Genomic DNA, 72,089 nt, shown 5'->3' with positions numbered 1-72,089 from the left:
AGAGCTACCATGATAAAAGAAGGAAAGACCTTGAGTTTAAAGAAGGAGATCATGTATTCCTTAAAGTAACTCCTTGGACTGGAATTGGTAGAGCACTTAAATCTCGCAAGCTTACTCTACGATTCATTGGTCCCTACCAGATCCTTAAGAGAATTGGTGATGTAGCTTTCCAAATTGCGTTACCTCCATCCCTATCAAATCTTCATGATGTCTTTCATGTTTCTCAACCTAGAAAATACATTCATCTCATATTGTGGAATCCGACAACATTCAGTTAAAGGATAACCTCACCTATGAGACTATACCTTTGAGGATTGAGGATAAGAGGGTAAAGAAACTAAGAGGTAAGGAAATTCTTTTAGTCAAGGCTATTTGGGGAGGAAACTTTGAAGAAGGCGCTATATGGAAACTAGAAAGCAAGGGGAGAGAAGATTATCCATTCCTGTTTTCAGGTAAATTTCGAGGACGAAATTTCTTAAAGGAGGGGAGAATTGTAACACCCTAGTTTTCAAAATGGTTATTATTACTATTATTATTATTATTATTATGTGGTATTTGGTCATAAATTGGTGGTTATATTTTACTTCAATTGTAGATAATTTACACTCCATTTATGCTTAGAAAGATATGTGTGTTGTTGGGCTTAATTAGATAGTTGTAAACTTTCTTTTCAATAAAACCGTTTTTCGCTGGGCTGATTGGCAAGCCTCGGTGTTTAGGGCATAACTTGGGCTGTGATGGTCCAAATGATGCAAAATTGGTGTCAATGGAAATCTAAGAGAAAAACGCACAACTTTTACAGAAATAGCCATTTGCAAAATCGGTCGTTTAGGAGGTCAAAATTGGAATTTGATTGATACAATTGTTTCTCGCTGGACTGATTGGCAAGCCTCGGTTTGTGGGGTATAACTTGGTCGGTGGTTGTTCAAATGATACAAACTTGGTGGCTATGGAAAGATAAGAGAAAATCCTACAACTTTCATGAAGGAAATATTTTCAGATTCGGCTGTCTATAAGGTCCAAATCAGTAGCTAAAGTCGGTGAGGAAAAGAACATGGCACCCTCCATTAATTCACACCAACTCCATTAATTCATCCCACCAACTTTAATAATTCATCTCACTAATTCATTCCACTTAGTTTTGTCTAAGATTTTTTCATTATTTTCCATTTTTTTAATGTGTCTTGAAGGCTATAAATAGCCCTTCACTTCTCCATTGCAAACCATCCCTCAATTCTCATTCTCTCTTCTCTTATACTCTCTTCTTCTCCTCTTCTTCTCTTTGAAGACCTAGAGGAATCCATAGGAGGTGGTTCTATCCTAGTAGAAGGAGTCTAGAGGAGGAAGCTCTTCTTTAGTTTCAGCGCTTGTCATCCAGGTAAGGGGGGAGTGAGAAATCTCGCTCTGGGTGTGGGATTGTATGCTGGGTAGTGGGATTGGCCCACAATCCTGTGTTTGTTGTATGTTATATTGTTTGTATGTTCTAATTGCTTGGTTAATATGTGTGTATGAATAGAAATTCTGTTGAGATTATGATTGTGAAAGTTATGAATATGATATGATAATGTGAATGTGATGTTTCTAATGATATGATGTGATGATGAAATATGATGTGAAATGACCATGAGATATGATTGACCATGAGATAGATAATGTGATAATGTGACAATGAGATATGAAATGTGATAAAGAGAAATGACCATGGAAAGTGATAAAGTGATATGAGAATGCATAGAGTCTTGTTTGACATGCATCATTTGCATAAAGTGATAAGGGTACGATATGGAATACGCCGCCAGAGAAGGCCCCCTAGTGTAAAAGCTGTGGGGATCAGTCCTTGGGGATGGCTCGGTTTGGAAGTCCCAGTCTCGCCCATTGTGTGCATGGGATGTATCTTGCGCGGCTTAGCTATCCCGACGAGACTCTGGTAGTATGTCCTTCTAGTGAGAGTGCGCAGAGGTTGTGTCCCGGCATGTACTCCTAGACTACTCTTTGTGTATTGCTAGCGGCAATATACTACGTGATAAGTGACTGGCGCCACATGCATGATAAAATGTAGTCCGTGTCCATACATGTGTCTTTTGATATTATATGACAAATGGATATGCCTTGAATGAGTAAGATGTGATATTGTTAATCTATGTTATATATGTTTTGTTTGTGTTTGGCTATCTAGTATATATATTCCTACACTGTGAGCCGAGTGAGATGTTTTCTCACTCCCTTTTTCTTTGTGTTGTTTTTCTTTAACCGTTATACAGGTGATTATCAGCATGAGGCTGAGGATGTTGGTGGTGAAGCTTAGGCTTCTTTATGGGCTATGCTCTGATAGGACATGTGACATCGGGGTATAGATAAGATTAGATTAGGTTGTTAATGTTATTTTAAATTACTTTGAAAACTTTGAGATTTATTTCTTTGTAATTTCCGCTGATTATGTTTGTTAAAAATGTGATACTCTTTAAACATGTTTGATTATTAAAGTTATATTATTTAAATTTATTGATTTATGATATGCGGGGTAGAGGGTGTCACAAAATACATATCATTTATAATGATTAAAGACTACATGTTGTATGTCTAATTGATTCCTTAATAGATTGAACAAAGAAAGCTCTTTGGAACCCGTAAATTTGTTAAAGTGAATGAAGTCATGCTTTGCACAAGAACTAAGGACAAACAAATCCATATTATCATGGAGAAAAGTCAGCAAAAGTCAATGCAAAACCTACTCCTCGGTGACTCACGTTAAAAATAGTTTGTTTGATATCCTAAAATTGATAAGTAGCCTCCTTGATTAGATAAGAAATGACAAGTTGGTAAAACACATTTAATGCGTCAAGGGACACTTCTCACCTCAAGGAACCTATAACGAAGAGAGAGAAAACAAGGTTGTGAGGAAGTCTTAAGGTTTTGCAATGGTCATCTTGATCTAGGCTACTATATAAAAAGCCTTATGAATAGAAAGAAAAAACTCTCTCGAAGAAACATATTTAGAACAACTTTTGTACAAATTATTATTCATTCTTTATGTAAAGACTTTTATTCTTAATTGGTTGTATCACATCTTGTTTGTAAGATAAAACAACATTTGTAAAACTTTACCCAAATATAATTATTGTTATCGGATTGAGCCTAGAGAGGCTTGTCTATAAAAGAATACTTGTTTGAGTTTGGAGACGCTTGTTTGCAAAAGAATACTTATTTGAGCTTGGTGAGGCTTGACTAGAAAAGACTACTTATTTGAGCCTAGAGAGGCTTGACTAGAAAAGAATACTTGTTTGAGCCTAGAAAGGCTTGACTAAAAAAGAATACTTGTTTGAGCCTAGAGAGGTTTGACTAGAAAATAATGCTTGTTTCAGCATGGAGAGGCTTGGTTGTAAAAGAATACTTGGTGTTGAAGCCTGGAAAGGCATTGTGTGAAAATAATACTTTGGTAGATTGCTTAAAGAGGCAATTCAAAGAACACTTAGGTTTGAGCCAAAAGTGACTTGTTGAAAGAATACTTGTATCTTGTTTAAGAGAGTGGAACTTAATCTGCTTAGACTGAGAATTGGATGTAGTCTTAGTGGTTGAGATGAACAAATATAAAAATACTATATGTTTTGTCTGTCTCTTTTTCAACACTTTTTACTATTACCATTACTACTTCATAACTTAAAAAGTGCGAGTTTTTTATTGACACTATTCAACTCCTCCTTCTAAAGTGTATATTTTTTCCATAACTTGGTATCAGAGCTCAACCTTTGACGGGGTTGAGCATCTAACTATGCTAAAGGAAAAAGATTCATTATGGGAAGTAGTGAAAGTCAATACCTACTAGAAAGAGCTTCTTTTACAAGGCCACCAACCTTTAATGGAGAAGACTACCTGTATTGAAAGGATAGAATGGAGATGTTCATTAAATCCACCCAATACCACCTCAAGGAAAATCATAACACAAGGAGATGTAGTTGTTACCAAGCCTGAGAGCCAATACATTCAAGACAACTACAACATTTTGTAGTTCAATACGCAAGTCAGATAAATTTTGGTGTGCTCCTTATCTAAAACTGAATACAATAAGTTATATAACTACTCAATAACCAAAGAAATGTGGGAAGTCATTAGGGTAACTCATGAAAGTATTAAGGATGTTAGACTCAAATGAGCTATCACTCTTTAGAGACACTATGAGTTGTTTTCCATAAAGGAGAATGAGACTGTTGGCAAAATGTTTGGGAGACTGTAAACAATTCTAAATGGGTTAAAATACTTAGGAATCGAGTTTTCAAAAACTTAGAACTATCTCAAGATCTTAGATAGTCTTCCAAAGGTTTGGGAGCCTAAAGCCACAATTTTAGAAGTGCGTGACCTAAAGGCTCTTACTCTTTACGAACCTCTTGGAGCTCTACGAGTTCATGAAGTTCACCTAAACAACAAAGACCATCTTAAAGCTAATGAATTCATTGCTTTAAGAAGTGGTAAAACCAATAAGAGAAGAGATAAAGAAAAGGCTCTAAAGGTTGAGTTCGAGCTCTTTCGAAACCCGAAAGATTTTGATCTTGCCCACAAATGGTTTGGACTTTCGTTTAAAAATTTCATCGGTTATGGAATGCTCGGAGATTAGACTAATCCTTAACCAATGGCTTTTGAATAGATTCAAAGGAGTTGCCACCGACATTTTACTCAAAACGTCGAAAAAAGAAGAGTTTTCAAAATTCAAGAATGGCCTTCATAGTCAGAATTGGGTTTGGGGGTCGGTTACGTGTAGGAAAGGTATTAGGCACCCTACAACGCCCTAATTTGGTACCATGCGACGAATTTAGCATAATGATAAACAATAATTTAAATATTTGCTCCATTTATTAATTATTTACAAGATGGAGATACCTATTATCTACATGATTATTCACTTATTGCATATAATAATCATAAATAAAATAAATAAAATAAATAAAATAATAAAATAATGAAATAAATAAAATAATAAGTAAAAAATAAATGAAATAATAAATAAAACAATAAACAAAATAATAAATAAAATAAATAAAAACAATAAAATAAAGGAGAAAAATTTAGAATCTCCGGAGCAAGCCTTTTATAAAGGAATTTTCGCAAATGTGTGCAAGACGCGTTTTAGCAGCCATTATGCATTTTTAGTTTTGGTTGTTGGCTTCTTGTCTCTCTTGGTGTTGTACACTCTTGTGGTGTAGGTACACTTCAAAAACTAACCACTTGAAAAGATTATATAATTTGAGACATAATGGATCAACTTCAAGTGGGCAACAACTTGGAGGGATTGTGGTACGTATAAACTTGAGAGAAACACCTTTAATGTAACTACACTACTTTATACAGGTAGTGATTGAACATAATCCTCAATAGGACCTAATTGATATCCTATTCACTCAGAACTATACATCTCAAAGTATGAATCATGATAATGTTGTTGTGGAGGATCATAATACTGTTGTAAAGGTTCATGAATGAAAATCCTAGGGTAGATGAAGTGTTACATGACGCATATTATGAGTAATGCCTATAAAGCAGTCTCTCAAGACATTAGAGTTGAGACCATCCAAAAGTTCCAGACACCAATAAAAGTCAATTGTCCTTATGATGTTTTGGTTTTATGTTTCATCAACCCCTATAAGGTCAATATAGATGTAGAGATGATGGACTTCACCACAATGTATGCTTAATATGAAAATGTGTTAGATGGAGAAAAAAGGTGAAGTCCACCATAATGTATGCTTTATAGGATAAAGTGTTGACTTATTTTTTCCTTGATTCATTGTAAACTAATAAAATACTTTATTAGAAGGTTTTGTTTCAATTATATTTTTAAATTATTCTAGGTTAGAAATTATGCAGCTAAATGTTTTTTAAAAATAAAATTATTTAATTATATAATTTTTATAAATATTTTGTTACAAAGTAAATGTGATTTAGCATCTCATAAAAATTCAACTATTGGAGAACATATGTTACGGTTTGAACAACATAAAGAAATAAATCTTATGGCTTTCTAGAATATTGATACCATAAAACAAAAATAGTAACAAAAAAAGTATTTGTTTTAAATTTAGGTTGCCATGGTAGATATGTATTAGTGTTACATTTAACATAGCGATGGATGTGGTAGTTCAACATTTATATACCGAAACAACCATTAGTTTTGTGGTTTTCCAAAATACATGTTAGTTTAGTAGTTGCCTTTAGCTCGTGGAATTCAGAAACCTATTAAACAACTTTTTTAGTTGGTTTTCCTTCTAGTAACTTGCTTTTAATTTAATATTATAACCATTGATGTCATATTGAACAAAAAAAATTCCTTAAATGAGATAAGGGAAAGAAAAATTAAAAAAAAAATGTATATTTTGTCAATAGCCAATTACTTTACAAGCTAATTAAGTTTTCAGGGAAAGATACATGAATATATTCACATTTAATCTTTAATATCTTTGTTTGGAAGCTGTTCTGCTAAGTAAATGTAGAAATGTCCCATAGCTCCAGTACGAAATTGGTTTTCATATCTGGATTCTAGAGTTAAAATTTCCCCATCTTCAATCTTGATAGAGCCTGGTTTAGGATAACAAACAGACATTCCAACCAAGTAACCTTTTTCATTTCCGGCTTCCTTTCCCAATCCATATTTTGGTGTTGAAGTACATAAAACTCTTCCATCCTGAGTTAATGGAAAACATAAAACTAGAGAAGATTCATTAAAATATTTTAATTGTTTGAAAAACATCATGAAGAAAAACTATTACTCAAGAATATCTTAAGCACCTAAAGTTTGATAAATGTTTCTATACAAAAAAATCATAAAGATTATATAGGAATAACAACTTATATCGAATACCACCTGTCCATATAGAGTTGCGTTGACAACACCAGTATGCATATGAGTAGTGGCATAGATAAGATAGCCACCATTTTCCATTGGAATGCTTGCTTTTTGGACATTTGGGGAGTCACTATCATGTATTCTTGGAATAGTATATTCCACCTATAACAAATTAAGAAATATATGTTACTCACTTCATCACAACAATGTAATAGGCTACTATTAAGGTTTGAAATTTAATTAAGATAGAAAAGTCTACTTATCATCTATAAAATGTTGTATATTTAATAAGTTATCTACCTTGCAATCATGAATTGTGGTAGAACCATTTGATTTCACTCGATCAGTTGCATCAAGTATATAAAACTTAAGTGGCACTTGGTGTTCATCCCAGTCGACCCACCTTATTTTGTATCTTAAGGAGAGCTTTCTCCTTGGGCCATCAAAACCCTTTCTTAATTTGCATTGTAAGTTATCTTGACAACAAAGTAGTCCCCCTTTATAATTTAGGGATAATGGCTTCCCATCAATGCCATTTGTGACATTATAAAAGTTATTTGGTAAATTAAAAAGATTACATCTGCATTCTGAGCAACCTTTTCTATCATATGCACCACGTGTATCAATAGCCATGATGTTGAACAACCATTTTTCTTTAAATCCATTTGGAATTTTTGTAGGGTTACCTAATTCTACTGCAAAAGGATCAGGAAGATTTGAGGATGTTCCACGTGATTCACCTCCTAAACCCCAATAATGTGGAAGCATGTATCCTTGGCATGCACCACTATTTCTCTGGAAAACGATTCCATTGCGAAGATCGTGATATTGTTCAATGTTGCGTGACAAGGTAATATTTTCAAAGTATTTTATAGCAAACCAATGATGAAAGTAAGTTTCATACAAAGGTACAGAATTTCCATCTTCATCAATAAGTTCAACGTCAAAACTCTTTACCCCAACATGACCTTTTGGAAACTCAATATCCCAAAAATTTTTAACCGCAATTTGTCCTGGTCCTACTTCAAAATTTTCAGACACAAAAGTAGCTGACTTGATATGACTTTCAGGCTTTAGATAAATTGAGTGTGTTGTGCTAGATAACAACACTATTATTGATAATGAAAGTACCACTACTCTAGAGATATTCCTCATTTTAACCTGTACATAGATATTTAGTATTAAATAATTATACATTAAAAATATTGGAAAGGTTATTCATCTTGGTAATCCTATAGATAATTCAAACAAATGCTTGAAAATAGGCAAACCAAGTAAGATTAAAAATAAAAAATGAAAACTATTAGTGCTTCAATGAAAAAATTGCATACCATATAAGAAAAGTTTAAGGCAATGGTTGTGGAGAAGATTTGGTTTTCTCTAAAAGTGCACAATTGTTTAAGTTTTAAAGGGAAAAATTTATATGTATGTTAAAGTCCTTGGTTTAAATATAGTAGACAACTCAATAATGGTTTTGGCAAAACAAAATGCCAAATCAATACATCTATTGATTGACTCTTTTTAATCTATGTTTAAGGAGTTTTGAATTTACAGATCAATTACTTAAACAAAATTCGATAAGCATTGACCATGTTATGTAATTATCAAACTATTACCTAACTCTACCACTATTAATAAACGTGATAACAACTAAAAATAACAATGTTTTCAAGCAAACTCTCATACATAACAACCTATTTAAAAGTCTAATTTTCTTTATTTTTGTTTTTTTTTATAGTTTATTTAGTCTTTTTATTAACTACAAAAATATGATGCATATTAAGGATATATATATTTCTTTAAAAAGTTCATGTTAAATTTCAAGTTTATTGTAAAGTAATATTTTAAAATTATAAAATAGATAACAAAAAAATACTTTATATAAATAAGTAGTTTAATTTTTGTTATAAAAAGGTAAATATAAAAAAAATGTAAAACAAATAATTCCATAGCAAAAATGAATATTTCAATCCAATAGATAGTTATAATATTGAGTTAATCACCTATACACTGTCAGTGTAAAGTTTTTTTACACTGGCAACCAATTATATCTTTTAATTGTGTCATGTCACAGTTAAAAGTAAATGTATTTACAGTGGCATGACACAATTAAAAGATATAATTGGTTGCTAGTGTAAAAAAACCTTATACTGGCAATGTATAAGTGATTAACTCTATAATATTAAAAGAAAGTTTTAAACATAATAAATATAAGGATGGTGAAATTTGATAAAAAAACTTATTATCACATATATAAAAGAAAAGTAAATTTTGGTCTCTGTATTAAAATTTTTATTACAGTTTGTTCTCTTACGTTTAAAAATTATGGAGTCATAGGAGTTTTTGAATCATGCATCATTCATGGGAACTTATGCATGACCATAAGAATCTTTTTGCATTTTTGTATGAACATTTTCTATATGTAACGAAAAGATGAGGGCAATTGTACAAAATCCTTGTGAAAGTTATGAATTAATCAATTCATGACATAACTCATTTCTTCCTTATTATATTTACATGTTCAAGCGGAGATACATGAGGATGGCACAAATACTCGTGTTGATTCCATTAGGGATAAGACGTTCTAATTTGGTAGGGTCAAACTATTAAAAAGGATGGCTTATCCAAGAGGGATTGAATTGGATATTAAAAAAAACTTTCTAAATATTGTTAGTTTCAAAAAAACATTTTAAGACTTTCCAATGAATTATATTGATATATAGTTGTTTATAGGATACGGTGTTGAGATTATCTTATACATGCAACATCAGATTCAATTAATCCTATATGTAATGTTCATGTTTCATGTCTTACAAATTTAAGCATATAATCAAATTTGCACCAATGTAAAGACAATTGTAGGTAATTTAGAACAATGCACAACAATTTTCTACTAGTTAAGCCACAACCACTTGTGACCTGCATCCGGTCCTCAATAAACTTGATTGAAATTTTCTAATAATCTTCAATGTAAGAATTTTTACAATCACAATATCACATGCAATACACTTTTGTGCAATTAAAGAAACCATTTCTTACATCACAAGAAGCACTATCTTGTAGCACTCCCTTCCAAGACTTTTTTCCTAAGAAACCTACTTGAGAAAACTAGTTATAGAGATTAAAGAACAAATTCACTTGATGTTCAAAACATTTTAGAGTAGATGAATCAAACCAGTGTAGCTTAGCATATATCTCCACGAAGATGATGATCAATTTAATCCTTGAATCCTTTCTTGATGTTCCTACAAAAGGTATCAAACTTCTTCTTGTAAAAAAAAAAAACATTTTTTTAGAGAATATTTTCTAAAGTAACATCATAAATATTCTTGTTCTCTAAGTTCTGAACATGAAAATGATATATAGAGTTTTCTTACAGAAATAATCGATGATTTCCATGGATAATCAATTATTTTGTTCTTCATTGATCTAGAAATCAACCAAAAATAATTTAATCGATTATTTTGAAATATAATTGATTATTACATAAAGCTAATTTTAAATAATCAATTATCTTTCTGAATAATCGATTATTACTTAAGATAATCAATTATTTTAAGTGAAAACTTCATATCTCAATTTTTCATAGCAATCTTCTTTTCATCATCAAACATCATCTAGATAGAGATTTAAAGCTAAGTTACTTACAAAGCACAAAGCTTACAAGCAACAAACCTAAACACATAAAAAGATATAATTTGCACTCATATAACTCAAGAGGTTTATATTTGTAAACATCAAAACTAAATACTCAATGTCATCATCTTGAGCTTGATCAACTTAAGCCAGTTAGACTGGGCACTAACTAATCATGCAAAAAAGACTATTTCTTACGTCGTACGAGATCTCCTGAGGGGATGTTGTTATGTTTTTGGATAACTGTTATTGTGGATTATCCCTAAGATCTTACACACATACGTAATTACTATCATATATCTAAGTTTTTTTATGAATGAAAATCCTAGGGAAGATAAAGTTTTTTTTTATGCATGTTGTGAGTAATGCCTATCTAGTGGTCTCTTAAGACATTAACATTGAGACCATCCTAAAGATTAGGACACCAATGGAAGCCAATTGTCCTTATGATGTTTTGGTTTTATAGTTCAGCAACCCCTATAATGTCAATGTGGATGGAAAAATGGTGAACTTCAGCACAATGTATGCTTAGTATAAAAATGTGTTGGATGGAGAGAAGGTGGACTCCACCATAGTGTATGCTTTATATGATAAAGTGTTGACTTATCTTTTCCTTGATTCATTGTAAACTAATAAAATACATAATTAGAAAGTTTTGTTTCGTTTATATTTTTAAATTACTCCAGGTTAGAAATTATGCAGCTATACAAATTTTTAAACAAAATTATTTAATAAAACATAATCTTTACAAATATTTGGTTACAATATTGATACAATAAAACATAACAGAAAAGTATTTGTTTTGAATTTAGGTTGTCATGTTAGATATGTATTAGTGTTACATTTAACATAGCGATGGATGTGGTAGTTCAACATTTATATACCGAAACAACCATTAGTTTTGTAGTTTTCCGAAATACATGTTAGTTTAGTAGTTGTCTTTAGCTCATGGAATAAGGAAATCTATTGAACAACCTTTGTAGTTGGTTTTCCTTCTAGTAACTTACTTTTAATTTAATATTATAACAACAGATGTCATATTGAGCAAAAGAACTTTCCTTTTAATGAGATAAGGGTAAGAAGAGTTGAAAAAAATTATTTTGTCAATAGCCAATTACTTTACAAGCTAATTATGTTGTCAGGGAAAAATGTATGAATATATTCACATTTAATCTTTAATATCTTTGTTCAGAAGTTATTCTACTAGGTAAATGTAGAAATGTCCCATAGCTCCAATACAAAATTGGTTTTCATATCTAGACTCTAGAGTTAGAATTTCCCCATCTTCAATCTTGATAGAGCCTGGTTTCAAATACTAAATAGATATTCTAACTAGGTAACTTTTTTCATTTCCAGCTTCCTTACCCATTCCATATTTGGGTGTTGAAGTACATAAAACTCTTCCATCCTGAGTTAATGGATAACATAAAACTAGAGAAGATTCATTGAAATATTTTATTTCTTAGAAAAATAATGAATTCATGAAGAAACACTGTTACTTAAGAATATCTTTTTTTGAAAAAGTGGATGTGTAATAGCATCACTATGTGAAGGGAGATCCTAACTAGGTTAGCACCCCACTTCACATCCATCATATGCTCCACATCGAGAAAGCAAAAATTAAAAGTAATAGTAAATGTATAAAGTGGGGGGACCAAACCAAAACCCACCAAACACAAAACAAAGAAGAAAGATACAATGTAGAACCCACCCAATGTAATATAGAACACACAAAAATTGCATTCCCTACAGCCACTTATCTAAAGGCACCAAACACAAAAAAATTGCATTCCCTACAGCCACTTATCTAGAGGCACTTAACCAAAAAAAAGCCAACAATTAGATTGTAAGATGAAGGGTACCCAATGAAGAACTACCTGGAGAAGGTTGGATGGTCCAATTTTGCGGGCTGAGGTGCGACTGGTATCATGCACCTTATGCCTACTTCTAGGCATCGGCAATGGTGGATGTTATTTCCATTATTGAAATGGTGGACTAGATGGAGATTAGGTGACCTACTCTGATGATTAAGAAGGCATCATCACTAATGTCATCACCAAGGAGATTGTGGACTCCATGATCTACCACTCAAAGAGCCCTACAAAGAAGACAAAGTTGAAGAAGTTTCTCCATGTGACTAACATAAAGCCACTTTGCAGGTTGTTGTTGTTGGTCCTGGGTAGAACACGAATCTAGAAAGGGGTTGAATAGATTCTTCGCTTAGATGGCTTCTATTGGTCTTTCTTGCTCTCTTGATAATTTTTTTCTTTCTTATACAACTTTTTACTAATCACATTCAGCTTATAAACCAAACAAGATACAAAGTATATCATATTTATTACACAATGAAATAAAAGCTAGAATCTAAATTGACTTTAGCAATTACCTTCCTTCACTTTATTACCAGATTGCATATATCATATAATGATTTTACAAATCAGCAATCTATAATATTCAAGAAAACATTTCTTTTACTATCTTGAAATTCTTTTTATCAATTCAATATGAATTATAACAAGATATGAAGGTAAAGAGAGAAATTGCAAAGTGATCTATACTGGTTCAACCATACAAAGGCCTACATCTAGTTTCAGACTTAGCTCCCTGCTAAATCCAGTCTTTCTACTATAATATTCTTTAGGCTTTACAAACACCATGTACTAGCAATATTTTAATCAAGAAACACAATCACCTAATCTTTATCCCAGAAGATTATACAATCACTAGAATTCTTACACCTCAAGAATCCACTTGAGAAAACCTATCTCAAGATTTCTCTTTCACTTTTTCTTGAGATGCCCTTATCTCAAAGAGTCACATACCATAGTACTTAGCTATACAAAATAAAAGGGTAAAGATCAGAATTAATACACTTGATGTGTATATTGATCTTCCATAAAGAATTGTTCAGCAATCTTGAATTTCTTGAACTTTTTTCAACATAACATCTTTCTTGAATTTGCTTTACTCTTTGATTTTTCTGAAAAATATTTGATCTTTACTAAAAAAAATGATTTTCAGATTCTTGAAAATGTTTTTCTTTTTCACTCTATGATCTTTCTAATCAAATATGTCATCTTTCTTTTAAGTTTTTTAAAAAAGTTATTTTTATAAAGCAAATAAGATTTCATCATTAAAATCTCATAATAGCAGTAATCTATTACCAATATCAAGTAATTTATTACCAATTTTTAATGAAACTAAAATCTATTGAAACAAGAACAGAGGTAATTGATTACTGATCCTAGTAATCGATTATCTCATGTCCGAGGAACCATAGAACTCATTTTTTAAAAGAGGTAATCGATTATTGAAGTTGGTAATCGATTATCTTGATGTTTTTTCAACTTGTTTCACTTATTTTCACTCAAAAGTCACCATGGTAATCAACTACATCAATAGGTAATCGATTATCACAGAGAGGATTTTGAATTCCACTTCAAATTTAAGTTTCAGTAATCTATTACCTCAAATGGTAATTTTAACTTGACTTAATCATGAATTCTTTTGAAAGAACCAAGTTCCATTTTATGTCAAAACACATTATAATCTCTTACATTATGTTTTCACATGAAATGAAAATATTAAGTAGAAATATAAGTTTTATGCTTTCTAAAACAAGATATAATTTTGAAATTAATTCATCATAATAAGCAAACACATCCAAGCCTAAGTCTAATATCAAGCAATCCAATATCCTTTTCAACATAGGCCATGAAATACAAAAATGAATGAAGCAAACTAAATAAATCTATACGAATCTAATGCTAACATCATCAAAACTAAAACTTCTTCAGTATTCATGAAGATCTTCATGAGAGGTTCCAGTAATTGACTCAGTAATTAACTCAACAATTACCATAAATTCAACAATCTCAACAATAAACTCAGTAGTTGAACAATCTGCTCTTCAACAAGTTCATCCTTTAATATGGCTTCAAGGATAATGTCTCAAATGTAAATTGCTTCTATTTGTACAACCTTGCTTAAGAGTATTGATTAATATATCATGTATGATCATAAGTCACTAGAAGTCCTATCTTAGCAAGAAAAACCATGAATGAAGGAAGAGGGCACCTATTCCATACAGGATGGTCTTCACAAATTTTGTTCAAGAGATTGAGATCAGCATCATCAATTACGAGAAGAAAAAAGGGAAAGGGGTGGGAGAAATCAACTCCACCAACAAGAGGAAGCCAAGTCAAGTGAAAATGGAACCTTAAGAGAAAAAAACCTTTCAAGAAGCCCCTAACCAACCAATGAAGCCTTTACAACCACCTTCAAGTCCAACCACAACGTCAAACATAAGCCCAAACACAACTACCTCCACCACCACCTAAAACAAAAGCCACCAAAACATTCAAAATAGCCATCCATGAATCTTCATTTGGCTCAAATGAAAAACCCTTAACCTTCTATCTTTTTCACCCATAACCTTTTTTTGCACCATCATCTAACCCACCTTTCACTCAACCCAAGTCTCCTCCATCTTAATAGCCCAAGAAGAGACACCTTATGCATGGGCTCCTAAAGCCTAAGAAGAAGAAGGAAGAATAGACGTTCATCAAGCATGCTAAGCTTCTGTCTCAACTAGAGGCAAAATAACAAAAGAATAAAAATGAAGACTTGGCCACTAGAGAAGCTAAAATGTAGGAAGCAACACTTTGACAATATCTTTAACACTGTCATGGACATAAAGGGAAAGACGAAAGACAATGCAAATGCAAGAGCTGATTTGAAAGATATTTGTAAACGCCCAAGTTTAGAGTTGATATTTGAGAATGAAATGTATAAAAAGCCAAAGGCAACATATATCTTGAATGATAATCAAAGAAAGAAAGTGTGTGAGTGGATAAAACAATTAAAATTTCTAGATGGATATACATCTAACATATCACGTTGCATTAATATAGATGAAGGAAAGATATATGGAATGAAAAGTCATGACTGTCATGTTTTTATGCAAAGACTAATTCCTTTGGCATTTCGTGATATGTTGCCAAAGCCAATATGGGGAGTATTAACAGAACTCAACTTGTTTTTCAAAGAAATTTCTGCACGAGATACGTACTTCTGTCATGGACAATGTTAAGGTTTCTATTATTGAAACAATTTGCAAGCTTGAAAAGATTTTCCCGCCAGCATTCTTTGATTCCATGGAACATTTAATTGTGCATCTCCCTTATGAAGCCAAGTTTGGAGGACCAGTGCAGTACAGATGGATGTATCCATTTGAGAGGTGCATGTTGTACTTGAAAAAGAAGGTTCGAAATAAAGCAAGGGTTGAAGGATCCATTTGTGAAGCTTATATTGTGGAAGAAATTTCTAATTTTGCTTCTATGTACTTTGATCCAACTATACAAACAAGACACACTCAAGTTCCTCGAAATGATGATGGTGGTGAAGATGCCAATGGTGATGATAAGTTGTCTATTTTTAAATACCCATGTCGTCCTATTGACAAGGGTCAAAAAATAATATTAACAGATAAAGAGCTTGAAATTGCTGAGACATATGTTCTTGTAAATTGCAAAGAAGTGGAACCTTATCTCCAGTAAGTTTGCTCCCTAATTTCTCAATTTTGGTAGTTTATAGTGAAATTAGTTTTCTTATTAATTTTATTATATGTATTAGACAATTTGACTATTCGCTAAAGGAAACAAATCCCAATATTGATGAGGATGAAATAGTGGAAACTCGCGATAAAAACTTCAGTAAATGGTTGAAACATCAAATGAGTCAACTTACTCATAAATGTATATATTGTTCCTTTTAACGTTCATAATATATACTAAGTGATGCAACCATTTTTTGTCTTTGAAATCATTTACAGGTAAGTTCAAATAAAGTTGATGATCAAATGATTAAAGAGATAAGTTATGGTCCATCAAAATTTGCAACTTCTTTTAATGGCTTAATAGTTAATGGATATAGATTTCATACTAAGGACTATGGACATAATAAAGCCACCATGAATAGTGGGGTATGCGTTCGGGGAAATATATATGGTGAGAATGATTTAGACTATTATGGAATTGTTGAGGATATATTAGAATTATCATATCTTGGACATCAAAGAGTAATTATCCTACGCTGCCACTGGTTTGACCCAAATGGTGTCATTATTGATGAAAGATATGGGTTGGTTGATATCAAACATAAATCAAAGCTTCAATCATATGAGCCATTTGTTTTAACTGAACAAACACAACAAGTTTACTAGACAAGATACCCACAAAGTGGGGGTAGATCTAGTGATGAATGGTGGGCAGCTTGCAAAGTTAGACCGAAACTTTTTATGGCTGAGACATTAAATGATGAATTTGGTATATCAAATGAGCTAACTTATACTGATTATTACCAAGATGATGGATCCATAAGAGCACACCAAAGTGTTATACACGATGAGACGATACCATTGTTTGATGGAATTGCTCCAATGGAAGAAGTAGGCAACAATGATATACATCATCCAATGGACAACTTGCATCATGATCACTTCATTGATGATATTGAAGATGATGAGATTGAAGATATTAACGAGTTCATAGATGATGAGGAATTATATGATTCAGAATCCAGTTATGATTAACAACTTGATTTTGAAAGGTGATGAATATATTCTAAAAGGTTTTAGTTTCAACACATTACACATAATTACTCATTTTTTAGTGTTAAAATAAGAAATAGATAAAAGGGTTTCTAATTGGTACTAGTATTGCCTTATTCGATTACTTGTGGTTCTTTATGACTTTAATTTCCCATATAAATGATCACTTTTTGTTGTTTTAATTTTATGTAGGTAATCATTATGCCAACTACTCGAGGAAGAAGGCGTCGGGTTAATCAAGCCAATAATCCTCATCAGTTCACTCAAATTTCTTCGAATCCTCCACCACATGTTTCTCATCACACACCTCGTACACTTTTAGAATAACATTTTAATTATTAACTTTATATTTATTTAAATGCAATGGATAAAAACTAACTTTTCTTTACTATGTTTGTCTAGGTGATGGATCTACTAGTTCATTAGCTAATGGTGGTGCTACATCAGCTAGTGGTGGACAATCATCTGATACCACTCCCTTGATTAATGGTGGTGAATAAAATACTATCCCAACATCTGATAATCAACAACCTACTATGGTGCCTTCAAGTGAAGATTCTAATGTAAAAGTTGATAGGAGGCAAATAATATCTGTGGAGGCAGTTTCTAAACTGTAAGTAAAATTGAATTTATGAATATGATTGATACTTTAAATTCATGTTATTGAACTATTTGTGGTTTGAATTGAATTATAGGAAGAGGTTTGCTCAACAATTTGTGACTCGTTATATCATTTCTGAGGTAATGTCAAGGATGCCTTATACTGCAGATTGTTGGAAAAGTTATTGCCCTGAAATGAAAGAAATGTTATTTAATGATTTTAAGGTAAGTAATTAATCTAATAGTATTATATATTATATCATTATATCAACAACTTTTTTTTTTTACTTCAGTTGTATTATTACGGGAAAAATATCGTTTTGCATCAGAATATGATCGTGTGATGGCGAGGGAAGTTTGGGAAAAAACATGCATGGATAGGTATTCTGATCAATTGTGTAAAGACAGGGATAAAGTAATAAAAGTAACAAACTCAAGAAATTATGAGGATTTAAGGGCTCACAAGCCTAGAGGGATGAAAGCTGAAATATGGAATGGGTTGATCGACATTTGGAAGACACCAGAATGGCAAAAGAAATCTATTGCTGGAAGACAAAACAGGGTTGCCCAGCCTGAAACAATGGTGCACATAGGAGGGTCAAGAAGCTTCAGGCAACACAAAAAAACTATGGTAATCAAATCATATTGAATTTTGTCAATAATTAATGAGTGATGTTTGCTTTATTCCTATTCTAATATAATTATTTTACTTAGATAATCCATCGTAAAAGTTACTTATTTTTTAGATTTATTAATTTAGCTAATATTTGGAATTTCTTACAATTAAAATTGTGTTATTAATGATGTCTTAAAAAAATTTCTTTACCCATGGATTTTTTTAAGTGCATTTTTTTTAATTCTTTAACAAGTTGTGAAAGTTGAAGGTTTTGAAAATTAATGAGTTTCTTTAGTAAATTTCATTACTTACAATTTGTACTGTAATCTTTTATAAGAGGCACAACAGAATCGTCATGTTTCTTATCGTGAAGTGTATAACAAAGTTCACAAAAAAAATGATGGTGAATTTGTCTCAACTAGGGCAAACAAATTTATTGTATGTTATTTTATATTTTAAGATTGATTATGTACTTTTTTAACCTCTTGCTATTTCACTTATTTTTTTTGTTTATTATTTGTAGGAACATATGAAGAATCAATGACACAAAAATATGGAGAAGACACTTCATCTCATCTTGTAATTGATTCTGATCTTTGGTTAAAAGCTGCAGGTGAAAACAATAAGAAAAGAGTGTATGACATGGGACATAGCTTGGATCTTGGAACTAGTAGCTCTACCCAAGCTTCATCTCCAGAGGTTGCAGGTTCCTCTACAAATCTTAGGCCTATGACAGAAGAACGAGTCACTATAGTTATAAATAATGCATTGGCCTCTTTTTTGCAAACACAATTAACAGAGATGATGAGGCAAATAATTCAGGCAGTTCAAGCATCAACAACACCATCAACCAACCAACATAGGGAGGATCAAGGACGAGATGATGATTTCACTAGCTTAGGTTGATTACTATTTAGGATGACTCGTTATTTGGCTTTTCTTTTTGTAAGACATTAATTAGTTTGGGTTTCTTTAAGATAGTATGCACAAGTTGGATTTTGTAAGACATTTAACAATTTGGTTTTGTAAGAGATATTGTTACATGCAACTTTTATTTTAAATCATGTCGAATTGAAAAAAATTATGTAGATGATTTAGATTTATTTAAAATATCAAATTAAGTGGCATATCTATAGGGATTCATGAGAGAATAATGTATATATATAGATAAATTAGGAAGGTTTCGCGAGATATTAGCGAGGGATTTGCGAGGAAACTCAAAAGATATGTTGTGAAGGTTTCGCGAGGGATTAGCGTGGTATTCGCGAGGGAACTCAATCCATATGCTTTGATGGATTTACGTGGGATTAGCAAGGGATTTGCGAAGGACATATTTGCGAGGGTTTAGTGAGGGATTTGCGAAGGACATATTTGCGAGGGCTTAGCGAGGGATTTGCGAAGGACATATTTGCGAGGGGTTAGCGAGGGATTTGCGAGGGGTTAGCTAGGGATTTATGAAGGAGCTCAATTGATATATTGCAGCAGAGTTGCGAGGAATTAGCTACAATATCGCAAGGGATAATTGCGACGGAGTGGCGAAAGATTAGCGAGGAAATAATTAAACAATATTTTGCGATAGAGTAGCGACAAAGTAGCTAAGGATATCTTGCGAATGTTTTGTGACGTTTTAGCGAGTAAATATTAAATGCAATTAGCGAGGAAATTTAGGTTCTACATTTGCGAGGCGATAGCGACGAATTAGCGGCACAAATTTGCGACGGACTAGCGAAGATGGTTGCGAGGGAAAAGCGAAGGAATGTAGCGAGGGAATTGCGGGGGATATGCATCCATCGGTAATTAGCGACTTGAATTTAGCGAGGGAATAGTCCTTCGCAAATCCCTCGCTAATCCCTCGCCATTTTGTTTAGCGAGGGATTTGTGAGGGATTTGCGAAGGATCTTTCCCTCTCTAATTCGCAATTTTCTTGTAGTGAACATGTCTGTTTGGGTTGATTAAGACTCTCATCAACAGCTCAAATAGGAGCATTTAACATAAAAGAAAGTTTTTGCCCAACTCAAACAATAATGTCTAAGGTTAAAATAATGTCTAAGGTTAAAACTCTAGTTGTAGAAGAACCTACTAAAGCCATCCCTATAGCCCAACACACCTCATTAGTAGCACTTGTTACAAAAGTTGAGACTATTGAACTAGCTGATGATAATGGAAAACTATCACTTGAAATGTTTGCATTAAAAGACATACCTTTGAGCTTGGGCACCTCCTAGTTCTACTTGACCCTCCACTACTAGAAGGATTGTATTCTAAGTCGGTTATTTTGCCATATCTACATTGGTTTTAAAACTGACTTAGATAAGGCCGTCGTAGATGAATGAACATATCTACGTCGGTTTTTAAAACTGACTTAGATGCATTTATACATTTAAGTCAGTTTTTACAAAACTGTCTTAGATGTGCACATACATCTAAGTCGGTTTTTATCAAAACTGACTTAGATGTATATATACACATCTAAGACGGTTTTTATTCAAAACCGACTTAGATGTATATATGCACATTTAAGACGGTTTTTATTCAAAACCGACTTAGATGTGCATATATACGGTTTTTGCTTAGAACCGCTATAGATTGTAGTTTTTTTTAACCAGGTTAATTTTTAAAATAAAATTGATTCAATTATAAATAACCTGCAAAAACTGATTCAATTATCCAATGTAAGAGAAACCAACAGAGACCAATTTGGGATCGTTATCATTATAGAAATGGCTCAATTACATCATTATATAATAAATATAATACTAAAGAAACAATATACTTGGAAACCAAGAGAGGCTAATCTAGTATCCATAAAGAAGAGTTTTTCTCTTACAAGGAGAAGAAAAGATCAAAAAAATTAGGTCACACTACATTAGACATGCACTGGGAAGCCTAATACTGAAAGCACATTCACCTATTTCTAAATTTTACATGTAATACTAGACCTTTTAACATGATCTATTTCTAAATTTTTCTAAAAACAAATTTCCCCAATGAATCCGAATGTCTTCCAATTTGGTTTCCCCCAATGGTGTAGCATCTTCAAAAAGCTGCAACATATATACATCATATATTAGTTACATCATAAAAAGAATTAAAAGAAATTAGTATTTTTAAATGTACCTCACTCCAACCATTTGTTACTCCCCCTACATCCAATTCATGACATAGTATCCACATTCATAATGTCCTTATTGTTTATAACTCTAAAACGAACACCAAATAAAGTAGTAATAATAGTTTTGTTTAATTAAGGTAATAAAAGAATTTCTTAGGCACATTGACTTTAATTACGAACCACTTACTTGTCATGGGGTAAATCCATTCTAAGTTCTTTGATAGTGCAGTAGATATACCACTCATGACATTATACACAGCCATAACACTAAAGAAAATAAAATGAACGTAAGTTACATAATTAAAATTTTATAATAAAGAGCATAAAAGTAAAACACGTATTACAAATTAAAATTTACCTTTTAACTAAATGTTTGACATGTATAGGACTCTGGATGAAGTAAAAGAGGAGCATGTTCAGACATACCAGGAAGATGAAAGGCAACGCATGCATAGGACTCTGGATGAAGTAATGGAGGGAAATTACTATTAAAAAATCACATGTTAAAAAAGAATATATAGTAAACAAATGAAACACTCACAAATAACTGAGTATACAAATTAACTGATACAATGTTATTGCAGTTTAATTAATATTTTTGAATTTAAGTTCTGTACATCATAATTATTAAAATATTTGGAAGAAAAGTTCTGTCCATAACAATTTTAAATAAGATTGTTTCTGCTAAATGATACTTGTGTTCTTTATAGAAAAAAAATTACATATTTTAAATATGCTAGATTGAATTTATTTCACTACAAAAAAAAGTAAATAATGTTTCTTATTAGAAATAATAGTGGTTAAAATCATCATTATTTACATAAATAATGATTTCTTACATCGCCATAATTCTTTTAACTACGTTAATAATGACTTTTTAGATTTAGAATGTGGCAGTTCAAACTATCAAAATTGTATGAAAATAATGAAATAAACAAAGCAAAAAATAATGATAAAATAATATTTTGGTTGTAGGATCCATTGTTGGGGTTGACTATAGGGAGACAAAATCACTTAAAAAGGGAAACTGTTACATAGTTAGCACAAGCCCTCCAAATGTATACAAAGCTTACCTTAATCAGTTTCAAAAAGACTTTAAATTGTTTCTGAAATCACGTTCGGAGGAACTTGTGTATGGAGGAGCAATGGTCTTGGTGTTTTCTGGCAACACTGGAACTCCTAGAAGAACTTGTTGGGAAATAATTAGTCTAATACTCAATGACATGTTCTTGGAGGTAAATAACAAATTTTCTTTTATTGATTAATGTCTCTTGAAATTAATCATGTCTTTATATTTAAGAATATATTCATGCCGCAGGGTTTGATTGAAGAAGAAAAATTGGATTCCTTTAACATACCAGTGTTTGAACCTACGATTGAGGAAGTAAGGCATGTAATTAAGGAAGAAGGATCATTCTTTGTTCAAAGATTAGAGATTTGTAACGTGCCTTGGGATGAGTGCATAAATGATGATGGTGGTGATTTTTTTCTTGATGGAAATATAAGAGCCAAAGTCATCACCAAGCACGCAAGAGCAGTAATGGAGCCTCTCTTGTCCGTAAGTTTTGGTGCACAAGTTATAAATGAAGTATTCATCAGGTTTCAAAAGAAAATTGTGCAACTTATGGAGGTGGAGAAATTGGAGAGTGGTGCATTTGTGATGTCCGTTACAAAAATTGCTTGAAGAGGTTTTTCTCGATGGAAGATCTTAAAAATTCTTTTGTGGATTTGTTTTGATTTGGTGAACTGAAGAAGCTACTCTAGTTCAAGCTTAAAATCTATATATCAGTGTGTCACAAATATTAAAAATAATGACTTAAGAGTGTGAGTTAGTACTTAGTAGACAAGTATATATAACTTAGCCTCAATTTGGCTTGATACAGGTTCTGACACAATAACATATAAAAATACTGAAGCTGACTTATATACAATGTAACTCTCAGACTGTTATGGTAGTCATTACTCATTAGATCTCATTAACCAAAGTACACATGTGATACCCAACAACAGATGCTGCATAATTTAATGTAAGTGGGAAATGAATTCAATCATATGAAGAGCAAATCAAATTCACAAGACACTTACGTGTTCTTGAATGGAGTTAAACCAAAGCTAGGGAAGTTGTCAAATTCGCATGAATTCCCAATACCACTGAAGAACCACTTAAAGCAACTCCAAAAGAAACTTATGCTTAGATATTTCCAAGCTGCCGAACTTGATTTCTGTAAGATTCTCATAGACAATAGATTAATATATATTAAAAGGAAGAAGATGGAAACAAAATAATCAATGCATAAAAAATTTAAAGGGGCTAAAAGGTTAAAGGTGTTGAAGCAGGGGAGAGTTATGACAAAATTGGGCTTAAATTTATTAAAGCTGCTATATATCTAAATGTGAAAAACAGAAAGTGACAAGTGTAATTACCGTGTAGTTGGATTTGTACCAATCTCCAATGAGAACAGTGTAATCTCCAGAGGGATCAGGGAAGGGTACTGGAATTCTTGGTCTGCTGAGAATCCTGATGCCTCCGAAACCACCTGCGGCTTTGTGGAATGCAAGAGATGGGAAGTAGTAAAAGCTCCCAATTTGATCCTTCACTTGAAGTATGTATGTGAAGCTCCTAATTAACATTAAATACAAATTTAACATTATTTATAATTATTTTAATTTTTAAAAAACTCATAAATATCTATGAATAATTGTAAGTATTTACAAAATGGATCCCATCCCTGTTCCTAATTACAAGTCTATAAACCATGTTAAACTAGTTTGAACATCGTAAGCAAATAGTATATCACAAAAATATAACAATTTTAATGAAAATGAGAAGTTAATTGTATTTTCCACTCTTATGCCATAACCTTAAGAAACTTAAAAAGGAACTAAAATAGTATATGTATATATGAAGTCATAAAACTGCATCAATAACAACATATAACTTGCCTGATAGTTGCACAATATTTCAATAGAAGGTTTTTTCTACAACTGAATGCAACCAAGCTGTTATCACTCTGTCATAATAGGTTTGTTCTCACTGGCTTTGGGTTTCTGCTCTTTAGGCTTCTGCTCATCAGTTTTCCTGACACAGTTCAATTTGATTAACATTAACAACATAGAATCAGAAACAAGACCAAGATTATATACTACGAAAAATAACAATCTATCGCATCACAAAAGAGAAATGAAGTTCAGGCATCATTAATGCACATCTATACAGGAGCATCTTTAACAACTCTACCTGTTATCCACACAGAAAAATGAGATTTAATAAAAATGGGAAGCATATAGCTTCAGAGTTGAAGTTTGTAATAGAAAAGTGTTTTGATGATATAATTTTCTTTAAAAGTTTCTTTAACTCAGAAGTACATTTGTGTTTAGAATTGAAGAATGCATACTTCAATTTTCATCCCCCCGGAATCATCAAATACTCCCTAGAATTGAATAGCTCTCCTAAAAAATAGTGCACGCATGAAGTACAGCAAAATCAACCATAGAGTTAAATATAAGATGTCTACGTCATTTTGTAACAAAAATTGTTTAAATAAAGATAAAGCTCTCAACAACCATTTGGCTAATTTATAAGTTGCCCCTATACAAAACTAAAAAAACTACTGACATAAAAATTAAAAGGCAGACTTATCATGAGGTCAGAACCATAGAAACAAGAGTAAATGAAGTCAAATTTAACAACAATATCTGATCAAGCAGTTTACCATGATTATAAGTATCCAATCAAACAAACAACACAAGTTATTTAACAAATCAAGATGAATGTGTGCTGGTTGACATTAACGTACTTAAACCCACCAAATTATTATGGAAACTGCACAACAGAATACCCTGTGATCAACTGAAAAATATAAACTCACTGCAGAAAATCTACATACAATCTTACAGTCATCATAGTGTGCCACCAATAGCACAATAGGATTTCACTAATTTCCATGATTACAAAACTATAACTCCTTCCATGGCAATGAAACCCAAAGTTAGCAACCACATAATAAACTAAATTAGTTACAGCAAAAAAAAAGTACCACTAATCTTCGTTAGCAAGTGTACTGGTCAGAAACAGACATTGAAGAGTATGTTCAACAAGTCTATTTACCTAATGTATAATTCTATATTAACCTTTTCATAATCTTGTTCATTAATTTGGAATACTTCAAGCAGTCCAACAAAAAAGTCCTCAGTGGATCCCAGACTCCGCATTCAATCATGTTACCTAAAACCTACCCCACCTTAGCAGGATAAGGCTTTCATCATTGCTACTTGCTACATACACCATAAATAAACTTACTAATAATTGTCATTCTGATAGCATTCATCGGTAACAGCTCCTTCACTTATCACATCCATCACAGGTAGCATACAACCACAATGAATGCATTTCAAGCATAGTATTTTAATCAGGATACAAATTGTGTATCAGATAGCTTATTTTCCAAATCAAGAATCAAATCGTGAATCGTAATATCCATGATCAATAATAAAACATAGCATATACATATAAAAGACACACAAAAGCACTCTAGCAGCATTTTATCATAAATAAACATATGAAAAATGACCACACTTATATGTAGAACCAGAAGATTACCACTTAAACAGTTATGCAAAGCCACTTGTTGAGGATTCAAATTTATTTTTTAAAAAAAAAAATTTCGTAGCGCAAGTCAATCCAACACAAAACATTGTCCCACGAAGCATGTCTAAGTCTAAGTGTGTCTGTGTTCCTTCATTTCTTATCTTAAAGGATTAAGTAAGGAGAAGCATACGCCATAATGAGAAACTAAAAAACAATATAAAAAAAATAACAATCATGCTAACTTCCTAATTCAACAAATTCACACAGAGTAACGAAGAACAAAACAAAATAACAACGCCATTCTCCCTATTCTCTCTAGCAACTCAAAAACCTAGAGTCATTGACCCAGATAAAAAACAAAAACAAAAACAAAAACCCTTCAATGAATTACAGAAAAAAAAATCACAAGCAGATAAGAAAAGATAAAAACTTGAAAATAATCGCATTGGAATAATAGCCCACGATTGAGATTGAGATTGAGAGAGAGAAAATGAGAGAGAGAAAAAACCTCTTATCATAGGAGCTTCCCTTTTGGTTGAGGAAGGATCGGAAAAGAGGAAGGGGGAAATACTTCGTTTCTGAAATAATGTTAGGGCAAATGCTTTTTGGCTTTGTTATTTGTTTCGTTGCGAGACTGAACGGAACGCATGAATGGAGGGGGAAGGCACAAATTTTGGGCCTCCATCTAAGTCGATTTTACACAAAAACCGTTGTAGATCACTTCACATCTAAGTCAATTTTACCAAAAACCGTCGTAGATAGTATTGACCTCTTTTATTTACAAAAAGGCCACTGCATCTTATTCTACATCGTTTTTCAGTAAACCGACTTAGATTGAGCGACTTAGATTATTCTTTTTGTAGTAGTGCTCGCAACCAAGAAGTTTTCATCTCTAAGGTGCCACTAAAAGAGGATGTTGATATATTGAGTGTTGACTCAAAAGAGGAAGTTAAGCTTGAACGTCTGATGGAATAAGCCATCATAGGCGAAGAGTATGTAGCACCCTTATCTATGACTCCACAAAGAGGTCCCCATACTTCAACATGAAGAAGCACCTCTAGATGTGTTACTGCGAGAAGTAACTCATCACCATCCATCCTAGAACATGCACCATCACTCATGTTTGGCCCATTGATCTATATGGTTAGCAATTTGTCCCATTGATCTGTATAGTTAGCATTGTTTGGATGATTAAACCTTGTGAATCATCAATCAGCAGCACCACAAACTTGAAGATGAATGTCATTTCAAGACTACTTTGGAGTTAAGTTATAAGGGAACCCCTCATAATCTTCCTCTAATGATTGGTGGGCCAAGAAGACCATGCATGATCCAACCTTGGACCAAATTCTTCCTAACTGAATACAAGACCAAGGTTGTGCAACACTTTGTCTGCAAAAGGGAGGAGAAGAAGGTTAACTACCTTAAGGATGTAAGGTATATGAGATCTGCTCAATGCCATCAGTCTTGGGTCTCCAGTGTTGATAAGGATTACCCCTTGTATGCAATGCGAACCTCCGCTCGATAGACTCCACCATCTATAGCCGCTCTATACTCTGACAACAACGCTCTCTACCAACCATGTCACAAATTTCATTATGACATTCCCTATAATTTTCAATTTTTTAGGCATTTACCTATAGATATTGTTTTCTTTTATGTTTTTTCTGAAAGTTCTCCCCATCCCAATCCACCTGAACCTGAACCAGTTCAATCTACTCATGAAGACACTTTGACCCTACTGGTCCACTTTCTCATTCAAGCCCTCCTTGTCTCCATTCAAAGGCAACGTTGGTCTGAGTGTAAATTCTAGAAGCTAAATGTAGAGATTAGCTCAATGAGGACTCTGGTTAATTTGGACTAGCTTTTGCTAGTTCCAAAAGGAGTAGTATTTCTTTATTTTTAGCGCTTTCTTTTTGCTTTTGCTTACATACTCTTTTTACTTCATATTTTTCTCATCCTTATTCACATTGTGCATTCTTACTCATTTCTCAGTCCCTTTTTTGTTTGAGGGCTTGATCCTTATATAATAGCTTCAGAGAAAATGACCATTGTAGCAACGTTCAAAATTTAAACATTCAAATTTCCCTGAATTACTTTGTTTGTCTTCCCAATTGTTCTTTAGAGGGCACTGTAGATGCATTTAATGTGAGCATTAAATTCTAATCAGAGATGCGTGTATCCCCTGTCTATTCTAGGCAGCTACTTATCATCTCTTTCTTTTATTTTGAGTATGACAGAGTGGTGTCAGAGCAGAGTCATTCTTTTCAATGTCTTGTCCGAGATATCAGAGAAAATGATCATTGTAGCAACATTCAAAATTTAAACATTCAAATTTCCCTGAATTGCTTTGTTTGTCTTCCTAACTATTCTTTAGAGGATACTATAGATGCATTTAATGCGAGCATTAAATGCTAATCAAAGATGCGTGTATCCTCTATCTGATCTAGGCAACTAGTTATCATATTTTTCTTCTGTTTTGAGTGTGATAGAGTGGTGTCATAGTAGAGTCGTTATTTTCAATGTTTTGTTCAAGATATCTTGGATTTTCTTTTTCTATCCTGACACAATGATTTGACGTTCCCTTTTTGAAAGCTTTCATTTTCTTCAAGAAACCTTCCTTATTCGATTTGTTAAGGAATAAAGTATTAATGCTTCATCAAGGAATAGTCTAACAATATAACGAGAAATAAATATGACATTTATTTCATATCATATGTTTCATCTGGTGTGTTTCGTCTTACAAACAAAATATGTCAGTACTTCATTTGAAATGCTTTCTTTTGAAAAAAATTTAGCTTCTTGTTTGTTGTTTTAGAGAAAGTCATTTTATGAAACTTTAAGCATATCATCTAATCGTCTTACTCAATAAAACCTTTGATATGATACAAAAGGTGTTTTACTCTATAATTGTTATATGACACGAATGATCCTCATTATGGATCGGTGGTTTAGAAGTGTTTTAAGTTGCTATGTTTGCTTTCTATTAATCCTTGATACAAAGTCGAAAGTATTTTAGAAACTATATGGACATCATATAGAGTATGTATGAGTGAATGTTCTTTGTACTCTTCTAAGAAGAAATAAAGTCATTCTTACTTACCTTTCGTGTGTTAAGTACAAGATTGATTATCAAAAGACAAAGGTCTCATCATTTTTGTATAATTACATTGTGATAGATTAATTAACATGTTTAATGAAAGTACAATTTATGCATCTCCTCCACCATTCACACCACTAATTTTATCCACATCATTCATGCTAGGGTTGATGTGGGTTCCGTTTGTCGAAGATTGACTACTGTCACCTACCCTCACCTTAGTTGCCTTCTAGTTGACTTATCTATTTTAACGTCTGGGTAGCAACATGCTATGTGACCATATTTGTCACATCGTTTGTAGATCAAACATAAACATTCGTACTCCACATGGAACCAGTGCTTACTCAACCAAAATTTCCCCATAACTAGTTGATTGAGATCTATTTCAATACAGACCCTCGCGAACTTTCCACATGATGCATTGATTGTTCTCATATCAACTTTAATTGGCTTTCCCACCATTGTAGTAAAGGCCAATAGGATGCTTTCGTCATAGTATTCTAATCCAAGAGATGAAAAATAGATTCATACCATAATATTGTTTATTTTCACCTCTGAGGCTACAAAATCAAGCAATCATGACCTTACAACCAAATAATGATCAAACATCATCCACGAGCAACCACTGAAACTCTGTCCCGATCTTGAGACATATCAAATTTTACAATGTAAAAGCCAAACCCCACATCCACCATCTCAAAGTCCCCAAGAGGTTTCCATATAGCAATATATCCCTTATGACAAAGAAGCTCAAATACTTTCTTAACAACTTGATAATAATTGTGTCCTTCCAAGCTTCCAAATATCTTGAAGAAGAGACTCATCAATGTAACACTTTGGTCGGGGGTGATTCTCATCTTCAAATTCAATGTTGAACTTGTCAGTCAGTGTTAGATCAATTGATTCTCTCCTAGCAGGAATTTTTTAATCGCCCATCGTTAGGTCACAAAAGATTTCCTTCCCTTATTGCTTTCAACCCTGTGGTTTTAATTGAGGTTGTTACTTTCAACCCTATTTAATAGTTTTGATTGGAATTGTTACTTTCAACCCGGTTGATGGTTTTGATTGGGGTGGAACATCCTATTTTCTATCCACTTCATTCCCGTTTGCCATTTCTAATATATGTAGTTTTTCTCTTTCACTTTACTTTTCATTCTCTTAATTTTCTATCTCCCCTGCATCTAAAATCCTATAATTTGATTTTAAATTTGTACATTTAAAAAAAGATATTCTATTTAGAAAAAATAGTCTTATAAGCCTTCTCATTGTTATTAATATTTTAAAATGCTCATAATAAATAAATAATATATACTAAAATTATTTTTTATATGTATTCAAATTTGTATTAAAGAAAGAATTTATATGTTCAAAATATATTTATCGTAGAATGTTATTATAACTATATAAATCATGAATTCAAAATTATTTATTTTTCATAAATTTTAATTATATAAAATAAACATTTATTCGATATATTTCGCAAATTTAAGATAGTAACAAAGTATTCATCATTAACAATTTTTTACTATTTTAAACTTTTGAAAATTATAATTTTTTATATTTGAAAATTAACTTTCAACACAAATTATTAGTCTAATCGTGTTATTACTGCTAATAGTGTAAAGTTAAAGAAGACAAAATAAATTCAAAAAAAAAAAAAAAAGACCAAATATTTAAATTTTCCTTCTAATAAGTCAGGCCACGTTTTTTTAATAGAATTATTTTGGTAACCTTTTTACCAATTATTATCTTTAAAATAATACAGATACTTTAAAACTTCAGCACAACAAAAAGAAAAATACACTCAATATTTGAAGTATTAAGATTATAAATAAAATAAACATAATTAATTCAAATAAACTTTAAAATATAAATTAAAAGAGCATCATTTAAAAAAAAAAAAAAAAAACAACATACATAATGAATTTAAAAGTTAATATTAGGAGAAAAAAAATTAACAAAGGCGAGTATTCATAAATTATCAATGACAAGTATTCTTAACCTAGATATATCTTCCAAATAAGATGCCCTAGTCGTTATTCAGTCATTCATTAGCATTTAGCAGTACCAGGGAATCGCATTTTCAACGCTTCAGCTTCATTCACATACACACACAGCACCAAAGAGCATCAACAAACTGAAAAGATAGTATTTTAGGATTTGGTTATTTATAAAGTTAACAGCAGGAAATACTAGCATATTAAAAGGCTGGCAAATGGCAATAGTAAAAGTAATATACCCACACACAATTTCATACCAAATAGAGCACGGCATTTACAAAGCCAACCAACCACACACACAACATTACTTTCCTAAGCTATTAGGAATGGCAGGACTGTCAGCATAAACGATTCATAGGAAAAGGTTGCAGAGCCAGAGTATGCAGTATCCTTCTCCTTGAATTTGTCAGTTAGACCCTGCAATACACAATTAAACAGTGAGATATTTCCATGGGAAAAAAAATACAAATGCATCAAGCTTCATTTAAACATAAACCTTTCACTAGAGCAGGACTTACGATTCATACTAAGGAATAGGACCAACTTGAATATGTTTAATGAATCACCTTAATTAACACTAAATTTCATGAAAAGGATCGTGTGCTTTTACTAATCTTACAAAGTCAACTATCTAGAAACAACGTGAAGCAGAACATGAAAACATAGGAACTTGTAATTTTTAAGTTCAACTCACTTCTCATTTAGCTACGGATGATAATATTTAGGAATCATTCAATCGATCAATCCTCATAGGTGATACTTATTTAGGAATCATTCAATCGATCAATCCTCATAGGTGATACTTATTTAGGAATTAATCCTTGTATAGTATAAAAAAAAACTAGTTTTAATTCCTATGCTACTTGAGCTTTTATTTCCTATAAAAGTTATACCCTGTAAATGCTCTCGGAGGGATCAAAGATTTAATTGAATTTCTTTTTTTCTCATTCCTAAATGAATGTTACGTAAACAGATGAAATGATTAATAATACCTTAAAAAACCTTATCCATGACATACCAAGCATTATCAGTGCTCGTGACAATAATGTTTAGCTTTGGAAACATGTAAGTTTTCTCAATAAACTAGCAAGATTTTAAAAGGTTCTAATGTTCTATATGGCTATGTAAAATATGCATGCCGTTCCATAAGCAGTATCTGATGCAATGCTGCTTAAGCCTGCTATCACTAGTTCATTACCATTGTCATTTTGTTTCTGTTCTTTTGACACTCGATAATAAATGAGAATATATAAATGAGAATATTAAGACGTAATCTTAATTGCAGAAACGGATAAATTAATAAATCACAATGATTTGATAGCTCACCTTAACAGTAAGAGAACACCTGCATTAGCAAACATGGAAATAGATCAATTTATAAACATTTAACACCAAAAATGAAAAGGTAAACATACTGCTGTTGTAAAGAGAATTTTTCAATTTTATTGAAAGTTTCTCCCATTTTAAATCTGAAAACTATGCTGCCTTCATTCTAAAACCTATAAAAAAAATATATGTATATTTTTAACAAAACCACTAAAAATACAAGTGTCTGAGCCTATGTGATTATTATGCAAGGACAATTTTCTTCTCTCTTGTTAGCTATAGTAAAACAAAACATTGGAATTTAAAAGAAAAGAAATAGAATAGACACCAAGTGGAGAATCCTTTTTCAAAGTATGAATATATTTGTGTCCAATAAAAGGATAAAGAATTGTAGAAAACCCATACTCGATGAAATTGTCATATTCTATAGCCTTGCTTTTTCCACCAGTTTTGTCAAACTTGGAGACGAGCAAATCCAATACCACAGGAGAAACAGCATAACCCATATTCAGCAGAGCATCTCGCAACTCAGTAGAATCAATTTTGCCACTTCTGTCCTTATCAAATCTCTCAAAAATGGACTGCAACAATAATCACTAAGTTAGAAGAATATGTTCCAATAAAAGAAGATAGCATGTCAGCCTGAAAATCAAGATCAACAAGGAATAAAAATAAAAAGGTCATACCCTCCAGTTCTGAAGACTGTAAAATAGAGATGTGAACTCCTTGGGTCCTGCAATGCATCAGGAAAAATTCTAACTGTAAATAGTCCTTTTTAGTTTGAAATCTTCATTACGTATACAAACTCTTCCAATTTTCAAATTATAACCTCAATATTTTACTAAATATCTAATTATTTATAGCAGGAGTTACATCAACAATCAGTTTCTGGGTCAACGCTTCACCTGCTACAATCCCAAATAATTGATTATGAACAGTAAAAAGTAAATTCAATTAGACAACATAGTGTTTTAAAATAAAATTCCACAGGCTTCTGTTTAACATATTTATTCAAGAAGCAGGGCAAATAATTTTCCAAATCTAATCCTAATAATCACCATTCAACACAACAAAATAAATTCTTATTAATTGAAAAGCAGTAATATTTCAGAAATATTTCTTAAATCAAACACAAAAAAGACTAAAATATAACCATTCATTAGTACAGTAGTTCAACTTAAAAAACAGTCATGGCATAGGCCGTCCTACTTTTATCCAACGCGCCACACCTAATCTAATAACACATTATGGCCAATTTTTTAACATTAATTTTTTTACACTTTTCCTAACATCTGAATTAACAAATTAAAAATAGCTATTACTCCATTCCTTGTAAGTGTCCCATTTTTAGAAAATTGTTTTTCTCATTTATTTGACATTTTTAAAATTCAAGATAACATTAATGATTATCCTGAATAAAATAACATGATTTTTTCAATTATACCCTTATTTTTACTTACTTTTTCATTTAATTTAGAAAATTATCATGAAAATTAAGACCAACTAATATACATTATTTGTAAAATATAAATTGCTTGAACCAGGCCTTGCACACAAATAAAAAATTGTAGAGTAGAAATGAAAAAAAAGGTACTACATAAAACTATTTTCACCGTCTTTTTATAATAATTGTCGTCGTAAGAAAAACAAATAAATACTAATAAACAGATGAAAAAAATATATAAATTTTATAAAATTAACTTTAAAAATAATCTTCTTTATTACAAAGAATACAGCAGTAAAATCACTTTCTATATAGAATTAATAAAAGAATAAAAAGAAAAGATAATTAATAACTCATTGAAAAGCCTTAATACTTCATTAAAAAGCCAATTATATTTGTGTGACAGGAGTATTCTATGAGAAATAGTAGAAAATTGATTGCATTTTTTATTTCTTACTACAAAACTTTAAAAAAGTAAAGGCTACAGTGTATAAAAAAAGTAACGGGGTTTGTAATCACTAATTACTAAGTATTTATATATTAAAAAAGAAGGAGTCAACGATTCTCAATGGTACAACAATCCATAAAAAAATGTACTGTAACAGCGTCACTCCATTCCGATTAAGTAATTACTTAAATTAAATTAAATTCATTTAAAATTAAATGAATTTAACCCTGTATTACCAAAAACAAAAAAAAAAAGAATTTAACCCAAGAGAACATGCCACGTGGAAGAAACGAAACCAGCACACAGAGTGAATCCTTGGTGCTACAAAACAGGCGCCCACAGCGTCCCCACAAAAGTCAGATCCGAAATTAAACTCGCAACGAAACGACACCGCACGCTCCCCGCGACACTCGAAGAAACAAAAGGCAACACGCAAAAACAGTACCGCGTTACGCCATTTCCATTACGACACGCGTTTCTCATGCAGCAGGTAAACCAAAACCAAAACAAAAAATAAAATAAAATAAAATAAGAAACGCGTCATTTCGAAACCCTGCGCAGCTTAGCCCCGTGCGCCGGAAACCCCGACCCGCGGCGCAATTTAGCGGAAATTCTAGGTTTCGTTGATTTGGCGAAAGAGAGAGAGAGAGAGAGAGAGAGAGCGTACCTATCTTCTTGACGTTGGTGTTGGTGAAGTGATACATGAGAAGATGAACGGTTCTGAGGCTGAAGCTTTGGTTATACGAAGATAACGCTCTCTGCATTTCCTTGTCGTCGATGAAGCCGCTTCCGTCTTGATCCGCCAGCTGGAAGCACGCCACCACGTTCGGGTCCGTGCCGGGCGGGAACGCCGACGGCACCAGCGACGCGAAGGGGCTCGCGTACGGCGCCGGTGACGGGTAACCGCCGCCGCTTCCGCCACCGTGGGAGTGGGAGTCTTCCTTGGGGGGTTTGCTGTAGGGGGCGGCGTAGGGGCCGGAGGGCTGGGCGTAGGGGGCGGACGGCTGGGAGTAGGGGGCGGCGGAGTAGGACTGGCCGGGCGGCGGGGCGCCGTAGGATTGGGGCGGCGGATGAGCGCCGTAGGGTTGCGAGGGCGGCGGAGCGCCGTAGCCGTAGCCGTAGTTGGGAGGCTGGTTGGGGTAGCCAGACATTTCGAAAAGGAATTTTTGAGTTCAGAAAAGGAAAAGGATGATTATTAATCGGGGATGACTATATTTTTATACTCAGAGAAAAAGAGAAAGACAAGTGCTTGCTTTATATATGCACACGGGGTGTTGGCTTCGCGTGTACCACTTCCAGCCAATTTTCAGTACTTAATATAGAAATTATTAGTTCTTTCAATTTATCTTTTTTTTTTTTTAAGTCTAAATTATGTTTTTAATTCTTAAAACATCATTATTTCTTTTATCTCATAATAAATGTTTTATACCATAATAAATATTATTTTTAAAAATGATAATTTTAAAACAAGTGTGATGTTGACTTTTGAATTAATTGTTTATTTTTTATTTATCCTCGTCATAATTTTTTAAAAAAATTATTGTTTTAAGCGTTTATGGTAAAAAAATAATAATCATATGATTAAAATTATTTATTTATTTATTAACTTCTTAATTTATGGAAAACAACCTAGGATATTTATCATGAGATAAAAGGAGTATTATTTTGCGCTTTATTTAATAGTTTTTATATATAAATGAAATTTTTTTTAATTATGTTATTAGTAAAATATATTTATTATGATTAATTTTTGTTAGAAAAATTGACTAGTTACCTTAGTAGGGTCTTTTTTCTTAATTGTATTTTTTTTATACATAAAACTCGAAGATAAAATATTATTTAAGGAGATTAATTACAATACTACTTTAACTAATGACTTGTTGAAATACATAAACTAAGATATACGATAATTTATTTTATAAAATGGTTTTAAGATTTTGTTATATTATTTTTAATTCATAAAATAAATATTACTCTTTTTTATTTGATAAGAAATTGTTACTCTTTTTCACTAGGTCAACTCCAATAGAGATAAAGTAGTACCTCCAATCGTAATTCAATGTTCAAAGCAGGGATAGAACTTCAATCCTTGGTTAAGGAATACAAGTATCAAACTATTTAGAGGAATGTATTGGATTAGGATTTCAATGAATTTTAAAAGATTTTTATTATAAATAAAGTTTTGTAATATTCGATAAAGACTAGTTTTTAATATAATAAGTCATGTGATATTCAATAAGGACAATCAGGATTTTTTTAAAAGTCCATCAAAATATAGTGATATTTAATTAAAACAATAAAAAAAATTAGGAGTCAATCAAAATCTAATGGTATTCAACTAAGATTTTTTTACTTAAAAAAAGTCCATTGGTATTAAAAAATATAAAGATTTCAATTGATCATTTTGAATGTTAGATTTTGTGAGACTTTTTTAATATAATTTATATGAAATTCCCTCATCAAAGAATCTCACTAAAATCTTTGAGATTGCGCGTGATTTTTTCTCTCTCTTAAATATTTTTCCTCTCCTTTCTTACTTCTCTCTCATATTCTTTTTCTTTCTCTCATCATTCTTGCTTCTATCTCATTTTCTCTTTTTTTATTCATTTATCTCTTCTTCTTCTTCTTCTTCTTCTTTTTTCTCCTTCTCTCTCACCTCTCTTGCTTCTCTTTCTCTTTATTCTCTATCTCTTTTATCTTTCTCTTTTTATTCACTTCTCTCATTTATTACTTTTTCTTTTTCTCATATCTTTTGTTTATCTATCAATTGATGTATAATTTATCAATATTTATTTTTTTAAATTATTTAATATTTAAAATGGTTTTTATATTATTAAATATTATTTATTGTCAAAATTTTTAAATTATGAAAATTTAACTATTTATTTTAATAAAATTCACATCATGCATGTTGCAACCCGAAAATTTCCGATCTCGCGACCTATGGTTTAGACATCCTTTTAAAAGTCTCATTAATTAAGGAATGTCCGGACACCAGACTAATTCTTAATTAATGGTTTTGAAAATAGGTTCATGGAGTCGCTACCAATATTTTACTCAAAACATTGGAAAAAGAAAAGGTTTTTAAAGATCCAACAATGGCCTTGATAACCAGAATTGGGTTCGAGCGTCGGTTACGTATAGGGAAGGTATTAAGCACCCCTACAGCGCCCTCAATCGGTACCTTATGATGAAGTTAACATGATAAAAATTAATAAATTAAATATTGAATCCCTTTTATTAATATTTATTTACATATTTAAAATTTAAATTATACGACTAACCCTAAAATATCTACATGATTGCGTTTGTTATAAATAAAAGATAGAGATAAAGATGAGAAATAAAAGATATAGAAGAAGATTGATTGAAATACCTCTTGAACGAGCTCTATTTAATCTTCAAATATGGAAAAGGTGCTTTGTGGCAACCTTTCACACTACAGTATGCCTCACAAATCTCAAGAAATACAACAGGAAGGAGCGAGAAAATAGAGATGCGACACAAATCTCAAGAAATACAATAGAGGGGAGAGATATAAAGAATTTTCGTGCTCAAAGGAGTCTTATTCGAAATTTCTCTGGCTGCCTTGAGAACTGTGCCCGAGACTTCTATTTATAGGAATCATAAGGGGGCCAGAATGGCCTGTTCCAGATTCGGAACGGCCCGTTCTGGGCCAATCGTTATGTACAAATTATGCACCCTGGAATGGCTCGTTCTGAAAATGGAACGGCCCGTTCCAGAGTGGAAATTAACACAAAGTTGCCCTTTCCAGAACGGCTCGTTCCAAATTTGACTTGTTTGGAACGGCCCGTTCTGGTATTGGAACGACCCGTTCCAGCCTAGGACTCTTTAAGTGTTTTAGTCACGTTGGAACGGCCCGTTTCGATTTTGAAACAGCCCGTTCCGGGCTACTAAAATCACCTTATTTGGCCTTTAGGCTTTCTGATGTCCTGTCTTGTTGTTTGCCTGCTTTGGAAGCTCCTTCCCTTCATAACGGAGGTCCATTTCCTTGTTTGTGTGCCCCCGGACGAAATTGGATGTCTACAATGCATCCTTTAGAAATATGATTGAAAGGATATTTAGTATTTTTAAATCACGTTTCATAATTGATGAGAACATCTACATGGTGCAACTAGAGGGTTTCCAAATAGCAGGGAAGGAAAACTTGGTCTGTAAGTTGACCAGGAGTTTGTATGGGATGAAGTAAGCACCAAGGCAGTGATACCTAAAGTTTGACAGTTTTATGGGTAGGAAAGGGTACAAGAAATGTGTCATGGATCAGTGTTGTTATTTGAAAAAAATTGGTCCATCCTATATCATATTACTATTATATGTTGATGACATGTTAGTTGTAGGATCTAATATGGATGAAATCAATAGATTGAAGGCATGATTATTTGAAGAGTTTGAAATGAATGATTTGGGTGCTGCAAAGCAGATTTTGGGCATGAACATCAGTAATAATAGATCTGAAGGTTCCTTAATATTATCTTAAGAGAAGTATATTGGGAAATTGTTAAAGAAATTCAGCATGCAAGATGCCAAGATCATAAGTACACATTTGGGGGTTCACTTCAATCTCACAAAGGAGCATGCACCTAAGACGGATGAAGACAAGGCAGTAATGGCTAAGGTTCCTTATGCATCTGCAGCTGGTAGCTTAATGTATGCAATGGTATGCACTAGACCAGACATTGCTCATGCAGTGGGAGTTATTAGCATATTCATGTCTAATCCAGGAAGGAAGTATTGTGAAGCTATCAAGTGGTTGCTACACTACTTGAAAAGGTACTTCTAAGATTTCATTATATTTCAGTAAGAATGATGTTGTTTTGGAAGGACATTTTGATGTAGATTTGAGAGGTTGTTCAGACACAAGGAAGAGTATTACAAGATTTGTTTTCATAGTAGGTGACACAATAGTTAGTTGGATGTCTCGACTTTAGAAAAGCGTTGCACTTTCAATCATAGAAGCAGAGTACATGGCTATTTTAGAAACTAGTAAGCAAATGATTTGGTTGAAGAATTTTCTTGAAGAGTTGGGCAAGAAGTAGCATGACAGTGCTCTTTATAGTGATAATTAAAATGTCATTCATCTTGCAAATAATCCTGTGTTCCATGCAAAGACAAAGCACATCTAGTTGAGATACCATTTCATTAGAGGACTAATCATTGATGGTACTTTGTTCTCGAAGAAGATCCCTAGGTCAGAGAATCCTGCAGATATGTTGACCAAGGTGGTTACTATTGAGAAGTTAAAACTTTGCATAGCTTCAACTGACCTTCATGAATAATTGTTGAGAACGCTTCGCACTAGCTTGGAGGTGTTACGGTTTTGAGGTTTACTATATTTACTTTGGAGTGCAGTTGATGTGATAAGCCTCCAAGTGGAAGATTGTTGAGTATGTGAAGTCTGAAGGGTTTATTGGGCTTGGCCCATTTGCTTGTGTTTTTTTTTATAAATACTCATGTAATTGTAAACCTAATTATGAAATAGAAAATGTCATCTAGTGAGGCTGTGGACGTAAGTTATTTTGATGAACCACGTAAATTTTTGTCTTGTGAATTTACTTTCTCTCTTGTAATTGTACGTGTGAGTGCGTTTGAGATTCCCAATAAAATACATCATATAAGAACTACAAAAACAAAACTATGTGTAAGTAAAATTATAAATATCAAATTCATTATATATCAATTGGAAACAAAAACCCAAATTTTAATATGGTTTAAGAATGCAATAAGAAAAAAATGAAGACTTATCACTAAAGTTGGAAAATAAAATTAAATAAAATAAAGAGCAATAAAACTAATCATTGATTACCTTTGATGTTGCTAACAAAAATTGTCAAAAACATAAAAAATGAAAGATATCATATAATACAAATTTTAAAATTAATGTTGAAGAATTTTGGGAAATAAAAACTTCTCTTGTTTCTTTACTCACAATAATTGGAGATGTGGAAGGTTTTATGCACAAAAGTTTTGATAATGCCAAAGGGATTATAAAGTATAGAAGAAGAATCAAGGTTTAGCTAAAGCAACTTGATACAAAAATAAGATCTCAAGTGTTACATAAATAAGTCTTGTCAACTTAGCTAAAAATATAAAAGAATCTTTTAGAATTGCAAGTATGATTGGTCTTTAAAAATAAGATTTCAAAAACCTAAATTTAATCTCTTTAAATATAAAGCAAGTTTTTGAATTTTTTGAAAGTAAGTAAAAATGTGTTCAAAAGACTTAACAAAAGCTTTAAAGAATAGTTTAAATAATTTCTTAAAAGAGATTTGTGAAATAAATCATTTATATGAAGTTTTCTAAATAAAAGTTTTTGAAACAAAGTATCTGGTAATCGATTACCAACACTTGTAATCGATTACCAGGAGAGGGAACTTCAAAATTTGAATATTAAGATACAACGTTTCAATTATTTTCAAATTTATAATTGTTGTAATCGATTACCAAATCCTTGTAATCGATTACCAGTATATCTTTTCAGAAGAATTCAAATTGTTACACCTTTTCATAAAAAGATACAACCATGGGACTTTTATCTATAAATATGGATGAGTTTTCTTTGAAGAGACTACGAACATAATTGTGAAAAACAATTACAAAAAATCAATGGCCATAATCACTTGCAAATTCTTTAAGAGTTTTATAAGGTTCGTCATATTGTAATACCTACTCTTCAAGAGAGATATTCTGTTAAACTCATTCTATCATTCAATCTGTAAAGGAGAAAGTGTTTTTCTCCTGTGTGTTTTTGGATCTCAACACAAGGAAAGGAAATTCTAAGGCGTTGAAGGATTCAAGTCTTGTAAGGATTACAAGAATAGTAAAATCTCAACTTTGAGACTTGAGGACTAAATGTAGGCATGATTGGCCGAACCAGTATAAAATTGAGTTTGCAATTCCTTCTCCTTGCTTTTCTAATTATTCCTTTTAATTGTGTTTAAGAAGTGTGCATCTTTATTTTCTACATATAGATTTTACCAAGGAAATTGAATTTATATGACAGTAGTTTGAGTATCTTTAAAAGAGGAAAAATTAGAAAACTTAATTCACTCCCCTTCCCCCCTTTTCCTCCTCTTAAGTTATATGAGGCTATTTGTCTAACAGGAAAATATACAAATACTATAAGAGAAATAATGAAAGATCACACAATATTTTATTTAATATGATTTAGCCTTTCATTCATACATCTACAAAAATATTCATTATCTTAAAATGTATTACATGTATGTTTATGAAAATCTTCCCTTCTTCATAAGTTTTATAGGTAAAACTTGGAATCCCTTCCTTATAAGTTTTGTGACAAAACATGGCAAATCCTTATCCATATGACTCTCTCTCTTACTTAGGGCGATGACCACATTTATAGGTCAGAATTTTCCTCATCTAAAGAGCTTCTATTTATTAACCTATTATAATCTTAAAAGAGAAAACAAATTCCTAAAATAAATACAATATTTTTAATTCTAAACAAAATCCTAAAGACAAATGACATATTTCTATATCTGACCAATAAATTAGAGATTTTAAATTGAAAATTTAAGTTGTTTTCCTAACAATTACTCTCTTAATTAAAATTTTCAAACATTAATTTCTAGTTGTCTTGGATACTTGTCACAATCATCTTTAATCATACTTTTGCTCCGAAGTATTTATTGCTTCCATTCCATGAGTATTAAGCATTGGGAGTTCCCCACACATGTCTCTACGTTAATATAATATTGTCCATATTGGGTTTAAGCCCTCATGATTTTACTTTTAGTATATCCCAAACGGTTTGCATACCAATGGAGACTATGTATATTTTATAAACCTTTATTTCTCTTCATGATCTAATAATATGGGACATTGTTTGTATCCCAACAAACTTTTCCTCAAACAAAGGACCATGGTTTAACCTCTCCTTTAGTGAAAATCCTTTTTTCCCATCTACGGGTATTCAATGGTGGTCTTTAGAGCTTAGTCTCACTTTCCATCTCTGGATACTTGCACTATTATTAGCTCACATCAATGAGAGAGCTCATCACACCAAATTAACTATCAACAATTACAATTAACATCAACAAGGAAGTTAAAGAGTCATGAAACAAACAACAAATCACCAACAAAAAAGAAATAGGGTTTTCCCCTTCATACAACGCATACAACATACAGAGGTTAGGGGTCAACCTCACTATCCAACAATTATCTCATGCTCCATAACGAGATTACCCATTTCCTCTTATCTCCATGAACAGTTGATGAAGGACGTGGATATCTAAGATGTTCTCATACGAGCTTTGTTCTCTTTCTCATTTTTCAAAGCGTATGTGTATTGTGTAAAATGGGAAGCATAAAAACAAAGAACTATCGTAACTTCTTTTTAAAAATTTAACACACACTTAACCCTTTAGAAAGAAATACTTTAACCATAATTATTTTTTTACCTTTCCTTCAAATATTAAAACTTATAAATAAATAATATATCAAATATACATATTTCTCCTAACCAAAATAATTATAACAGAATACAATAATTAGTAATTAGCAAATATGTAATATATAAAATAAACGTATTTCTTCCAACACAATTATAATTAAAATAAAATATATAAACAAGTACAATAAAAACAGTAAAACACATATATTTCTCCAAATACTTATTATAATAAAATATCATAAAAATACATATTTCTATACTAAATATTATACAAAATAATTTTCATAAATATTTATTATTTAACTAAAATAATCATAACTATTAAAAGCTTATAAAATATTTTATAAAACTCATTTAATTAATTAAAATAATTATAAAAAATTAACCCTAATAAATATAAAAATAAATAATAATTAAACTATTATATTAGTATAAAACTTGGGCTGTTACAAGAAATATGGCTACAAATGGGTCAGAGGTTTACTTGGGTGTTTATGATGAATGATATCAACACTAGGTTTTCAACTCTCATTTAACATTAGGATGGTATGAGGATGAGTATGATCCTTTAGTGGGTATGGAGGTTTGGCAACAATATGGTTTTCTAGGGAAAGGGATGGAGTATTCAATGTGTGCTGCATTAGATTGAGATAACTAGGATAATCTCCTATATTTGAAGTAGAGGAGAAGATAGGGGAGAGTGAGTGTTGGTCCCCCTAATACCGGTGGCTAAAGTTGAATGTAGATGGTAGTTGGTTGAGTGAGAAAAGAGTTATGGGGTTTGGAGGTGTTGCAAAAGATGTAGTGGGAGCTTGGAAAAGTGGTTTTACAAGCTTGACGAGTCATGGTGATTCACTTCATACATAATTGTTGGCAATAATAGAAGGTTTGGAGTTGTGTTGACACTTAGATTGGTGACACATAATTTGTGAATTAGATCGAGTTGGGGTAATGTCAGTGATTCAAGGATCGAATCATGGGAGTTATCTTCACAAATCAGCAATATTAGGAGGATGATGGCTTGGGACCGGAGGATTATTCTTGTGAGTATCTCTTAGGAAATAAACAAAGTGGCTCATGCTTTTACGGGTTGGGGTTAAGAATTCAGTTATTTATACTATATGAAGGAGTCTTCTAGTTTTTAGTTCCCAGTTGGTAAGAGATATTATTCTTTCTCCGTTGTAGTTCTTTTCATTTATCTTGTTTATTTTTCTCAATACACCAAAAAAAAAACTACAAGATAGTTAGGCTCAAAGAAAGAATGGAAAGAAACGATACACACTAGAATATTATTTCAAGAGTATATCATGAGAAGTTAATGTAAATACTATTATTTTTTTTATAAAAAAAAACTGTTTATATTTTTTTATAAATATATAAACAACTAATTTTAGAAATTGTCCACATTTACCGTAAAAAAAGTTATCTGATTTAATTTTTTAATCAAGATTGTAGTAGGTAGAAGATTTATTACTTAAACATACTTATTTAATTTTTTTAAAATTCATTTACATTTTACTCATTTGTTTTAAGGGAGACTCTTTTATTTTAAATTTGTTACTCTATTGCTTTTACTTTGACTTTAAGATTAATCACATTCAAAAAGATAATGTAAAAATATTATTTATTATTTTTTAAAATGCTACTATTATTATATCTCCATCTCAACTATCTACTTCTATTTATCTTTACTTTTTTACTCCCTAATTCTCAATTTTATTTTAATCTCTTATTTAAATTTTTACGTATTTTAGATTATCCATTATTTTCTCATTATTACATTATATTAGTGAATAATAAAACAATTTTTTTATATATAATAATATTAAATAGTTAAAATTTAATATAGATAATGAATTATTAATTAAAATAATTTTATTAAAATTTACTCCTAAAGTAATAGATCATTCCCCTATATAAATAATCTCATCATTTGCAACATTGCTCATGATATTTCTATTCCATTTATCGGATAAGTGAGGGAAACTAAATTATCAAACTTACACAAGTTAGTCTTTCTCCTATTTTCATGTTAATCAATAACTAGAAATGATAAGAGATATTTTAGTAATACATTATCATTGTTAATTTCTAATATAAAGTTAATAAACCTTATATATACTATTGTTTTTGATATTTTAAAGATATAAAAAAATAATAACAAATATCAAAGTTAGTGCAATAAAATCATCTTAATGTATACCTTAGCGTAATGGTAATGTGTTTTATTAGTGTAATCAAATTTGACCGCTTAATAATAGGTTTAATATAGAGTAATTTGAATTTTTTTTTAAATAGAATTAGTAATATTAAATAATATTTTACATTGAATTATACTTTTTTCTCTTATGTTTCAGCTCAGAGAAAATATACAATAAAAAATAATTATAATATATAAAATTTAGCAAATAAAATGCAAACATAAAGACACGAGTGATTAATATAGACAAGTCATCTCTTAAAACACATATCTATTTTTCAAGTTTTTTTATTTTTTTATTATCAGTCACAATAAAATATATTTTATCAATCTTTTAGAATCATAACTAAATTTATTTATCTTTCTTTTATTAAAATTTTAAGAGACGTTTGATACATGACAAAATATTTAATGCATTGAAATCATTATTCATGAAAATTATAAAAATTTATTTGATAGTTCATAAATATTTTTAGAAATATTTATAAATATTACATGAGAATCAATAATTTTTACTGGATTAAATAAATAAATAAATAAGATAACATAATGTATTTATTACATTAAAACTTTTTTTTTTATCTTGTAAAAGTTAGTTTATCACTTCTCCCCATGAAAATAATTTCGTCAAAAATTTATGTAAAAAATATTTTAAAAAATAATGTTTCTTAGGAATATAATTTTATAAATAATAAATCAAACATGAAAAATTAATATTTTTCATATTAGATTTTGAAAAAAAAAAAAAAACTGTATACTAAACACTCCTTAATATTCTAATTAAAATTTAGTTGAATCATTTTCATTTACAACCCTTTCCTTTTCCGATCTCTCCGTTTGCAGATCTGGAATGGTTTCTTTATGGTACTAAACACCGACACTGAGTAAGACATATACATTCGTTCATTGATAGGTATATGATATTATAAAATAATATATATCCTTATATTATTATTTTATTATTATTACTACTATTATATTGTTATTACAATACGATATATATATATTTTTTCGAATGTTATAATATATTTATAATTTATTATGTTATTATAATATTATATTATTTATTAATACGCGCGACAGTACAATATTTATATCAAAATTTTCTATTTCTTAAAATTTATGAATAAATAATTTATTAAATATATTTTTTTAGATTTATTATATCTTTATAAAATATTACTCTTTTCATTTCATTATATTATATTATATTATGTAAATATATACTAATACAAATGAAATAGTATAAATTCTTAAATAATAAAAAATAGTTATTTTAACATAATATTATATATACATTTTATATTTATTATATTATTATGATATTATAAAATTATTTATTTTATTATTACTATTATTCTATTTTTATCTATTATTTTTTTCATAACGATACCTTTTTAATTTGTATTTATGAATCAAATAATAAATAACATATATAAATATTTTGACTTTCTATTATTTTATGCTATAATAATTATTTTATTAGATAATAAAAATAAATTTAAAATTTAGTGGACCAAATGATATATTCACAATTATTTTATTAATCTAATACAAAAATTAATTTTTTTTATAAAAGTAAGAAAACATTCATGTGAAAAATAATAGTTTTTGTATTTTGGTTCCAACAAAATGTTGTTCTAATAGCGCATTAAGTGACATTATATCTTTAATATTACTTAGAGGTGGGAGAATACATATTCCCACATTAGATAATTATTTGTGACATTCACATATGGAGTTAACTTGATTTATTTATTGAAATTAACGAAGTTGATATTACGATGCAACTTTAATAGCGGATAAATTTTGTTTTGAGACATTTGGATAAAACTCTAATGAACATCATGAAAGTAAATCATGATAATACTTCAACTTTTAAAAGAAAGATCAGTATCTTTGGTGCAGACTTTAGACAAATTTTATTAGTCATACTAAGATAATTCATTTAGATATTAATCATGCAACAATTTAATGCATCTTATATTTGAGAATTGAGATTATTGTCAAGTATTAACTCACAAAAAATAATGTTTTTTATAAAGCAATTTAGACAACTATCATAAAAATGTTACATATAATGACATACAAAAAGTTTCACAATAGATATATTATATATATGTATAAATTAATTTGACATATACTCATATATAATTTTAATGTTAATTTTGATTGAGTTTCAATAACATATATTATGTGTCACTACAAGCTATGCCCAACATTTTAACAGTCATGAGAAATATTTACTGACATGTAACAACATATAGTATATGTAAAAGTAATTTTTAATGATAAATATTATATTATTATATAGAGTATGTGGTACTATAAAACAATTTTTTTAGTGAACATAAGTGCTTTGAAACTCAATCAATTTTCACAATCAATATTAGATGTTGGAAATGAAAAAATGTTTGAACTAGAAGATGGATATGTTTCTATTGATATTTCACATTTTTTTATTAACATACTTTGATGATTTCACAACTACCATTGTTTAGAGCACATAACCTAACTTAATTCAACAAAACAAAAATAAGTTTGTTTTTGCAATGTAAAGATATTTTGGCATCCACTATTGAGATCATTAATCAAATTAGTCACTATGTTTTGTCTTTAATTCTAGGTATTTTATTGAATATGTTAATTGAATGCAAAATTTAATAGTAATACTAGATATATATTTTTTAAATTTTCTTTTAGTTATATTGATTTAGATTATTTTGAGGTGATGAAAAGGAATGTCAAAGTTCATGTTCAATTGACAAGTAAAAAACATAGACAATCAAATTAATATTTAAAGTCTTTCCAAGTAAATTCTCGGCACTTTGAGAACATCTAATCTTCCTAATTATAAAATAAAACTAAATTTGTGGCTCAATAATGGTGTAAAAAAATCTAGATCAGTCTGAAGAATTATGAGAATAATACAAGATTAGTAGTCACAAAACTAGGAGACAATGCCTAGTGAGACTACCTCTGATTTAGCTATAAAATAGATACGCATGAGGAAAAAACGAAAAGAAAAGACATCAATGAGATAAACTTTGATATTGGGAGAAAAACTAGCATCATATTTTCAAAAACATATTGTAAAAGTTTATTTTTAATGTTAATATAAAATAACTACATATAGGAAAGAAGGGTCAATTATTTTTTTATTTTTATTTTTTTATTTTAATAGATATATTTTTTATTTTAGTATGTGAACCTTAATTCACACGTGTTGTTTAGATGTTAAAAGATCATTTGACATGATGATTGAAATCTAACTTCTATAAAATATCATGTCCATCAAAAGTAGTTGGAGATGAAATAGTTATGGAAAATACAATGTTGTCAAAAAAAAGTGAAGATAAAAAATAAATTATGCAATTGGTATCCCTTTATATATAGTAGAGTATAGAAGAGGAAAATATGCATTATATATTTGTTAAAAAATAAAAAATAACAAATTATTAAAAAGATGATGATAATGATTTTATTTAATTGAAGAAAAAAATTATTTAATAATAACAGTTATTATAAAAAATTATGTGGAATCACTAAAAGAATCTTCGATTATAATGATAAATAGAGATAAGAATAAAAATATTTTAAACAAATATAAATATGTTAAAAGATAAATGAGTTTTAAGAAAAACAAAATCCAAAAAGTAATATAATATTTATATATAGTATAAATTATTATAATAATGTACATATATTTGTTTAATATATATATATATATATATATATATATTATTTTCCACTTTTATTTATTTACTTTGTAAACAAACTATTTTTCATATCAAATGTTAAGAATTTAATGATAAAAATTGTAATACGTATTAAACATAAATGTCCAAAAAATTATCTATTTTACAAGTTATACAAAAAAATAATATATAAACTAATAATGACTTCACTCATATGCACGAGTTATTTACTAGTTTTATTATATATATATATATATTAGTGAGGTTGAGATATTTTGTACCTCTATATATTAGTTAATATTAGTGTTTAAATTTTTTAAATATTTGATAGATTAATTAGTATTATATTTGATCTTCAAACCTAAAAATCTTGAGTTTGAATCTTATCTTTATAAAAATGATTAATTTTTAATATTTAAAAATTTAAAGATAAAATTATCTAAAAAATATGTATATATTTTGTGGACAATTACTCTTTCTTTTTCTACCTTTTTTTTTCAAAAAAAAAAAAAACCCTTACAAATAAAATTGTTTAGATTCTCTTATTATTAAGTATTAAATTTTTTATATATATTTTTTAAAAATACATGAAGGCTTGAAATGTCTTTTCACTCTAGTGTTGTATAATTATTATAATTACACATATTAATATATTTTATAAATTAAAAGATATAATAAAAATTACTGAAAAATTAAGAAAAATAAAGCATGTTACATTTGTCCACATAATAGATAATAGATTTGATTTTAGTATCTAAAATTTTAATCCAAAATTTTAATTTATTTTAAATTTTTATTATATATAAATTTATTTTTATATAAATATATATTTAATCTATGAAGAAATAAATACACTATATCCTGCGACAAGTTTTGAAAGCACACCGATTTTATTTTATTTTTATTATATTTATTTATTATTAAGTATTATTTTTTTAATTTTAATTCAAATTGTAAACAAAAATTAAAAATTTCCTTCGTGCTCTCTGCGTCGTAATAATAACACCAGCAAACCGTTACCCTCCCCGCTCGTTAGCGCCCTATCTCAACGCAAACACTCCCCTGATACACCAATTCCCCCAACACACGCTCAGTAGCGCACTTTACAAAATATGACACCCACCCAGCGCATGTTAGTACTTGCCCGTGTTTCGCACACCGTCTGCGTCTACCATCTTTCTCTTTCTCTTTCTCTTTCTCTTTCTCAGCGCCACCTTCCTTATCCTACGCACCTTTTCTCCTCCCTCATTCCTTTTAGGGCTAAGCCTTTTCCCTCTCTCTCCCAAACCTCTTCTCATTATTCTTCGCTCTTTCGGAAAATTAGGGTTTCTTAGTTCTCATTAGCGCATGGATCGCGCCACCAAACGCAACCACTCCTTCTACTCCACTCTCTTCAACCTCGAGGTTCGTTTTCCCCTAGCTGATTTGTGTTTTCAACCATTGTTGAGTGGATGGGAGATTCAATGCGGCTTTGGTTTTTTATTACGTTCTTTTCTTTTTTGTTGATCGTCTGTTTATATTTGTAGAGAATGTATGTAAATTCTTTGAATTTAACATTCTGATTGTGCTTTTGTTTTTATTTTTGTTGTAGCCTTTGATGAACTTTCAACTTCCACACGAAGATAATGATGATTTTGATTATTATGGGAGTAGTAGTCATGACGACGAGAACAGAGATAGTCAAGGTAGGCATTATTTTTTTTTTATTTTAAATTTTTATATTTTCGTTATTATCTGTTTTGGATTGTGGGGGCACTCATTGTGTATTTTGATTTTGATGCTTGTGAAATATGAAACTATTGAAAAATTGACTGTTTGGACTTTGGATGGTGTTTGTGCTTTAACGTATTTTCGTGCTGCTTTTGTAAGTAGGTGGTAGGGCTAATCACAATAATGGAAATATGTACGCAAGGGAGGGGAATTTGTCGAGGAAGAGGGCATGGTCTCAGAACAGTGATACTGATGATGAGGATAAGGGAAGATATTATGGGACTTACATGACAGAGGAGCGATATCGATCAATGCTTGGTGACCATGTTCAGAAATACAAAAGGAGGCGTAAGGAGGCCTTGTCTAATCCTGCTCATAATCGGATTGCTGTTCCTCTTGTCAAAAGTAACAATGGCTTAAAAGTTCGCAAGCCAGTGAACGATTACAAGGGAACATCGCATGCTGCAGAAAGTGCATCTGAATGGCTTCATGATTCGAGTAATCAGAAACAAGGGAACCAGAGTCATGCAGATTTTAAGCAGCAATATGGCACTGATAGGTATGCCTTCCTGGTCTGTTGCATTGATAGTGTTGGAGGTTTCAAATACTTTTAAGTTACAAATGACCTTACCTTTTGTGGACTTCTTGCAGGATTAAGTATGAACCTGCTTCTTTGGACATTGAGGATGGTATCACTTACAAGATTCCTCCAATTTATGATACGTTGGCCTCGATACTGAACCTTCCAAACTTCTCAGATATCCATGTGGAGGATTTTTACTTAAAGAGTACCTTGGATTTGGGGTCCTTGGCTGCAATGGTGGCTGCCGATAAAAGGCTTGGGACTAGAAACCGAGCAGGCATGGGGGAACCCCTATCTCAATATGAATCACTTCAAGCAAGAATAAAGGCCATGCCAGCTTCTAATTCACATCATAAATTCAGTCTGAAAGTGTCTGATGTTGATTTGAATTCATCCATTCCAGAGGGTGCTGCTGGAAGCATAAAGCGATCTATTTTATCTGAGGGTGGTGTATTGCAGGTTTATTATGTTAAGGTTTTGGAAAAGGGTGACACATATGAGGTATGTGTATGATGAGAGACTTCTGTCTTTTAACTTTCTTTTCCCCTTTTTTCTTTTCATTCAGCCTTGATTTATGATTTTTTTTCCAGATAATTGAACGAAGCCTACCAAAGAAGCAAAAGTTAAAGAAAGATCCTGCTTTGATAGAGAGGGAAGAAATGGACCGAATTGGAAAGATTTGGATAAACATTGTAAAAAGAGACATACCGAAGCATCATAGGAATTTTACTTCTTTTCATCGAAAGCAACTCGTTGATGCCAAGAGGTTCACACAGTATTGTCAAAGAGAGGCATGTGCTATCCCCCTCCCATATTTTTCCTCTGTTTTATCTCATATTGGTTTTTGTATTTAAGCTAAATAGTCCAAAGCTTTTGATATTGGTTTTCTATTTTCGATTTTCTATATCAACTTTTATGAATCCATTTTTTCTTCAGGTTAAAATGAAAGTTAGTAGATCACTTAAACTGATTAAGGGTGCTAGTGGTCGTCCCCGGAAACTAGTTAGAGACATGTTGCTGCTCTGGAAACAAGTAGATAAGGAGATGGTACTTTCTAATTCCTTTGAGTTTTTGATTCTGTTGATTTACTTCTGTATGCTTGTCTTGTTAATGCTATGTAATGGATCTTTACCATCATCTTAATATTGTAATCTTGAGTGTCAATGAGATTATTGAAATGTTTTATTTTGGATAAGTGAAAATTTTTTATTAAATGACCAATTGACAGCACTAGAATGTTACACATACCAGGAAATACAAATAACAAGATTATTTAAATGGTATCAATTGATTTTTAAATTTTAGTGGGGAATGACCGATTTAATTCTAGGTTGTATTTTGCACACAATTATATCCATGACTTCAAACTATGTGTAGAAATGACTATATATAGAAATGATATATAGAATGTTGTGTTATACATTCACACAAGCTCTTTATTTATAATCACATATTTGGGTACAATAGAAATACATCAAACATAGATACAAAAGAATCAATCTAAATCCCTAATTTGTAGATTGCAGTAATGGATATTTCCATATTTAAATGTAATAAATGTCCTTTTCTAACACTTACTCTCAAGTTGGAGCATATATGTCATGAAACAAGCTTGTTACAAATCTAGTCAATACAAGAACCTGAGTGTGAATATGTTGGCCAATTGTGATTTCCCTTGATAGCACCTTCTCTTACGAAGTGACAATTGATGTGTTTAGTTAGTTTATGAAAGATTGGATTTGATGCAACATAAAGTGACTTGATTGTCACAAATAAGTTTAGTATCTTTAATGCCTCCAAACTTTTGCTGCTGGAGGAGTTCCTTGAGCCATGTAAACTTGCATGCAATTACTGCCATTGCACGGTATTCAACTCCGACACTGGATCTAGCAACTATATTCTGTTTCTCGCTTCTCTGTGAGTTTATATTTTCTCCAATAAGAACACAATACCCAAAAGTGAATCTCCTATTTGATGGTGATCCTTCCCAATCAACATCAGAGTAACTAATGATTTTGGCATTGCATTTATCTTCATATAGTAAGCTATGTCTTGGTGTATTTTTGATGTACCTAAGAATAATATGAGAACATCCTAATGACTATTACAAGGGGCATTAAAAAAATAGACTTACCACTCTAATTACAAATTTGATGTTAGGTTTGGTGATAGTGAGATTGTTAACTTTGCCCTTGAGACATTGATAGCTTCCTAGGTCTTTTAATGAATCCTCCTTACTTTGAAGAAGCTTGGCAATAGGATCCATAGGAGTATCAGTGAGATGGAAGTTAAGTTTATTGGTCTAAGTCAAAATATTCAAAGCGTACTTTTGTTGGGTGATTGCAGTGCCAATATAGGATTGGGCAACTACAATTCCTAAGAAATATTTGAGAGGTCCCAACTCTTTCATTTGAAATTGATTGAGGTGGTGATATTTGAGCTGCTGGATACCTTCTTTATCCCAAGACAGAAAGTGAATGGAAAATGTAGAGTGATCACGCTCACGAGTGATGCTAAACTTTATTAAGGCAAAGCTAAAATGGCCAAATCAAGCATGATGATACTACTTCAAACCATAGAGATAATGACGAAGATGAAGCTAAAAAACAAGGTGAGAGCCACCTGAAACTATAAAATCTTTTCTTGCAATTCATAATTTAAGAATATATTCTTAATATTTCCAACGGGTGGAGAGGACAATGAGATGGCTGATAGCCATAACAAGAAAGAGACGAACATAAGTAATTTTGGCCAATTGGTGTAAAGCTATCCCCTCAATTTGGAGAGGAGCCAAAATTGGTGAGGAGGGATTTGGCTCTGTTTTGTTCCCCTTTTAAAAGTTGAACTAAACAAGAAAGGTATAAAGAAATCCCTCCCCTCCATTTCCTTCCAACCAAACACTATATGCAAATCATAGGTGAAGCCGTGATTGATCTCAAGTCCCAATTAGCACCCAATGATGTTGGACGAAATCACAACTTTACATGCGAATGGCACTTGGGAACTTGATCCCTTACCTCTAGACAAGATTCCTGGTGGCTATTGTTCGGTTTAAAGCTTTCTTGGTGGCTAAGGACTACACATAATTTTTTTTAAATTGTTTGACTGGAAAGATCATCTCTTATGAACCAAACAGTGATAGAGTTATTCCACCCCACCCACCTTCTCTAACCGAATAAAATATGTAATTAAATTTGCTCCACTCCCTTCCCCTTCCCTTCATTGAACTAAATAGAGCTTTAGGAATATACACAAAATCCAAAAGAAGAGAGAAATAGCAAGACGAAGTTAAGGATCAATGAATGGAATTGTATTGGAGGTTGTGTTTGTCGTCGATAAGTAAGCAATGGAGGTGGAGCAAAACTGCAAAAGTAATGATTGGAGCTAGAAACAACAGGTGGAATATTCAGTGGATCAGGGATGAAGGGGAGATGTTGAACAATGGAGAAGGAACAAATCTTAAAAAATGGGAATGTCAACATAGACAAGATTTCGTTGAAGTTGAGGGCAAGGGGGGAACTTGAGCTACTATCACAAGCTTCAATTGTTGTCTAGCCTTGGTTGCGACATTCTCTCATGTCTTCCAGTCTTCTCAGTGTGCCAGACAAATTGACAAAGTAAGGGGTTGTGGTGGTCAATATCATGGTACTCGCCACAGTTATTGCAATCAATAGGAGGTGTTGCTGAAAGTATGGAGTGGAGAGATGAACAATTGTTCACTAATCATGTCATAGGATGAAACATGAGAGCGTGATAAAATTTGATTAGGAATAAGCATTAGTTTGGGCAGGAGACTGACAAGTGCATGAACCACAAAAAAATTGCTTTGTTATTTCGCATGAGGGTTTCAAAATCAGCAATTAAAGGATCAAGCTTTCCAAGATATGTCTGCACATCTAAGTTTTTCAACTTGATCAAAATAAGGTTGAAAATAACACTGGAAAGGTGATGAATGTCTTTGGAATAAGCTTGCTTGGCTTTCGGCTAGATGTCATAGCAGGTTGTAAATGCATGGTATCACGGCTAGAGTTTGAGTGCAATAGAAAACCATAAAACACTGCATTAGGAGGTGTCAATATGCTGATAATAGGTTTGATCCTTGGTGGGATGTTCTTGGCATGGGTGGTCAAGTGGTTGGCATGGCCTTGGCCTAGAAACCACAACTAGGCATGACCTTCTCTGGCCTAGTCAATTTTTCAAACCGGGACAGTGGTTAAGGTCACAAAAGCACCAAAATTTATGGAGGACCCTTTGGAGACCATGGGGAATCAGCCAAAAAATTGTTGTATAGTTTTAGAAACTGGATCAGAAATGCAAATATTTGAAGAAAGACTGAATCTTTATTTAAAAAAAAAATCCCAATATTGCTCAATGTGGTACAGTACTGAGAGTTGGAGCGCTTTCCGAGAATATGGACTTCCTAGATATTCAACAGATCCAGGGCTCTCCCTCATCACTGTTTCCTCAATTACAGACTAATGCCGTCCCTCTTAATGTTCCCCTACTTATTCTTTCAGTGTCACTACCAAACAAACCTTGAACACAATTAGTTAAATCTTTATCTAACTACAAAAATCTCAACTAGTCATAAGTAAAACCATCTTACACTTACTTTGGTAAACCTTCTTAATCAAGGGCCTAGGTCCTTATCATACAGGGTTGCCACAGAGAGAATATGTTAGGATCCAATTGCTAGGTATGGGACTTGAGTCTCACATTGGATGTATGGGATTCTAGTGTGGGATTTATAAGGCCTTGGGTTCTCCAACTACAATAACTAGTTTTTGTTGTATGGGATTCTACTGTTTACCTGTCAATGGGAGACACCTCTGGCAGAGCCGAGCAGAAACAAAGGAAACCTAAACTCTTGATAGTTGATACCATGTAGAAAGGATATATTGAATGTTATTTATAATCAAGTATTAGGGTACGATAGAATCAATCATAGATACACAAGAATCAATCTAAATTCCTGATTTGTAGCAACAGATATTTCCATATTTACATGTAATAACAGCTTTTTTTAACACTATGTTTAACAAACTTTTCAGCTTAGGAGGCTTTTGAGATTTTCAGATATATGCAGTCTGTTTTATCTTGAAGAAAATGGGTGGTCTTTTTTTGTTGACTTTCATGCTTGATAATCTCTCAAAATTTATTTTGAATGTGAAAATCACCACAGATGTAAATTCACTTTGCTTTAGACTAGAATATGTTGTAAGCTTCTAATTTCACTTCTTTCAGGCCGAAGTCAGGAAAAGAGAGGAGAAAGAAGCTGCTGACGCTTTGAGGCGTGAACAGGAGCTTCGAGAAGCTAAGAGGCAGCAGCAAAGGCTTAATTTTCTCATACAACAAACTGAGCTGTATAGCCACTTTATGCAGAACAAGTCAAGTGTACACTCATCAGATGCTTTACCCTTGGTAGATGAAAAAACAAGTGGTGATCAAGATGCACTGTTTGACACTTCAGATGCTGGGCATAATGAGGAGGAAGACGCAGAAGAGGCTGAATTGAAGAAGGAAGCTTTGAAGGCTGCTCAAGAAGCAGTCTCTAAACAGAAAAGGTTGACTAATGATTTTGACAGTGAATGCATGAGGTTGCGCCAGGTGGGTGAAACTGATTCACTTACAGAGCAAGTAGCAGGAGCAAGTAACATTGATTTGCAAACCCCGTAAGTTTTCTGTCTTTATTGTTTGATACATGGATGTATACATGTACACTACATGGACACACCACACACACATATACATATAAAAGTATATTTTCTTGTTTCTGTTTTTTCATCTGGATGGTATTAAAGTGTGTGAGACTTAGCAATAACATGTCATCTTTAATGATGCTTTTGTTCTTATATTGCAGATCAACCATGCCAATGGTTTCCACAGTTCAGACACCGGAATTATTTAAAGGTTGTCTTAAAGAATATCAGCTGAAAGGTCTTCAGTGGCTAGTTAATTGTTATGAGCAGGTTGTTGAGCTATCCCAAATAACTTCCTCATGATAATTTTTGATTTTGTTTTGTTTTATTTTTTGTTTCTCTATTTTGGATTGTTGTTAATTTGAATGCTTTTGGTGTCTTTCAGGGTTTAAATGGTATACTTGCTGATGAGATGGGGCTTGGAAAGACCATCCAGGCTATGGTATTTTTAGCCCATTTGGCTGAGGTAGCTATTCAAACTGGTGTTTTTGTACATGTTTGTGACTTTATTCTAACTTGTATGCATGATGCAGGAAAAAAACATATGGGGGCCTTTCCTGGTTGTTGCACCTGCTTCTGTATTAAACAATTGGAATGAGGAACTTGAGCGCTTTTGCCCTGAGCTTAAAAGACTTCCATATTGGGGAGGGCTTTCAGAGCGGACCGTGCTTAGGAAAAGTATTAATCCAAAGGACCTTTATCGTAGGTAATGCAAATTTCTCAAGCATTTCTGTTCCTTGAAAAAATCATAGCAGAAATGCTAATAGTTTTATGGGCTAGACTTTTGTGAAAATCTCCTTAAATGCAGTTACTATGGTAGTTTAGTACCAAAGAAATATATTTTGTTGATAGCCCAAGCATCTGAGAACCTCAGTGAAGATTCTTTCTTGCTATAGAAGAATCATATCTGATGTGACTTTTAATTTGGTCACTATTTTCAGTCTACAGTGGAATTTTGATGCTGGAAATGAAAGCCATATTTTTATAAACAAAAAAATATGCTCTCATTTGTCTGTTGGAACGAAAAATAAATGTTCTATTTATAATGGTTTTGGATTTAGTGCTTTGTGCGGGAATGAATAATTAAAATGATGCAGATCCAATGGAGTCTAGATGCTCTCCTAAAATAGGGAAAATAGAAATGTCAAAATAAGTTTTTGTTTTTAATTATAAGATGTACCCAATATGGGTATTACTATTGAGTATTGACAAACTCTCTTGGGCTTGAAGTGGAATTGTGTATTATGACTCTTCTAAAGTAAGGGGTGTACTTTAGAAGGTAAAGTCCACTCACAATTGTTGATTAAAAATATCAAGGGTTAAGTTTTGTGATAAAATCAAATTTTTGCATAATTAAATCTAAAATTAATTATAATATCAACCATTGATTTTTTTATTAATGGTTATTATTGCACTTTATTCTCTAAAGTGCAATTCTCTCACTTTAGAGGAGTCAAATCCTCATAGTTAAATTTCAACAGTATATACATCAGCAGGTGTGGCATCCAAAATTTGAGCCCTACAAGAACTTGATGAGGTGGTGCATTAGTGAGTTTTCCATTTATATCTGCCATCCTTAATCTTTTAGTTTATGAGAGTTGGTCTCTCACAAACATAAAGAAAGGATAACAATTTGATTTAATTATTTATGATGCCATAACCGTTTTGGAGTCTTATGTTTAAAATCTTGAATGACAATTGGCTCATTTTTTATGATTGCAATATGTTTAACAAGACAATATGAAATAGTTCCTTAACAGTAGGGACTCTTTTTGCGTAATTTGAAATAATGATTTATCCTCACTTTTCAATCATCATTAAGCAAAATTTTGGGTTTTAAGAAAGTGAAGTAAAAAACTGCTCAACAAATGGTAGAATCTATTTTCTAGATAAGTATAGGTCTTTGGTGAGTATTACTGCATTATTCATCTTCAGAGTATCTTGATTAGAACCTTAAAAGGTCTGAGCTAGTGAAGCATACATTATTTTGACCTTTACGTGTCATATGTTAATTCCACTTGCTATTTATCTTTTTGCTATTTTCATCCTTCTGAATACAGTGGTTACTGCTTTCTTGTTTACCAGGGAGGCTAAATTCCACATTCTCATAACAAGCTATCAGCTATTAGTAACTGATGAGAAGTATTTTCGCCGTGTGAAATGGCAGTACATGGTTTTAGATGAAGCCCAGGCAATCAAAAGTTCAACCAGGTTTTGAATAATCTCTTTTTTTTTTTTTTTTTTTTTTTTTTTTTAAAATGTGCAAGGGAATGACTCGAGTTATTTATTGATTATTGTTTTTGACCAAGGTTTTTCTTATAAGAAAACTGATTAATTATTTGTGTGATGCATTTTTTCCTAGGACTGAATTGTGTATAACTTTTAAATGTTTAATATTATCAATAAAAACATGGTTTTAGATGAAGCCCAGACAATAAAAAGTTCAACTAGGTTTTGAATTATCTCTGTTTTTTTAAATGTGCAAGGGAATGACAGTAATTCTTTATTGACCAAGTTTTTCTTATAAGAAAACTGATTAATTATTTGTGTGATGCATTTTTTCTTAGGATTGAATTGTGTATAACTTTTAAATATATTTTATAAATGCATGATTATTTTAATAGTTGAATTCATATTATCATCAGTGTTATGATTGATCTACCTTTTAAAATTCTTTTTATCTAACAGCATAAGGTGGAAGACACTTCTCAGTTTTAATTGTCGTAATCGCCTACTGCTGACTGGTACACCTGTTCAGAATAATATGGCTGAGTTGTGGGCTTTGTTGCACTTTATCATGCCAACTTTATTTGACAGCCATGAGCAGTTTAATGAGTGGTTCTCGAAAGGGTAAGTATTGAATTGTATTCCTCATTATTGTCCATTGGATATTATGGCCATTTTGCTAGTCTTACTGTCTTTCATGATCAAATCTCATGCCAGAATTGAGAATCATGCAGAACATGGTGGTACTTTGAATGAGCACCAGCTTAGTAGATTGGTAAGTTTGACTTTCCTGTTTGGTATTCACTGTAGCTAGTAGTCATGTGGTTAAAATATTTTACATATTCTGTTGGATTCTTTTTAAAAAAAAATTATTATATTGGATTTATTAATGAGAATAGGTATATATAACTACACCTTTGCTTTAGCATTTGTTGAATGTGGGGACGGATTGAATATAGTTTTGCAAATCAGAAAGCCATTATTATTATTATTAGTGAGTGGTAATTATGTTTGTTAAGGGTATCTAGCACATGCTTAATGTGCTTGGAAATATAGGTGTCTGACTAATTATAATATACTTTACCATAGTGCACTGCTAGTATGCTTTAATGTATATAAATAGATTGGTCTGCACTGACATTACTAAGCTTCCAAAGCATCCCTTATTATCACATGTTGCTCTTGCCTTTGTTAATTTTTAACATTTGTATTGTTCAATGATACATGTCCCACAGGTGTTATAATTGAAGTAACAACATTGTGTTATACTGTGACCCTTATATTATTAACATATCTAATTATTTTGACTCGTTTTTGAATTTGTTATAATTTCTTTTCTTTTAGACCATCTTTGACCTGCATTTTGTTTACATCTCTAACAGCATTCAATACTAAAACCTTTCATGCTGCGACGTGTTAAAAAAGATGTAATTTCTGAGCTGACTAAGAAAACTGAGGTTATGGTGCACTGCAAGTTGAGTTCTCGGCAGCAGGCTTTCTATCAAGCTATTAAGAACAAGATATCTCTAGCTGGGTTGTTTGATAGTAATCGTGGGCAGCTCAATGACAAGAAAGTTATGAATTTAATGAATATCGTTATTCAACTAAGGAAGGTAGGTTGGTAGTTCATATTATTCATGTACTTTCTATTACTTTTTTAGTGAAATATTTTAATTAGTTTATTTTGAAATATAGATTTTTGAGTTTCAGTTGAATGATGTCCCACACCCCTCTCCCCTTAAAAAAGTTTTCCTATAATAAAAATTGCTACTGAAATATGGTAGGTTTGCAACCATCCAGAGTTGTTCGAAAGGAACGAGGGAAGCACATACTTTTACTTTGGAGAAATTCCAAATTCCCTTCCACCTCCTCCATTTGGGGATTTGGAGGATATATACTATCCTGGTGGGCATAACCCCATATCATACAAGGTTCTTTCTTAAACCTTATCTACTATATAAAAAAATCAAAACATTCAATTTCATTATTTTCTTTTCCATCTTTGCTCTTTCATATTCTTTTTAACTAGTGTGTTCAACAAGGCTTTCTGTAAATCACTCAAGATGTTGCAAAGGATTATGTAAACTTGATTACTTATTTGTAGTTTTGTACCAATTTCTTTATAAGTATACAATCAAAAGCAGATGTAATCTAGGGATTGTTTGCATTATATAATATTTGACAGTTTATCTTGAAGTAAAAGCAAATTCATTCCATCAAGTTTTTTTTTTCCTTCTTTTGAAAAATTAAGTCAAGTTTATTAAGGAGTCAGGACCTTGTTGCAATCTTGCTACGTGCTGATATATGTGGCTATTTGGTCTTTAGTGTTTAATGTCTGCATTTAGTTTTAGAATTGTATGTTATAGCATGAGCCTGGGTTGGTTATTGATGGGAGTCTGGTCTTTAGTATTTAATGACTGCATTTTAGTTTTAGAATTATATGATATAGCATGAGCCTGGATTGGTCATTGATGGGAGTTAGAGGCAGTTATGACAGTTCTGTGTATAAACAAATATTTTCTACGCATAAATGTCTTAACTACCCCTAACTCTCAATTCACATCAATTATGTTTTTGGCCATGTATCGGTTTGTAGGCAAAAGACAGCTGTCATGAGACTTTTGGAAGAATTTTCTGGAAGTCAATTGTACACCACATTCTTACATTTTGCATGATAGTATACATGCTGTGTTGGTTATACTATTAGTAATATAGACCTGCTGGTAGCTTAGAGCTACCTCTCAGTTAGTTATGACAGTTGTTGAGTTACACTTGCAACAGCTCAGTTAGAGCTAATTCTCTGTTTTTGCACCCTATAAATACATTACTTGTAATAAGATAAAAAATATGAAAAAACAGCTCACATCATTCTTTATTCTCTCTGAATTCTTTAGATTTTGCATTGCAAGATAGTAAAGTCAATTTTACGCAATATGCCTAGATTTTATCTTGTTTCCATGTCATTCGCCTTTTGTCCATTTTATTTGAGAATGAAAAATATAACGAGATTCAGATCTAGTACTTAGTGGATAATAAAGAGGAATACCTGAAGTTTAATTGGGGTATTAATGTATTATACAGTAACATGGACATTGGTTGGTGATGATTATGAAGAATGAAGGACAGAGATATGAGAGTCAATGAATGTTATGCCACACAAGATTCAAATAAAATCCTTTTATTAAAGCATGAAATTAATTTTTCCTTTGTTTTGCATATCCTACTAGTAACTGCTTTTCTTTATTGATTGTTTGTTACCCCTCTTTTCATTTTTTAACTTTGCAGATACCAAAGCTTGTCTATCAAGAGATTATGCAAAGTTCTGAAACTTTCAGTTCAGCTGTTGGTTATGGTGTCTGCAGAGAATCTTTTCTGAAATGTTTTAATATTTTTAGTCCTGAAAATGTTCATCGATCTATCTTCTCAGAAGATATTGTGAAAAGTGGAAACTTTGGTTTTACCCATTTGATGGGTTTATCACCCCAAGAGGTGGGTTTTATGGCCACTGGTTCTTTTATGGAGCGAGTATTATTTTCTATGATGAGATGGGAACAGAAGTTCCTTGATGAAGCTTTAGACTTTCTTATAGAGGCCACAGTAGGTGATCCTGAATGTAGTTACCTTGAGAAAGATAAAGTGAGAGCTGTTTCACGAATGTTATTGTTGCCAACAAGATATGAGACCAAGTTTCTTCAGAAAAAGTTTGCAACTGGACCCACCAATGCTCCTTTTGAGGCCTTGGTTGTCCCACACCAGGATAGGATTTTATCAAATGCAAGGCTTCTTCACTCCACATACACGTATATTCCACCGACTAGAGCTCCCCCAGTAAGTGATGTTGTTTGGTTATCTAGTCTCGTGTTACTTCCTCCAAAACAATTTTTTTCTTTTCTTTCCCTCTAAAATGATAATCAATTATCTACCATATTGCTTCTTTTATTCTTTATAGATTCGTGCTCACTGCTCAGACAGAAACTTCACCTATAAAATGATCGAAGAATTACATGATCCTTGGGTTAAGAGGTTGTTTGTGGGATTTGCGCGAACATCGGAATGTAATGGGCCTAGAAAGCCTAATAATCCTCCTCATTTGATTCAAGAGATAGATTCCGAATTACCTATTTCACGGCCTGCACTTCAGTTAATGCACAGTATTTTTGGATCTTCACCACCTGTGCGGAATTTTGATCCAGCAAAGTTGCTCACTGTAAGTGTTATTCTTCCTTTTGTTGTGTCTGACTGTATTGAGTGCATTAACACAAAAGTGATTAACTATTATATGAACTGATTAATTTCTGTTTAATACAGGACTCTAAGAAGCTTCAAACGCTTGATATATTATTGAAACGCTTGCGGGCAGAAAATCATCGTGTTCTCTTATTTGCTCAGATGACTAAGATGCTGAATATTTTGGAGGTATTGTTGAACTTGTGATAATGCTGGTCCATTTGTTATTGGTTTTATAAAAGATATCTCAGGTTTTATATCCAGTGTTTTCAAAGAGGTGAGATGTGGAAAAATTAAGTTATTAAATCATTGTTACTACAAGAGCCCTTGCTGAATATTTTAGAGGTATTGTTGAACTTGGAATAATGTTGAACCGTTTGTTATTGGTTTTATAATAGATATCTCAGGTATTATATCCAGTGTTTTCAAAGAGGTGAGATGTGGATAAATAACGTATTAAAATCATTGTTATTACAAGAGCCCTGACTATGTCAGTTCGTTTCTCTTTAATCAATGTAATTTACAAATAATTGGCTTCTATTTCTTTTTTCCATGGAAGCAGCTAAAAGAGTTTAATCTTATTTATTTATTTTAATTTGGGTAGAGGTTGTTTGGGTTAGGCTAGTAATATGAAAGTGGAAATGGTCCTGCTATGCTTAGCTTCTATTTACACAAGCTGTGTGGTTCTTGTTCTCATGTTATTGTGTATCATTCAACTTTGGTGGGTTTGTTTCACTGCTGATAGGTGGTTTTACTGTTTTCTTGAAGGACTATATGAACTATAGAAAATATAAATATTTTAGACTTGATGGGTCGTCCACTATTCAGGATCGCAGAGACATGGTCAGAGACTTCCAGCACAGGTAATGTCTGTCATGCTATAATGACTCTACTTTGGTCAGACTATTGAAGATGAGTTGTTTCTTTATATCTTTTTTGCAGGAATGATATTTTTGTGTTCTTACTAAGTACGCGAGCTGGTGGATTGGGTATCAACTTGACAGCTGCTGACACAGTCATATTTTACGAGAGTGATTGGAATCCAACATTGGATCTACAGGCAATGGATAGAGCTCATCGTTTGGGTCAGACAAAAGATGTTAGTTTTATCTCTCTCTTCCCTTCCCTCTCACCCACTGTATGTGCACACTTTTGGTAATAATGGATGCCTTGTATGAATGTCAAACATCTCAAGCAAATGGTGTATATAGAACTTCCTTCCTTGGATGTAGCTCCGTGATTCCTCCTCCTTTCTTCTCCTTTACCACTCATTTTACTTTCGTTGGATATAGCACTGAATTTCTAAGTGCTTAGCTTATTACTGTTTTAGTTCAAAACTAATTTTATTTGTGTACATTAAAACTTGTAGGTTACTGTTTACCGTCTTATATGTAAAGAGACAGTTGAAGAGAAAATTCTTCTTAGAGCAAGTCAGAAAAGTACTGTACAGAACCTTGTCATGACTGGTGGTTCTGTTGGTGGTGACATTTTAGCTCCTGAAGATGTTGTATCTTTGCTTCTGGATGATGTTCAATTGCAACAGAAATTAAATGAAGTCCCTCTTCAGGTTAGTTGTGAATCTGGTGATCCAATATTCAAATTTTCAATGTGTTGAATATCCTTCTGGCCAACAGTATGAAAAATTCCAGAATCCTCAAACAATGAGAGAATTTTTTCAATTGTATTTGACCTCACTTATCCTTTCAGGTAAAGGGTAAGAAAAAGAAAAAACCTACTAAGGCTATACGGATAAATGAGGAAGGTGATGCATCTCTGGAAGATCTAACAAACTGTCTAGGCCAGGGAACTGCAGATCATGATATTTCCATGGATCAGGAGGGACCAAAGTCCAGTAATAAAAAGGTATTTTTATACTTCGTGAATATAGTACTGGTGCTGAGTGCTTAAATTTTATCTGAACTAATTAACATGATAAGAAAGTGTTAAAATTTGTTGGGAATTTTTGTAGTTTCTCGTATACAATGGAGGATCTTTTGCTTGAGGAATTATCTTGTGGCTGAAGATACATTTCTACATGTCTCTTAATTTTAAAGTTCATCTGCATCTTTACTTGTAGAAAAATAAGAAGAATTGTTTTTTTGTAGAGGCGCAGTTAGCTTCTAATCTTTTGATTAATGAATCAAAACAGATAGGTAAGATATTGGTCGATCAAGAAATAAAGAAAAGGTTTTGAAAAATTTAAGGGGAAGTCCTGCTTTTATGCCAACTGTACAGAACATTGCATATTTTGGATCTTGTGGGTTTTGAGTGTTTTTCAAAAGAACAAGCAAGTGAGATTTTGTTTCGTGAAAAGTGAAATCAATCTCTCTTTATCTCCAAAAGAAGAAGGAAAAATATCAATATTGCAGAGAGCATTCCATTTGAAAATAAGCAATTTTCTTCAATTCAAAAGTGAGAAGATTCTTAGTTATAGTGACAGGGTTTATCTTTGTGGAGGTAGTGTGATAGAAGTGGTATCATAACAGTAAGAATTGGTTTTTATTGAATGGAACTAGGAAGAAACCCCTGGGAAGCAATACATAATTCTAGATATTTCCAGAGGTCTGGATCCCCACTCTTACATTGTTTCTCAATCACAAAAGTCCACTAAACAGTTCACGGTTATTCCTATTTATAGCCATCTACTGATCTGCTAACATGAACTCACCCTCAATGTGTCTAATTAGTTACAGACCCATTTCCCTTCTTTCTAACATAACTAAACAATGGGTATCTATCACAGTGAAAAGGAAGTTTTGAAGTCTCTCAGTAACAGGGGATAGGAGTAGGAGGGTTGGTGCATTCGATTGGAACGAGATGGTTGTATCTTTAATGGCCTTACTTTCTTTGCCTGTGTATCGGGTGAGTCTTGGCTTTCTGTTTTGGAGGATACCCTAGCCATTGTTTTAGTTTCCTACATTTCACGAAGTTTTGTTTTCTGGGACTTCCATTTGCAAGAATCAAAATGGTTAAGCATCGACATAAATACTATAATCCGTTCAAGTGAACCACATAAACATCCAAGCAACCATAAAGTTGGGGAGAGGGGTGGAGTACCACCCTCTCTTTGCCATGTTTAAGTTGATCATAATTACCTTGCCTCCACAACATTTTTAAATGCACACATTCAATGGGTGCAGATTTTAGCTGTTCATACATCTGCTATGCCCTTAGAAATCCATGAATCTGTTTGGGAAGAAACTTAATCATTGGAGCATTTTGTTGGTTTTATGTAATAACATTTCGGTTATTTTGAAGTTTTAGGCGTAACATTCTTCATGGGGGTTATTGTTTCAATTTTATTATGTTATTCTCAGTTTGGTTAACAGTAATATTTATTTGCAGACAAAAACAGCTTCTGACAAGCAAAAACCGAGGCCAAAGAATTCTCAGAAGAAGATGAAAGGGAGTACGTAATAGATAACGAACAGGATGATGACCATCGAAATACTGATCTAGTGTGGACAGAGAAGAATGTGAATGAAAGGTTTGAAAGTCCACATTCCAGAGCGGACCCATCCATTTTCCACCTCCACGTGATTTCAGTTCAGGTGGTTCTGAAGCAGAAACAGCTCAATACGCCTCAAGACGTGGTGACTTCTCACAATAGAATAATTTACTGAATACTGGGCCGTCAGTATTCTAACAAACTTGTAAATTTTCATTTTTTGAGAGATCGCTAGGTTGGGTCTTATTGATAATCAGCTTATAGTTTTTTTCCTTTGTCATTTTGGATTCATTATGGCTGAAAATCATAGGGCAAAGTAAGGCAAGATAGGTATAGGTGAACCGGCGCAAGCCTAGGTTGTATATATATATTGATGGTGCTAAGTATATGTTGGTTATATGTTCATCCCTCTTCATTATACGGGGCTTTTGTATATAGATTGGGTTATCTTCGATGGTGCGACTTGTTTTCTTTCTATAACCAATATTTATAGTAATTGATGATTTCTGGTACCGTTACATGCACATGTATTATTTTAAGTGGCTTCGATGGAACTGCATTGGGTGAAAACTAGGTGAACTTGATGTTCGCCATTGCCACTCTTGCATCATAATTAGCAACACCTAACTATTATTAATCTATTTGAATACAAATTTGGAGTAGATTTTTAGAGCTTTTCTTATGAAAAATGTTATGTTCTTTAATTTTAATAGATAAACTCAAGTACTTTTAAATTTGTATATAAACATGCTTATGCTATTATCTAACTTTAAGATTAAGGCATAGAACTTGCTTATTCCCTAAATAGAAATGAGAGAAATCAAACATTGAATTTCAACTATGTGAAAAGAGGTATGTTGACAGACAAAACAAGGTACTTTTTATTTAATTTTTTAATTAGAAGAATGTAAACAAGACACTCTTTAGCATGCTTTTTAAGATACTTCATCTTATTGATGAAAATTTATTAAAAATCACAATCAAGAGACATAATCATTAAATAGTATGAAATTTATCAATTTTTTGTATTTTTTTTAATAATTTTTAATCAACTAAGAAGAGTGTTCAAAAGAGTGTGTCTCTAACATTCTTTTAAAAAATCTTCTAATGTTGGAGTAGATCGGGAAAAAACAATTAATGTGTAATGATCAAGATTTTGGAATAGTATTTAGAAGTCTCTATATCTCAATTCACGAATACAGATATAGTTGTCATTAAAAAGAAGTCATTTGAAAGGACCATAAGGAATAAAACTTCCAATACTCCAATCATGTGATATTAATAAAACAACCATTACAAAATTCTTTCTCCAATGTTTGTAATAGTAGTTGAGTCGCACTTGTCGTCATTGGTATTGCTCAAATAATTCGAAGTTTTCAATTCTTCTTATCAAAGTATTAAGAGAATTATGTTTAGATGGTACTAATAACATTATTTAACACACTCTTAACATACATTAACATTTTTTTTTTGTATATACTGTTGAATATCCCAAATAACATGGAGAAAAGTAGTCTTCTATTCCTACATTAAGATTATTATTACAAAAGATTGGTTAGTTAATATTATGATTAGATTAGTTAGTATTTAATATAGTTTTTTGTAGTTAGTATTTGATATTGTTTTAAGTGATTGCCTATATGTATAGAGGCAATTAAACTTTTCTTTTATGAAATGAGATTTTTTTTTTCAATATAGTATATGTTAAAAGACAATTCTCTCATCTTCCTTTGTTCCCTTTGAAACCCTAAACATTTCACCATAGCCATTGGTACAAAATTTTTCCTTTGAAGTCTTCAACAACATCCATGGCGATCATAATTGGTTATTCTCAAAATCTTTCAAATGTCTACTGCATTCATCCTAACAAGAACCCATCTCTCATCCTTGTTTCTCTACCTCTTGATACTTCTAATTATCATGATTAGTAAGGATCCATGTTTATGTCTCTTCAACTTAAAAATAATTTTGATTTTGTCGACGATTCCATCAATAAACCTACTCTCGATGATCCTAACTTCTTTGTTTGGAAGAGATGTAATTTCAATTATTCTTTTTATGGTTCATCATTTCATTTCATCAGAAATTGCTTCAAATATTCTCTGGATTGATGATGCATCTGTTGTTTGGAAAGAACTTTGTGATTGTTTTTCCTTACATGATTTGGTCCGTATTTTTTTTTCAACTTCATTCAAATGTTTATTCTCCCTGACAAGGTGATCTTAAAGTGACTTCTTATTTTACTAATGATGACATCATGCCAATGGTGTCAATCCAAAATGAGTCAAGAAGAGTGGACTATACTTGAAGAAGAAAGCCATTCATGTTGAGATTTGGGCCACTTATAGTAGTCTACTTTTTCTTATTTGTACATATTTTTATTTGTAAATATTTTCTTAATTTTAAATTTTTATTTTTTGGTCAAATAGTATAGGTATTTATTTTCTCGTAATTTTTTTAGGGATGTATTTAGTATTTTAGGGAGGGTGTAGCTAGTATTTGGTATATGTGCTAATTGGACTTGTCTAGCCTATGATAGAGTGGAGAGTCATATCTCTATCATGGTGGACGAAAATTATGGTCTCACATACTCTCTCATTTGTTCACACATCACCACCAAGCCACATTTCACACATTAATCACACTTTTGACATGCTTATTTCTACACCCCCTTTTCTACTAACACACCCTATCACACCTTTTGCACTTTATTATGTGACAAGATTTTATTTGCTCTTTTAGATCTAGGATGTTGACATTTTTAGAAGAAAAATTCAAATTTGAATTTCAAAGTTAAACTAGAGTTAGTTGACCTTAATACAAGTTAACCTTGGTTACACCTAATCTTGTTTAGGTTAACTTGCATCACTAACTACTAAACTCTATAAGGCTTCCTTAGGTATATTTTGTCACTTTGATGCTTGAATGAGATTTGAGATTTTCCAAACTATCTCTTTAAAGTCATGTGCCTTCCTTGGAGAATTTTCTCCAAAAGAATTTTTATCAAGGAATTCTTCCTTGTGGTAAGTTTCTCAATTCTTTCTTATCTTCTACTTGGAAGTGGAAAACCATACACTCTTCTTTCTATCCATATTTGCTTGAGTTCTTTTACATTTGGAGCCATGGATGAGGATTAGAAAAGACTATGGAGAATTCAACAATCTTCTTCATAGGATTTTCCATCATTTTGGTATCAAAGCCTTGGTTTCATCAATGGAGGTTTCTTTTACATTTTTTTCATCATGTTCATAGATGCTTACATGTCTAGTGAAGTTTATGTTGTATAGATCTAACTTTGTATGCTAATTCTATTGATCTATGTTTGTCTTGAAAAATTTGGTTCAAATTTTTTTAGATCTAGTATTCTACGAACCAAACCTTGTATAATTTTAAGATTCATGTTCTATGTGCTTTTACTCTTCAATTTGATATATGTTGTGTTGTGTTTGAAAATATAAATTAAACTTCGTGTAGTTTAGCTTTGATTTTGAAATCAATGCAAAAACATGTTTTCTTAGATTCATGTTTAGTCCTTGTTTGTGATCACTTCTAGTTGATTCATTTTTGTTATTTTTTTTGGTTGAATGCGATTGTTAGATTTTATGTTTATAATCTTTGAAATCATACATGTTATTAGATCATTAACATGTCTAGCAGAGTTAAGTTTCCTCTTGTCTGGTAGTTTTCACTATTTCTTGTTTATTCTAAATTTTTGCCACTCAATTTGAATTAAAATTTGGTGAATGAAACAAAAACATTTTTTGTTGTAGTAAATGTTATTTGAACTTGCTATTTTGAAGTTCACAAACTTTCTAGAGAAAAACACAAGTGAAAACAAACTTTACCTCAAAATTTCTTACCAAATTTTGGTTCATTTTGAGTTTCTATTTCTAAATTTCTTTGCAATTTTAAGTTTCTCTTCTTAGGAACATTTGCGACAAAAATTTACAACATTATCAAAAGAAAAAACGTCACAAATTTGCTCCAAAATAAAAGAAAATAAAAGTGTAACAAAAATAAAAGAAATAGAAAAAAACAATACAAGAAAAAAAGAGAAAAATATTGTGTAAAATAAAATATATGAAGCATTTGTCAAAAGAAAAATTCGAACTAATTTTGTAACATTTTATTTGACTTAAATTTGCATTTAATTTGGAAGTGGATTTTAAGTCTTTATTACTTTCGCAGTTCAATTCTAGAACCTATCCTAAGAATTCTCCTTTGAGTTCTAACTTCCAAATCTTACCTTAATTTTTAGTTTGTCTAATTGTTTGACATTATTTTAGTTTTGCCATATTAATTCTATTAGAGTTTAAATAATTTTTAATTGTGCATTTATTGTTTGTCTCCTAAAAGTTCTTTAGTGTTGTTTATTGTGTTAATCTTTCAAGTGAAGATAAACCAAGACACCTCGCCACAAGATAGTATCTTGAAATATTAATAAAGGCTTAGGAGAATTCGCTCCTTAGTTTAGACTAGCTTTAGAGAGCCTTGAAGATTAAACATCAAGAGAGGAGTGACAAGCACTAGAAGACCTTTTACACTAATGAGTTTCTTCATTGTGTAGGAGAAGACTTAGAGATTTCAAGACTTGTTTTCATTTCATTTTCTTTAAATTTCTTTCTTGTAAAGGCCTTTTTCATTTGGCGTTCTAAGTGCAACTAAGTAACATAAAGCAATTGAGCAATATAAATAACTTATCAACTTTAAGCAGCTAAGCAATATAAACAACTAATCAACTTATAATAATTGAGCAACATAAACAGTCGAACAACTAATCAATTTAAAGTAACTGAGCAACATAAATAATTGAACAATTGATGCTTCGTCACACATATTAACTCATGGATATCTCCTACAACTTAATAAGTAGTCTAAGTGGCATGACCCTATTGAATCACAACAGTTGATATAAAAAAATATAAACAATAGTTGGTATAGTAACCAACAACAACGACTGGCATGGTGACTGAAATTGGTTCCTCGGGTTTTTCCATTTATACTAATAAAGTTCAGTATTCAATTTAGGGATTTAACCCCCAACTTTGTACCTTACTCATTGGCCACTTATGACAAGTATGGTTCAGTATGTTACTATACTATTTTCAACATAAAATCATAGAGGAGACAACTTTAAAAATAAATTTTCAATCAAGAGGTAACTTACTCATTAATGAATTTCAACTTTGGGCTCTCACAACACTAGAATTTATATTCACAAAATGTGATATTTTAATTTCTAAAACAAATTTTCTCTCCTCTAATTTTTATACAACTTTCAACATAAAACACGTAATACATGCATACATCACAACTTAACATCATTCAACATACAACTTTCAACTTAAGCAATGTGTACATCTTTATACAATATCATACATCACCATATGTTATAAGAGAATTAACATATATCATTTATAACATGTAATTATCAACTTAATTACCAATATCTCATCAATAACCAATTTAAAGAGATAAAATAAAAAACATGGGGAACTTGTTGGGCGAGTTATTTACACTCAACGAATAAAGCTTGTTGTGCCTCCCTTTGC

General features: G+C 31.6%; 3 protein-coding genes across 5 annotated transcripts; 1 reads left to right on the top strand and 2 right to left on the bottom strand.

Annotated features, from left to right (window-relative positions):
- Nucleotides 1-6,075: 6,075 nt before the first annotated feature.
- On the bottom strand, nucleotides 6,076-8,022 carry LOC109811059 (uncharacterized). Its single transcript, XM_020374696.2, has 3 exons — nucleotides 7,133-8,022; nucleotides 6,851-6,994; nucleotides 6,076-6,670 (listed from the first exon to the last, which is right to left on the bottom strand). Exons 1-3 carry the CDS (start codon nucleotides 7,985-7,987, stop codon nucleotides 6,431-6,433), a joined length of 1,239 nt encoding a protein of 412 aa, XP_020230285.2. The 5' UTR covers nucleotides 7,988-8,022; the 3' UTR covers nucleotides 6,076-6,430.
- A 22,990-nt stretch (nucleotides 8,023-31,012) lies between these two features.
- LOC109817262 (calcium-binding protein CBP) lies at nucleotides 31,013-35,597 on the bottom strand. 2 transcript variants are annotated; one of them, XR_014428150.1, is made up of 6 exons: nucleotides 34,980-35,597; nucleotides 33,107-33,153; nucleotides 32,826-33,001; nucleotides 32,421-32,439; nucleotides 31,352-31,511; nucleotides 31,013-31,231 (listed from the first exon to the last, which is right to left on the bottom strand). XR_014428150.1 is itself a non-coding variant. In XM_083060557.1 (5 exons), the coding sequence occupies exons 1-5, from the start codon at nucleotides 35,461-35,463 to the stop codon at nucleotides 31,407-31,409; spliced, it is 831 nt and encodes a 276-aa protein (XP_082916683.1). In that variant the 5' UTR covers nucleotides 35,464-35,596; the 3' UTR covers nucleotides 31,233-31,406. The 2 variants fall into 2 exon arrangements, 1 of the variants encoding a protein (XP_082916683.1); XM_083060557.1 differs by lacking the exon at nucleotides 31,013-31,231 and having other exon boundaries at nucleotides 31,233-31,511; nucleotides 34,980-35,596.
- Nucleotides 35,598-49,653: 14,056 nt separating this feature from the next.
- LOC109807870 (chromatin-remodeling ATPase INO80) lies at nucleotides 49,654-66,989 on the top strand. 2 transcript variants are annotated; one of them, XR_014428149.1, is made up of 24 exons: nucleotides 49,654-50,048; nucleotides 50,236-50,329; nucleotides 50,517-50,913; nucleotides 51,006-51,438; nucleotides 51,528-51,728; nucleotides 51,874-51,984; nucleotides 56,182-56,609; nucleotides 56,798-56,906; nucleotides 57,022-57,102; nucleotides 57,170-57,342; nucleotides 58,722-58,847; nucleotides 59,325-59,486; nucleotides 59,580-59,637; nucleotides 60,245-60,475; nucleotides 60,647-60,793; nucleotides 62,148-62,690; nucleotides 62,812-63,069; nucleotides 63,171-63,278; nucleotides 63,858-63,952; nucleotides 64,032-64,188; nucleotides 64,459-64,656; nucleotides 64,797-64,952; nucleotides 65,833-65,951; nucleotides 66,435-66,989. XR_014428149.1 is itself a non-coding variant. In XM_020370560.3 (23 exons), exons 1-23 carry the CDS (start codon nucleotides 49,992-49,994, stop codon nucleotides 66,504-66,506), a joined length of 4,395 nt encoding a protein of 1,464 aa, XP_020226149.2. In that variant the 5' UTR covers nucleotides 49,656-49,991; the 3' UTR covers nucleotides 66,507-66,989. The 2 variants fall into 2 exon arrangements, 1 of the variants encoding a protein (XP_020226149.2); XM_020370560.3 differs by lacking the exon at nucleotides 65,833-65,951 and having other exon boundaries at nucleotides 49,656-50,048.
- The last annotated feature ends 5,100 nt before the right edge of the window (nucleotides 66,990-72,089 follow it).

The sequence above is a fragment of the Cajanus cajan genome, chromosome 7 (assembly GCF_000230855.2).
Source record: "Cajanus cajan strain Asha chromosome 7, NIPB_CcT2T_4, whole genome shotgun sequence".
Lineage (NCBI taxonomy): Eukaryota > Viridiplantae > Streptophyta > Magnoliopsida > Fabales > Fabaceae > Cajanus > Cajanus cajan.
Note: the sequence above shows the minus strand (reverse complement) of the source record. Positions and strands in the feature narration are given on the sequence as shown.

What these genes read in the sequence shown, in the direction of transcription:
- LOC109817262 (XM_083060557.1), bottom strand. Translation starts at nt 35,463, where the DNA reads ATGTCTGGCTACCCCAACCAGCCTCCCAACTACGGCTACGGCTACGGC. An exon ending in CACCAACGTCAAGAAGATAG is followed by an intron (nt 33,154 to 34,979) that starts GTACGCTCTCTC and finishes GATGCATTGCAG; the next exon opens with GACCCAAGGAGTTCACATCT. An exon ending in ACAGTCTTCAGAACTGGAGG is followed by an intron (nt 33,002 to 33,106) that starts GTATGACCTTTT and finishes TTATTGTTGCAG; the next exon opens with TCCATTTTTGAGAGATTTGA.
- LOC109807870 (XM_020370560.3), top strand. Translation starts at nt 49,992, where the DNA reads ATGGATCGCGCCACCAAACGCAACCACTCCTTCTACTCCACTCTCTTC. An exon ending in AACATTGATTTGCAAACCCC is followed by an intron (nt 56,610 to 56,797) that starts GTAAGTTTTCTG and finishes CTTATATTGCAG; the next exon opens with ATCAACCATGCCAATGGTTT. An exon ending in TAGTTAATTGTTATGAGCAG is followed by an intron (nt 56,907 to 57,021) that starts GTTGTTGAGCTA and finishes GGTGTCTTTCAG; the next exon opens with GGTTTAAATGGTATACTTGC.
- LOC109811059 (XM_020374696.2), bottom strand. Translation starts at nt 7,987, where the DNA reads ATGAGGAATATCTCTAGAGTAGTGGTACTTTCATTATCAATAATAGTG. An exon ending in CCACAATTCATGATTGCAAG is followed by an intron (nt 6,995 to 7,132) that starts GTAGATAACTTA and finishes AATTTGTTATAG; the next exon opens with GTGGAATATACTATTCCAAG. An exon ending in ACGCAACTCTATATGGACAG is followed by an intron (nt 6,671 to 6,850) that starts GTGGTATTCGAT and finishes CCATTAACTCAG; the next exon opens with GATGGAAGAGTTTTATGTAC.